Source organism: Euprymna scolopes, chromosome 1 (genome assembly GCF_053919585.1).
Source record: "Euprymna scolopes isolate OS-2025 chromosome 1, ASM5391958v1, whole genome shotgun sequence".
Lineage (NCBI taxonomy): Eukaryota > Metazoa > Mollusca > Cephalopoda > Sepiida > Sepiolidae > Euprymna > Euprymna scolopes.
Window position 1 is genome coordinate 150,137,112 of NC_136482.1, and position 72,089 is coordinate 150,209,200.

The following is a 72,089-nucleotide window of genomic DNA, read 5'->3' on the forward strand; positions in this document are numbered from 1 at the left end:
AGATTTCAAGCTACGGTATTACTGGAAATGTTTTCTCAATCATTAAATAATTTCTCTCTGATAGGTTCATAAGAGTAGTGGTTGATGGGCAGAAATCAGAGGCCCACAGTATTAATGCTGGAGTCCCTCAGGGGTCCATCCTGGGCCCAACTCTCTTCCTGATCTACATCAATGATCTCCCAAAACACATACTTAAATCATTCGTTGACATCTATGCTGATTACACGACCATCTATGGCAACACATCAAAGGCCGTAAATGACAAAGTTCTCCTAGATACTCTCTCCTCTCATCTCGAGCGCGAGGTACAATGGGGGAAGAGGTGGCTGGTTACTTTTAATGCATCTAAAACAAAGCTTCTATCTTTACATCACCAACGATCTGATCCCCATCTGGCATTAATTGAAATGGATGGCTCTCGTTTTGGGGAGGCTCCATGTTTTGACAAGCTTCTGGGTTTGACCTTTACGCCTGATCTGAAATGGAACACGTACATCAAATCTCTTGCCATGGACGCTGGGAAAATGGTGGGATCCTTCTACTGCTCCAGAAGATATCTCACTACTGATGCAATTCTCTGTCTGTATAAAAGACAAATACATCTAAGCATTGAGTACTGTTGCCACATCTGGGCAGGAGTTGCTAAAAACAGCTTAGCCTGCCTTGACAAAATAGACTTCGTGGTTTAGTGGGGGATACCCTTTTCTCTTCCCTGCAACATCTCTTCCACAGTAGAGAGGTTGCGAGCATGTCTTTGTTTTATTGTTTTTTCCATAGTAGGTGCCCGCCTGAGCTCCAATCCCTCGTCCCTCCTCGCCAATCTTTCACGAGAAACACCCGTCTGGCTGAAACTGTTGTCAATAATTTTCCCCACTCTTTATCTGTGCCTAAATCCAAACGTAGATTCCATGAGGAAAACTTCTTTCTTAGAACTGCACGCCAGTGGAACTGTCTGCCGCTTGCCTGTTTCTTACCTGACTACAACTTGGACGTCTTCAAGTCCAACACACTCCTGATGAACCGCGCCCTTAAGTAAGACCCTCTATAAAATCCCCAATACTAATGATTACTACAATGCTATCTCACTGATTACTGTACACGAAATAACCCTTATCCCTGAGTGGCCTTCGGGCCTTGATTAGTGATAAAAAATAAATATATATATATGTATCCATTACATATATAAAGGTGAACGTGCGTCTCTGTGTGTGTCTGTGTGTGTATGTGTGTGTATGTGTCTGTCTATATTTTCCTACGCAATAACGCTGTCGATTTTCAGTCTACAGGCTCGAAAGTTGATATATAGGGTACTGAGATTTGGGAAAATGTTTGTAATCCGTTTTTGGACAGAAATTTGGCTGTTAGAGTAATAACATCCCCCAGTAAAAGGGAGTCAGTACTAATTCACAATTCAAATCAGCTTTTCGTAATTTGGCTAGCAGACAACGAGGGAAAATTGGTCCACTCGCGATATAACTAAAGAAGCAAAGAGACTAAGAGAAAAAGAGTTAGATAAAGAGCTTGCTTGAACGCCAATGCCATAAAGTCTCAGTATTTATTTAATTTACTGTATTCAGAAATAAAATTTAATTTATGAATGTAGCTATTTGTTACTGAAAGAAAATTATATTCAAGGTTTTGCCAGCAATAACAGAAAACATAATTCATATGAAATATATCAAACCTATATATATATACATATATATATATATATATATATATATATATATATATGTGTATATATATGTATATATATATATAAGCTTTTATTTTCATTTATATATCTTTTTTCTCTCTTTGGGTATAAAATTGTGCGTGTCTATTTGTGTGCGGAACTGCACCCACCAAACTATTTTCTTGAGTTTTGATTTACACAATAGGAAGTTGGTAGAAAAGTTAGGTCGGTAAATAAATGTGATTCAGTTTTATCTAGCAAAATGGCTGCTAAATAATTATCATTGAATACTTCGAACTTGACAGGCGTAAGTCTATTAAAGCCCCGCTGCGCACATGCGCAAATATACATTGTCACGCAATATGTTGTTAATTATTAATGTTCTAATATCCATCTGCCCATAAGCATTATAATAGTGAATATTACAGCAGAACTAAATGTTTTAGTTTTGATACTTTCTGATGGCAGCCAAGTCATATGTTTAAAACGTTTTGAATAACTGTACTGTATTGGGTGCAATATGATAATAAAAAATAATTTACAATATAATAATAAGTTCAGAATCTGCATTAATATTTTACGACACCGGTCAGCCTAATAGTAAATTAAGAAACAAGCAATGAATATGCATTCAACATTAATAACTCAATGCAATCCAAACGCACAGATTTGTAAATGCAATTGACAATAAATACCATTTACAGAAACAATCCTATATTGCTCATAATACAAAATTCAGAATCATTTCTACGATATTTAAAGTGAGAATTATACTGTTCTATTATTAATACATTGGGTCAAAGTTGCATAAGCCTTAAGCGATCTAAAACTTTATATATATTATTGTTTACTGTTTTGACTACAAATAGTCGAGCTCTTCTCTAATGAAGATCTGATCACTACACGTAACAGTGAAGCGAACAAGATTCGGTAATGCACTTTTATTGTCGTTTGAAGAGAACTTTTGCTACCTTAGCAAAACTTATCTTTATAATTATAGTAGTAATAAAATCAATCCCACATGCTTCGGTTGTTTGGTTGGTCGGTTGTTTTTGTTTTACAGAATATCAACCTTTTTCAGATTTTTTTTAATGCACGATCCATTGATTTTGAAGAAAATGTTTAATAGCATATATTTGTTTTTTCTACTTTAACCCATAGTTGGGACCCTAACAGGTACTACCACTTCAAGTCAGAATGGACCTGGGAGCAACGGCAATTAAAGACTGGCTCCACACTTCCCAAACACGCAAACTGGGGTCTCACCATCGGGTATAGTTTAAGGTCATACAGAGAACCACATGCTTTGGACTTATGAAGATGTTAATAGTATTACAGATATAAAATAATTGATGTGGTTTATATCGGCAGTAAGTTGAGGAATTTTTCGATTCAGAGGTCTAGTTTACTGTGAAATGTAAGACATGCCGATAATCGTCACAAATTCGCACACCATTTTTGAAGAAATGTTGCTTATTTATTATTCACTTCCGGTTTGAAGACATCCCAGAAAGTTAGTTGTTAATGTGTTCGAATTAAATTGTTTTTTTTTTGTCATCTGATTATGCTTACGCATTATGTTTTAGATTTTTGTCGTTTTATTTGTTTGAATGGCGGTTTGTTTGCTGTATATGCGCAATAGAAGATGCAAAGGCGAAATGTACAGTTTGGAAGAGTGATCCTTATAGGATTCTCGCGTAGAGACATGTGTTTCTACAGTTGATTGACTAATTCACCGTTCTCGTTAGCCCATTGCTTACCAAGGAGAGAATAGATTATTCTTCATTCTTCGTCACTAAAGTTTAATCTGATCGACCCCCAATTAGACCATTTTATTATATTACTGTTTGAACAAATGCAAATCATCTTGTGGAATATTTCTAGATCTAATCCATTTCTTAATTAATAAATTTATTAAATAAGGCATTGTAATTTTCTTTCAACCATGTTTTTATTAGAAATTATCTTTTATAGTTGTTTAATTATTTGACGGTTTCTATAATATACTTACCCAAATATTATTACAAAGCTAAACAATTTAGGCATTATTAAATGTATTCTAGACAAGGTATGATATTATCAAGCTAATATATAACAAATCCAAGTTATTTAAACACTGTCAATGTATATAGTGTTTCATTCAAATCGATACAATGAAATATGAATTCAATTGTCAAAGATGTTCAGGAATGAATATTATTCCGAATTTAAAAAATGCACTCTAATATTTAAAAAAAAAACAATGAGTCATGGTTAAAATAATTGCAGCACGATTTGGTTCTAATTAGGAAGAGAAAAAAGCAAATTAACAGTTGTTTTTCTCACGACATTTTGATTGCTTTTTTCCTCTATTTTACATTAAAAGGTACGGAATCTTACCGTTTAATTGCATTAGCAAATATCACCAAGGAAATATCGTCGGAAAAGAAATTAATGTACACATTAATTAACTGCGGAAAAAAATGTTACAAAAAAAGTGTTACAAAAAAAAGGTTACAAAAAAAATGTTACAAAAAAAGTGTTACAAAAAAAATCTAAAACGTATTTTTTATAGTAAACAAATCGACCACGTGTGATAAACGAATTTGCCGGTTTCTAGTTATGTGAGCAAATTCCGGAGAAATAATTGTAAAGTATAAAAAAGACAAACAAGTAAAATCAAGTGTAATATAATGTCCTTCATATCAACTTGATTATTCACCTTTTTCTCAAGGAAAAAAAACTTACGGCGAGAAATAAATACTGCATAAAACACGAAAAACTTGCCAATCATTATGTTTACGCTAATTGAACGCCACGAACTTCAAACCTGTTATTTCGCAAATGTATGGTATGGAAATATAAACGAAACATTTGTTCTGGAATTGACCAGCTTGAAAACATTGAAAAATAATTAATTACGTTTCTAGAGATGCTAGTTAGGTTATACAAAATATATTAAATACATTTTAAATGTAGATTTTAATTAGTCCATTTTATATACCTTTAAAAATATCATACGTAAGATAAGGTCACCTTAATAATATAAACAATTGTGTTTCTTCCAACGCCGTACATGTAGTATTCAAACCCAGTGACGTTACCACTGTACTAACTTGACACGCAAAGGAACATTAAAAATTAAATTAAAAATGAATGTACAAAATGTATGACGATTTTTTTTAAATTTTGACCGATTTTGGACCTCTTAAAAACTATTTAACCAGTTAAAACCCATAGAAGAACAGTCTGTAAAAAAATCCAATCCCATCATTCGATGCCCCCAAGCGCCGCTTTGCGACTTTAAACTTAAAAGGAAACAGAATTTGAAAGTATTCAGACAGACAGATATATAGACTTTTATATATTCGATATATACCTAATATATATATATATATATATATATATATATATATATATATATATATATATATATATAAATATATTACGTAAAATATTTTTAATACATAGCCGCTTTCTACTTCAATCTGATTGGTTGGTTGGTTGGTTGTTTTTGTTTTACGGCATATCAACCATTTTCGGGTTATTTAATGCCGAATCCAAAAATTTTGAACACAAATTTTTTAATAGAATATATTTGTTGTTTTCAAGTCGGTTTCTATTTAACCCATAGTTGGGACCCTAACAGGTACTACCACTCCGGGTCAGAGTGGACCTGGGAGCAATAGTAATTAAAGGATGGCTCCACACTCCCCAAAGCCCACAAGCTGGGGCCTCATCACTGGATATAGTTTAAGGTCATATCCAGGATCCCCATTGAGGGACTTTTACCCTCTGCAGGGGGGCAGTCGGTGTATTCTAATGCCCCACCGACAGGGTCACTTCAATCTGAATGGGTACTCAATATGTGCGTCAAAAAACGCCAGTTTACTCACTCTAAGACAACAACCTTTTTCTAACAATACAATTTGATTAAGAATGTTTACGTCGCATATATCATTCATAAAGACATCTTCTCATTATAAATTGACGAAATGTCTGCAAAAAAGTATTCCCAAGATTATTGGTGAGCTTTGTGTATATTGCAACACTGATGATCATCCGTATTGAAGTAAAAATAACACATCGAATTATATAAAGATCAGCACGAGGGGATGTATTTATTTGCTTTTATAGTCAACATTTTTCAACAACATAATGAGGGTGTGTTTGCACATGAGATTAAATAAGTAAAATATGAAAAGGTGATTAGTTGTAGTATTGCACTGTTAAGCTATTTAAACGATTTTTTGTGTGTGAATTTTACTATTCGAATTGACATTTGTATTTAAAATATTAATTAGCTCACAGACGCATATATATATATATATATATATATATATATATATATATATATATATATATATAAGGTTGTTGCATAAGTTCCCGCCGATTCATAAAACTTTGTTCTAAAGCATGTTTTAATATTTGGCAAAGTGTCATATATCATTAGAAAGCACGTATTCTGTTCTAAATGATAATGGTCATCTGTTTTTGCTCATATAATTTTTTCTCGTTTTTCAGAACCGTCAAATGGATTGTCAAGTAGATGAAAACTCGCATTTTGGACATTTCCTGCTTTTTCGCATTTAATCGAGGTCAAAGAGGCCAAGTATATTATCGCCGTATATGGAGAAAACACTCTAGCTTAGAGAACTGTTCGAGACGTGGTTACCTGATTAAAACACGGTAATTTTGTCCTCAATGACGCTCCTCTGGCGGAAGACCAATCAACATAGACGAAGACCAACTCAGGCTTATCTTGAAGGGTGATTAGCATCACACCTGTAGAGAATTGGGAGAAAAGATGAAGATTTTGCAACAATTTCACATCACCTTCAGTCGATGGGATTCATTCAAAAGTTGGAGCTTGGGCCCCGCACGAACTTACTTTTACTGTTTAAATTCTTTGATTAAAAAAAAACGGCAGGAACTCAGACACCAACGTTCAAGATATATTTTACATTTGATTAAAGTAAAGAAAAATGTACAATATGTGATGCATTCTTAATATTGGTAGTTTACCTCGTAAAATAGCCAGTCTATCCATCACTATTTCAGAGGCGGGAAAAGAGCAGTTAACCCGAGAGACGATTGAAATCTATTTTGAAGTTGTCAATCAAATCGTCTTAAATATTGTAGATAATACGGCCTTTATAAATTTTCTTTTTCATAACTACGCTCGACACATCATATTTATGCGATTGTAAACAGACAGGATGCGGGGTAAATGTTCGGAATGAAGGAAGCAAGGAAGTTAGCAAGCATCAATTTTTGAATTTTCACAAAGTTTGCCAAAAGGTTGCCATAAGAATGGCTTTTCCATAGATACCCTCTTAAACTACCTATGTAAACAATATACATGAACTCAATGAAAACATATAAGTTTAATTTGAATTTATTCATTGCAACCCCAGCCAACAGTCATAGCAGTTTAAATTCGTTATATTTTGTTGGCAAGGATTACAGGTTGTAATGCGCGTTAGACGTAGATGAGTTAATTGCTGGTTTTTAAGAGAATTTTCATGGGCGTTCCTGGTGCGTATTTGACCCTTACGATCTTTTTAAACGAACCTGTTCGATTAGCCCTTTTTTATGGTCAGCAAATTAACGATCAAGAGATATTGGTAAACTCCACATTGCGTTAATTGGATATTGTGCTGTTTATTTGCTGTTTCTTTGTTACATTTCTGGCCAGACGCAGGCGGACACGCTACTTTGATTCTTTCTCTAATCTATTCATTTCACAGCTCCGTCCTAATTTTCCAGGTGATATATAACAGCCAATAGGATTGCAAGTTTTCTGAATATTTAAAAGTTGTGCTCTCGAGAAACATGCATTTATGATGACAGTAATATCAATACATGGATCGAATTCGCAAAGTAAAAACATATGTATTTTTCAATGAAGCCAGTACGCGTATTAGATCGACGCAATGTTTATTTTCAGTCATTAGAAAAGCATTTTTCCCCCCAATAAGCCATTTTTATTTTCCGATCAATATAACAATATTTTATTATAGTAAAAGAATACATGCGTCAAACTGCTTTTCTTTTATGAACATTTTCGTGCAAGATGAAATGCTGGCAGAACGAATCAACAATGCGGAAAATAAAGTTGCTTGGATTTGAAATCAAGGTTACAAACATTTTAAAGTATGGATGACGATAGATCTGTCCCTCTTTAGAGAAAAAATAAAAAGAATAAAAAAAGAAAAAAATGGAGTGTTTCTCTCATCCTCTCTACGTCTCTGTATATGTATATATATATATATATATATATATATATATATATATATATATATATATATATATATATATATATATTAGACATTGAGAGGAGATTATAGATAGATATATAAATACCCGTTCACATACACTTTTCACGGTAAAGTTAGAACCCACAATTAGATAGAATCGAGCAATTGCATCGTCAACGGACAGCGCCAGACCCAGAGTGGGTTTCGATGTACTGCATCTCATCAGGGACGTGCTCCGACATATGCGCGAACCCAGGTCTAATATGTGAAGAAAAAGCGGTTCATCCTTCGTAGGGACGTGATGCCCCTCAACAAATAGGTTGTTCCAGAATCGTGTCTGGGGAGTCGGCTAATTTCAGTTAATGTTTGTAGATGTGATATCTACCGCCAACATACCAGCCGTAACTATCTTAGTTGTATAGGACGCGTTGCTTGACACATCGTAGAATGTAGAACTGGATAAAAAATATAAGAATTTAAAAATCGAGGCATAGCCAATAGATTGCGCCGTAGCCCATATGGTTAGGTCGTCAGTATTGCACACTTCATGCGTGCGACGACCTGAGTTTGCAACTATGTCGAAGTACGTCACTGATGAGATGCAGTACATCGAAACCCACTTTGGGTCTTGCAGTGTCCGTTGTCGATGCAATTGCTCGATTCTGTCTGATTCTGGGTTCTAGCTTGATCGTGAAAATGTATGTGAACGGGTATTTATATATATATATATATATATATATCCTTTAAACGGATTATTTGTTGCTATTTCTTCTGATGAGTTTAGGGCATTATAGATTTACTGATTGATATAATAATTATGTGATTGATTTTGCGCTACGAAACAGATACTATCAAGAATTCTAAATGTCAACTGTATTAAGGGAATAACTTATAAGATGGTCACCATCATTAACTTCGGAATATAGTCTTTAGTTATTTATTCACTATATTGCCCTGTAATTACATTAAGCTTCTTAAATAATGATTCGTATATATTACAAGAAAATATATTTCCATAGAAATATATATATATATATGTATGTATGTATGTATGCGTGTATACATATGTATATATATATACATATATATGTGTGTGTGTGTGTGTGTGTGTGTGTGTGTGTGTGTGTGTGCATAAAAAATTATAAAGTGCACGTAATAATGTAGCAAATACACGTATCAATATGCTAAAAATCTTAAGAGGGGTGAGGTGAAGTTAATAAAAGTTTTAATTTTACTTCTTATAATTAATTATAAGAATGAACACTTTTATAAACTTCACAGGTCAGAAAGGGAGGCAAAGATTAATAGAAATACGTTAAATTGTTTATCAGAGTATTTACATTAAATAGCCTCGAATATTTGTATTTTTGTGTTGCTTTTTTTTTTAAAATAAATTTCGGAACTAGTGAGAATTATTTTTAAATAGAGTTTTGTTTTCAATATAAAAGTAAACATTTTACTAATTAAAACTACATAAAACCACACAGAAAACTGAACAGGCGAACTAATTCGATCATTTTCATACATTCAGAATTTATTTTAGTTATTTGATTTAAGATGTAATGTAAGTCTCGCATTTTGCCTCCTGAAAATCTCTTTAGTCGTTTGCTTCGCAGTTATTTCACATCATAGAACACAGTTCCAATTTAGAATACTCAGTCTAATCAAATATCTGCAAGCCATTTAGTCTCACCACTGTCCTCTTAAATCCCGTGCGATTTGTAATCACATAAAACAAGATATGCCTTGGGTGAGCAACTAGCCTTGAGAATAAAATCTGTAGACCCAGTCAAATTGAAGAATTGACAATTTTATTTAACAAGAATAAGTATATTCCGTAATATTCCATGAGGACGGAAACCATCACAATAATTTTAACTTGGTTTCTGTAAAACAATAATAGTTTTGCTTCGAATAAAAACTAGCATATATGTAATAATATTGCTATTTATCTTGTTCAACGGTCACGTTATATTTTAACATTGGGACCAACATGTGCGGTCTAAGACAGTTGCATTTAAACAAACAAAAGTACGAAGTTCGACTCAGCTTTGTCAGTTTAAATAACATGCATTTATTCCTGATACTTCCAAAATTACGCATTGCCTCTTATTTAAATTTTCTTTTTAGTATATATCGCCTATCATGTACTTTTCAATACTCTAACGTCTCAACATATTTTAAACGTCTCTCGCAGCCAGCAAGGGGCAACACATTGCACTGTCGTTGGCACGCGCTTTTCGTTGTTCTCAGTCACGCACGTGTATTCACTGCGCCTCCCGCCCAAGTGTGTCTATTTTCTGTCGTCCACATGTATTCCTTTGTCTTATCTTTTTTCTTTTGCTTTGCTGTGACGTCACTTCGCGCACTGCCTCGGTCATTTGCATCAGTGTAATGCGTCTGCTGCTGCGATCATCGATGGCGGTTCTGTTTCATATACAACAGAAAGTTTTTAATAGCAGTATATACTCTTTGAAAAGTGCTGGTCCTGTGGTAATTATATAAGACATTAGAGGATTGCGAAATCTTAAAGGATCGTCTTTTTTAAATGTCAGAAACAATCAAAACGGCCGGCATCAATGGTCGATACTACAGAGAAGGACTTATGTAACTGTTTGATTTTTCGTACTTAAAGCGTAGTAGCCTTAAACTTACTAGTTCCGTATATGTATGATGGTTGCAACATCTTGTCAAACGAGTGAAACTTCCTCAGTCACTGAAAGTCCATGTGTCCGAAGATGACTTTTCAGTCCTGGCATCGACTTGCACAGCATCAAGCAGACATGACACTGAAGATGCTCATTGTTTTGAAAGAAATTAACAACAACGGAATCTGTTTTTAAAAAAAATGTCTTCCCTTAAAGATTGTAACGCTGGGTATGGGCAGCCAAACCAGCTGCCAACATTGCCCAGTTTTTTTTTTATTGAAACCCACCGAGAGTTCATTTTAGTATCCTCGTTGTTCCCTTAAGTGGATTTCTTGGTTCACCAGGAATATTAGTTAGGTAAGATTTCAGGTTTTTCTTCATAAGCCCTGTGGTACCTAAAAAAACTGGTATGTTTGATATCTCTCTAAGATTCCAGTTTCTTTTATATCATACATGAGACTTTGATATTTGGTCTGTGCCTCACTTTCAGCTCGGTTCAGACCTCCATCATTAGGAACAATCGCTTAAACCAAGGTTACAAATCTCTCATACTTATTGCATCGTGCGTTGTCATGTTATTAGCAAGACCTGCTTTGGACAACAGAGCCCGGTCAAACATCTCACAAATGAAAAGATCGGCATGATTGTGCAGCAAAGTTTGACGTTTCCTACATGCTCACTTGAGTTGCTTCAAAGTTTCTGCACCCCTCCGTATCAGTGCCCTCCACTGCTTGGGAGAATATGTTAGTGCCTTACAACTGTCGACAGGAACATGAAATCTTACCAGACCCTCCAGGAGGCTATCACGAAAACGTATATTTACATGGATTAAAAGATACATATATACGTCGCCTGAGATTATCACAAGATTCATATGGTAGACCAATTTTACATCTAACAGGACGATACTCAGCATGATATAAACGTATCAGAAAACTCAACATGATATAAATATATTAAAATTCAACATCATGTAAATGTATCAAAACTCAACATGATGTAAGTGTATGAGAAAACTCAACATGATGTAAGTGTATGAGAAAACTCAACATGATGTAAATGTATCAGAAAACTCAACATGATGTAAGTGTATCAGAAAACTCAACATGATGTAAATGTATCAGAAAACTCAACATGATGTAAATGTATCAGAAAACTCAACATGATGTAAATGTATCAGAAAACTCAACATGATGTAAGTGTATCAGAAAACTCAACATGATGTAAATGTATCAGAAAACTCAACATGATGTAAGTGTATCAGAAAACTCAACATGATGTAAATGTATCAGAAAACTCAACATTATATAAATGTATCAGAAAACTCAACATGATGTAAATGTATCAGAAAACTCAACATGATGTAAGTGTATCAGAAAACTCAACATGATGTAAATGTATCAGAAAACTCAACATGATGTAAATGTATCAGAAAACTCAACATGATGTAAGTGTATCAGAAAACTCAACATGATGTAAATGTATCAGAAAACTCAACATTATATAAATGTATCAGAAAACTCAACATGATGTAAATGTATCAGAAAACTCAACATGATGTAAGTGTATCAGAAAACTCAACATGATGTAAATGTATCAGAAAACTCAACATGATGTAAGTGTATCAGAAAACTCAACATGATGTAAGTGTATCAGAAAACTCAACATGATGTAAATGTATCAGAAAACTCAACATTATATAAATGTATAAAAAAACTCAACATGATGTAAATGTATCAGAAAACTCAACATGATGTAAATGTATCAGAAAACTAAACATGATGCAAATGTATCAGAAAACTCAACATTATGTAAATGTATCAAGCACTCAACATGATGTGAATGAATCAGAAAACTCAAAATGATATAAATGTATCAGAAAACTGAACATTATGTAAATGTATCAGAAAACTGAACATTATGTAAATGTATCAGAAAACTGAACATTATGTAAATGAATCAGAAAACTCAAAATGATATAAATGTATCAGAAAACTGAACATTATGTAAATGTATCAGAAAACTGAACATGATGTAAATGTATCAGAAAACTCAACATTAATTAAATGTATCAGAAAAATATCAAAGTGCATAACACTATCACTGCTTTCGTCTATGTGTGAAAGATATGGACCAGGTTAATCTAAAAAAGGTAATGTCAACCATCGCAACAAATGTGTTAATGTATTTTAACATGTAATCGTTTATGGTTTTCATACGATAGACGTCAATTTATGTGTATCTCCATCTAGTATACACTATATTTAAATAAGACTAATGTAGTATATTATTTTAGATCGCTTTTTGACAATGCCATTTAATTAGAAACCCGATTCATATAAAATAATGTTTTATTTTATCTGCAATATATCACCTGTCTGTTTAAATGTAAATATGTATGTATGTATGTATGTTTGTATGCCTAACTAAAACTTTCGAGAGAGGCAACGGATTTTTACGATATCTGTATCATTTTAAAACCTGATTTACCGTGTTTTTATTTAGAGCGTAAAAAATGCAAACGTTGTCTAACAAAGTTTGTCCAAGTTTAGAAAGTTGGTTGGTTGGTTGTTTTTGTTTTACGGCATATAAACCCTTTTCGGGTTATTTAATGCCGAATCCAAAGATTTTTGAAGAAAAATTTTTTAATAGAATATATTTGTTGTTTTCAAGTCGGTTTCTATTTAACCCATAGTTGGAACCCTAACAGGTACTACCACTCAGGGTCAGAGTGGATCTGGGAGCAATGGTAATTAAAGGGTGGCTCCACACTCCCAAAAGCCCACAACCTGGGGTCTCACCACTGGATATAGTTTAAGGTCATATCCAGGACCGACCAAGTTTAGAAAGGCCAATTGTTAATAGCCATCTGGCGGCCTCCAATGTCGTACGGTTAGTCTAATATAAAATGATGAAAAAATAATAAAAATGCAAGTTTTTTCTGGTTTTATTTCAGCCTCTGGATTAATAAGCGGTTGACACGATAAGTAACATGGTTGAAGCCTAGATAATCGTTAGAAAGTATATAATTAAAATCGCCCACAATAATAGTAAATTGAAAAAGTAATATAAGAATCGAACCCCCCCAAACAAGGAAAAACAAAACAAAACAAAAATTAGCATCGTGTTTAGGTTGAGAAACCGCTCCCAAATCGAAAAATAAATAATCCTACGAGTAATTCTTTTTTTGTGGGGGGTATTTGTGTGTAGGCAATTTGAGCATAGATGAGATTCAGGTTTGAGCGCTTAATATGATAGTATTTGGTATTATATTTTCAGCATGATAGCATCATGTAGAAAGCGCTGCTATCTTCGAACATTTCTTGAGTGTTTCTTTATGTATGTAGAAGTGTGTTCTGGAATTATAGAATTGACGCATCTCAGCCAATCCGTTGGGGCGGATTTTGAGAAGGGGGAAGTTATTATTTTTGAATCGGTTAATGGTAAGTCTAGGTAATGTGTGTGTAGCTAATAACCAGTTATAATCGGTGCAATGAAAGTATTGTATTGAAAAAGTAGAATAGGTCCCAGTGTCAACTTGTAGCAGTGAGAGGGATAAATAATTATAAAGAAAAATAGAGACCCCTTCGTCTATAAATGCTGCGATTGTGATAAGGTTGCTCCTATGATGCAATGTAGCATCTTATAATAACTAAATGTGTCTTAAATTGTGTTCGAAAATGAAATGAGATAGTGGCTAATAGCATAGACTTTATGAATTAGTATGTGGCATTTATTACTTCAAACTTATGATATTTTGTCCAGAGGGGAATTTCAGCTGTCAAAATATTGTATAGGAAATGAGTTGCACATGCCTGGGTATGAAGATTATGTTTTATTGTCTATATAAAATAACCTTTATAAAAAAAAAAACAAATTTATTTATAAAATCATATTTATCCACTGTAACATTGGATCAAAATTTATCTGCAGTGTATGAACATGACATTTCATCTGGCCGTATGTACTAATTATATTTTTCTCTCGTTTTACGTAAAATGTAAGTCACATGCCAACATATATATATATATATATATATGAAAATACAAAAATGCCCATATATTTACTTTAATGAACCAATTGTAATTGTGTTATTTTTTAAATTTGATTGTAGATGTTGTTGGTTGGTTGTTTTTGTTTTACGGCATATCAACCTTTTCAGGTCATTTAATGCCGAATCAAGTTATTTTGAAGATTTTTTTTTTTAATAGAATACATTTTTTCAATCCATTTTCTATTTAACTCATAGTTGGAACTCTAATAGGTACTTCCACTCCGGGTCAGAGTGGATCTGGGAGCAATGACAATTAACGGGTGGGTTTACACTCCCAAAAGCCCGCAAGCTGGGGCCTCACCATCGAATATATTTATAGGTAATATCCAGGACCTGATTGTAGATGTATTTTTATGGTTATTATAATAGATTTACTAAGATATAACACTACATAGTGCCTATTTATATAACACATATAAGTACGCGTTTATGGACGCTTATATATAAACATGAGAATATACCAGTCGACATAAAACAGTTACATCTAATCCTCTATATCAATTTCATTATAAACAATGCAATGATTAGTTAACTGCAATTATAGCATTGTGTCTGAAAAGTTGAATTGTAATTTAAGCCGAATATTTAAAAGGTCTCATCGATCACGCTTCATCAATTCGGAACTGGACGTTCCATTGATGTCCATTAATTAAAACACACAAGAAGAAAAATAATCGGCGCCATTGTTAAAGTTTAATAATGAAAAAAACAAGCTTGCCTGATTAATTGAAAATACATGTTGACATTTGCCATTTTTTTCTAATTAAGAACATGAAAGTTATCGACAGGTATTAATCACAATATTATTTGTGCGAAGAATTCTTATTCTCTAATTGAAAATAAAAACAAATTTGTCTGAACAGAGAAGAAGTAAAGACACATTGGTCAAATGATAATATCACTTTCGATAGTGGTTTGCGTGTTGAGCCGTGACCTTCGTAATAGCATGCCGAACCATTATAAAATGACGTCTCCACTGAGGTCATAGTCAACAACAAGGTAAGACTGTAGATAATGAACGATAGATGTGTACAAAAATATTTAAAAAGTAAAATCTTGGAGCGACAGAGGGGGAAAAAAGAAACATAATTTATACTAAAACTTAAATTATTCAATATTAACTAGCAAGAACTCCGGAAATTCCACGGGGGACCGATTCATATGTAATATATTGATGCTGGCATTCTGTAGATATTCAGCGTAAATGGAGCCGCTCTAATATTATTGTAGCTATTTTGTTAAAACCGCAAAGATATTTAACCAAGATAAGCAGGGATGCCCGGTTTAGCAAGGTCGTACAATGTGCTTAAATATGGTATTGTAATTCTTGCAGATTTCGTATATATTATTATAGAGTTAAAGTTCGATCGATTTTTATATATTATAAAGTTGTGATTTCAAAACTAATGTATATATATATATATATATATATATATATATATATATATATATATATAGTGGAATGGGGACATAAATGGATGGTCACATTCAATGCTGCCAAGACTAAACTAGTTTCCTTCAATAGTTACAAGAAACCTTCTATGCCACTAATAGAAATGGGCAGTGACTCCCTGTCTGAGAGTACATCTTTCGAACTGCTTTGCCTAACATTCACAGGAAACATGAGTTGGAACAATTATATTGAAAACATTGCCAGGGCCGGTGCGAAAAAGGTAGGCTCTCTCTACCGTGCTAGAAAACTACTGACACCTGAAAGTATCCTGTACCTCTATAAGGCCACCATTCGCCCATGTATGGAGTATTGCTGTCACGTTTGGGCTGGTGCATCTGCTGCTAGTTTCTCCCTCCTAAACAAGGTTCAAAAGAGAGTCGCCAATCTGGTAGGCCCTGAACTGGAATCTTAGCTTCAACCTCTATCCCATCGACGAAACGTTGCATCCCTCTGCCTTTTCTACAAGTATTTTAATGGTGAATGTTCTGACGAACTGCAGACACTTGTGCCCCCACGACGTAGACACTCTTGACAAACCCGACAGGCAGCTAAATCCCACCCCCACACAGTAGAGATCCCTAGATGCAAAAGATCTGTCTACTCTAGTAGTTTCTTCCTCAGAACCGCTAGACTCTGGAATTCCATTCCAGGTCACTGCTTCCCTAACTGTACTTACATGCAGAAGTTCAAGAGTAATGTGAATCGACATTTTGCTGCCCAAATCCCAACATAATGGCACAGCAGTTGCTGCCCCTGATAGTAACCCCCTACACCAAAGTGTCAATGTGCCTTGTTTGGGGTGAAAATGTAATTATATATATATATATATATATATATATATATATATATATATATATATATATATATATATATATATATAACTTTAGCTTTCAGCTACTATCGAAACAAAAACCGAAACCAAAACTTATGAAGAATTCCTGAAAGAATTATTTATAAAAATAGATTACTAAGGTGCCATCAGCTAAAATCGAACCCGAAACCAAGACTTATGAAGGATTCTTGATAAAATCATTTAAAGACAAAATTATTATACCATTAGCTATGAGAGAAATTTAAACTAAAACTTATGAAACATTATTAGCAAAATTATTTATAAAAAAAATAAATGACTTGAGTGGCATTAGCTATAATCGAAACCGAAACAAAAAAATATCAAGGATATTTGGTAAAATTATTTATTACCAGAAATAAAAATATATAACTATTAAACGACCCGGATCTATGCGTTATACAGGAAATAACAAGCCCGCTATCTTATTAATATGTAGATTAAAAATAGGAAAAATTAGAACTAATTTTAAAAGAAAAAGACCGTGTGTTGTTTTTGCGAAACAACATAATTTATACCTTTTTTTTCATGGATTTCTATAGACTAAAAGGTGCTTATTAGTTGACAAATTACATTTAATAAAAATAATAGCACACGGTTTCATTTATACTGCATCAGAGAGTTAGTTAATATGAATTAAAAAGAAATGAAAAGAAAAGAAAATCAATATAAATGTATGTATGTTGAAAGCAAGTAACCAATAAATCCAGCAAAAAATATAAATTTAATGAATAAACAAGCAATATTAAAACTAATAAATTTATAGCGAACACTAAATATATTTAAATTAAAATTCATTTTAATTTAAAGAATAATATAAATACAAGTTACTAGTATATAGCTTTTTAAATAAAGCATAGAAAAATCTTTTGGGTCATTTTATTTAAACTTATTTTCTCAATAATGATATTATTTCAGTACGATTATTATTCCGCATAAATACTAAAAACGAATTAACGAGTTTTGTGTTCTTATTTAGGTTTCAATAAATAAAACAAGACAAAATGCAGACAAGCCAGGCAAACTTAAGACGTACAGACGAATGGTAGAATTAAATCACATAAATTGATCGAGATTTAACCTTTTAAATAGAAATTTCAGATTTTTTACCACTGACAGGAGAGGTCATAGTCTTTATTATATACTAGCGCCTGCTCCGCATCGGCACACATAACGCCGCATTAGACACAACATCGAGTACACTCAACATCTTACTATCAACGCTTACTGTTACATGATAAGGGCTGTCCCCTTTTCCTGTAAGTGTAAAAATAGAGAGATTTAATTAAAATGGAAATGAAATAGAATAGACGAAATTCGAACCGCGTAATTTAGGTTTAGTAATAGATTACGAGAGAGAATTAGCAAATGGAATGTAAAAAACAACCCATTGTTTAGCTTAGAGATAAAATAGTTTTAAGAAAAGAATGTGCATTGTCAATTCTGTTATGAAAATTCAATTGAAGAATGCAACTATAAGATAATTTAATAAACATGCATTTAACATATTGGAAATATAGGTTACTGGAAATATAAGTTAAAATTCCTTTTGTAAACAAAGGAAGACGTTTTGGACACGCATTTCCAGAACACGTGAAAGAAGACACATGTTTTGACATGTGCATGACGTCATGGAAAATGGGAAGTTCTTGATATAGTTAGAAACTTTAGAGTTAAGCAGGGGCGTCTGAGAGAGAGTCCGAGGACGAGAGACGACAGTCTGGGGTACAGACATGGGAGTTGAACGTCTGGAAGCGAGACGGTCACCTTTGGAACATAGTATGTAAAACTTTGAATTCTTGACTAAGAAAACCACGGCCGGTCGGAAAAGAAATAAACCCATCATGTGTTTTTATAAACGTCGTCTTTGTGTTGTAATTCTACCAAAAGGTAAAGTGAAAATTGTCATTATATGTCTTGTATATAATGTGTTTTAAAATGTCTTTACATACACAATGTGAACTCTACATCTCATATCTACACTTCTAAGTACGAACATTTTATATATATATATGAATCTGTTTATAACACGAACACACAACGCAACAACATCTCTCTTAATAAGACTCTCTCTTACTAAGACTCTAAGACTGACTTTAATAAGTCCTAACAACGAACGATAACACCAACAACAAGAACAATAACAACAAAACGAACAATAACAACAAGAATAATAATAATGAAAATATATAACATTACCTTGTGAACTTGGAGTATGGGAAATTCCAATACGCACAAAACAAAATCACAAAAAAAAACAAAAATACCCTAAGGGTAAAGATAATGAATAAACGTTGATAAAATGGAATCTTCTGATCAATAGTAAGACATGTTATCAGTTTCGGTTCAATTGCTGTCCGTATGCCGAAAGATGTTACTGCAAATCTATACAGACAGTGATAAATTCCGTTGACAGGAACAGGTAACCTTTTTGACATTTGCAGGAACGGCTTAAACCCCCTTATTTCGATCTTTTTTTGTGATCCGCGTTGCTCGTTACGAACCATATATAGATAAGGACAATCTAGATACTCACACCTTTCAGGGAGAAAAAGAATGTTTCAATTCGGTGGATTCGTTCAAACGTTTTATTGGTATATATATACAAACACATATAAATAAATAAATAAATAAATAAAAACTTGGAATTTTATTAATAGTATAGATAAAAATTCAAAGGCGGACAACCCAGTTGTACAACCAATAGTTTGGTTGTATTTATAATGATTAAAGCTTGTCTGTTCTGTTAAAAATCGTTTTGAGTTTCTTAGATAGAAATACTTAATCAATTTACGGGAGATTTGTAATATGACATCTTCGTTTCGTGAAAAGTACATACATATCAAATGATTTTCCATATTGTTTTTTTAATTAAGTAGATTTATAAATAATAAATTAATTTTTGTAAGATATATAAATCTGATTTAATTAATTTTTTTATATGGGGTTCACCACTTATCAAGGCCCGAAGGCCACTCAGGGATAAGGGTTATTGCGTGTACAGTAATCAATGAGATAGTATTGTAGTAATCATTCGTATTGGGTGTTTAGTTAGAGTGTCTTACTTAAGCGGGCGGTTTATCAGGAGTTTGTTTATGTTGGACTTGAAAACGTCCAAGTTGTAGTCAGGTGGGAAACAGGCAAGCGGCAGGGAGTTAAATCCTTTCAATAAATATACAAATAGTCTTATTTTACATGTTTTTATGTGAATACGTTTGACTTATACTTTTTAACAAAATAAATATAGATTTTTCTATAATTTTATTCAAAAAATAGTCTAGCACTGTTTGTCCTCTTATGAAGAAAAAAGAGATTGTAAAAAAAAAACTTAACTAAAAATTTTTTCAAACGGTTTAATTTGAAACTTAACATTACATTTTCTTTTAAATCAAATACACCGAACAATTACCAAACTCAACAGAAATTACCCGATAAAAATGTAGAGTATTTTTTTTATTTTTAAAAAAGTAAAATTATTTTAGTGGGGAGACCTGCTATTATAGAGATAGGGTTTAGCTCCAATTTAACTGGTCCGCTGCAGTTATCTAATAATGTGTATTCCCGATATTTATATATATATATATATATATATATATATATATATATATATATATATATATATACATATATATATATATATATATATATATATATATACATATATATATATATATACATATATATACATATATATACATATATATATATACATATATATATACATATATATATACATATATACATATATATATATACATATATATATATATATATATACTCCTTCAGTTATGGTATAATATGAATTATGAATTATATATATATATATAAGTATATATATATATATATATATATATATATATATATATATATATATATATATATATATATATATATATATAGGCCAAGGTAGGGTGCTATTTGTCATGGATATAGTGGGTGGGAGAGGCGGCTTGTAATTGTTAAAGGAGAGCAGCTTAGTTTTACTATCATTAAATGTTACCATTCATTTGCGGCCCCATTCCACTATAGTATGGACGTCATTTCAAACGTGCTTCTGGGATATCAAAAACACATATTGTTCCTTTTATATATCTGATGTTTCTGCTTATGCGGTGATACTGAGTTGAACTAAAGTTGTCCAGTCGGAAAATAATCTTAGATCACATATTTTGTTGAATGCAGGTTTTGAATTTATTATTATATTATGTTGGACCCAATATATAGTTATGATATAAAAAAGTAAAAAACATGATTTGTGAACCGCCATAGAGAATCGGAATCAAAAAGTTTAGCTTACGGTTTACTTTTTTCTTTGGGTGTTAATCCTTAGGCTATGAAGACATGCTTGCTTCAAGGCTTAAATTTAAAACATGAACCAATAGCTTTTTACGTCACGCATGCATATTCATAATTATGTTCTTCAACCTTAACCTGGCAAATTCTATTTTTTATTTAAAAATTTTCGACCGATTTTCCCCGGCTAAAAATAAAATATGATGTCTCGCATTGGTTTGAATACTCTATATATTAAGTGTCGTGTCTGTAAACAAAACAATTGACGGAGAAGTTTGGTAGGCTAAATGCTTTAAACAAATATATATACCAATACATAATTGTATATATATATATATATATATATATAATGTGTAATCAGATTTTTTTCTTCACCATATTCCTTCTGCTTCACTTTTTTTTTGTTTTCAAATAAGATCTTTGACTTACTTGTTGTTTCATCAAGTACTTTTGCATGAAAAATCCGATGCCGCATTTTGCTAATTCCTACCCTCTGATGAGAAGGAAAGTATTTCTTCTAAACTCCGCGGATTAAGGACTATCCATTTATCTAGTGTTTTCCTTTTCAGATTAAATATGTTTTTAACTCATTTCAAAGTGGTTTCAACATGTTTTATTAACTTTTTGCTCGTATATATATATATATATATATATATATATATATATATATATATATATATATATACTTATATATATACTTATATATAATGTGTTTACTATACACTTTTTACGCAAATATTAAGCAAGTAAAAATCATGTAGAATAACTGCAGGAATATGATTATACGAAATAGTTAACTAAAGCTGACCATCTTACACGAAAACAGAAAAAAACTTATAGGAAATTTTAAAGAATATTAAAATATGCTAAGTATTTTTCAGATTAATGAAATGCCATGTATATTAATTAAACAGAAATTGTTTTAATATTAATATAAAATACGAGGATATATATATGTATATTTTTTTACATAACATCACCACATTATCAAGGCCCAGAGGCCACTCAAGGATAAGGGTTAAAGAGTGTATAGTAGACATTGGACAATATAGTAATCATTAGTAATGAAAATTTGGTAAATTTGATAACTTATATGGAACGGCTAATCAAGAACTTATCTACTTTAGACTTGAACACAAACATATTGTTGTCAGCCGGAAAGCAGGAAAACGGAAGACAATTCCACAGGCGTGCAGTTCTGAGAAAGAAGCTTTGTTCATGGAATCTACGTTTAGGTTTAGCCACAGATAAAGAGTGGGGTGAATTATTGATAGTGTTTACAGCTAGACGAGTGTTTCTTGTGAAAGTTTGGCGAGGGGGGACCATAGATTGAAGCTCAGTCGAACACTTTCCATGAAAATAACGATGCATCAGAGACAAACTCGCAACATCTCTTCTGTGAGATAGAGGTTGCAAGGAGGAGAAAATGACACCTCCTACGAGGCTACGAAGTCTATTTTGAACTCTATCAAGCAGGACAAGTCCTTTCTAGCAGCTCCTGCCCAGATGTGGCAACAGTATTCCATCCTTGGACGTACCTGGCTCTTATATAGATACAGAATAGCATCAGCAGTGAGATATCTACAGGATCGATAGAAAGATCCCACCATTTTTCCAGCGGCCTTGGCAACAGATGTGATGTACGTGTTCCATTTAAGATCAGGAGTAATCGCCAAGCCCAGAAGCTTGTCAAAACTTGAGGCCTCATGAAGACGAGAGCCATTCATTTCAATTGATGCCAAATGTGGATTAGAATGTTGATGATGTAAAGAGAGAAGCTTGGTTTTAGATGCATTAAAAGTAACAAGCATCTCCTTTCCCCATTGTACTACGTGCTCAAGATCAGAGGAGAGAGAATTGGAGAGAACTTGGTCGTTTACTGTCTTAGATGTGCTACCATAAATGGCAGTGTCGTCAGCATAAATGTCTACAAATGATGTAAGGATGTGATTTGGAAGATCATTAATGTAGATCAGGAAAAGAGTTGGGCCCAGGATGGACCCCTGAAGGACACCGGCATTAATACTGTGAGCTTCTGATTTTTGCCCCTCAACTACTACTCTTATGAACCTATCAGAAAGAAATTATTTAATAATTGAGAAGACTTTTCCAGCTATACAATAGCTAGCGATCTTATGAAGTAAACCTTTATGCCATCCCCTATCAAAGGCTTTAGATATGTCAAGAGCAATTGCCCTAGAAAGATTGCCACCGTCGAGAGATTTGCGAATCCTATGCGATATAACTGTAAGGACCTCTGCTGTAGATCTAGCAAAACGGAAACCATATTGAGTGTCACTAAGAAGGTTATTTTTGTTGAGATGGTTGATTACTTCTGTATTTAACACAGATTCTAGCAACTTACTCATGACGCACAGGAGACTTATTGGCCTGTACTGAGAGGGGGATGAGCGATCACCTTAATTCTTAAATACAGGGCATACTGATGAGATTTTCCAGGGAGATGGGAAACTATTCTCCTTAAGACAACGTTTAAACAGTTTTGTAAGTATGGGCGCTAGTTCAGGTTGAAGTTTTTTGAGTACTATAATTGGAATACCGTCAGGGCCAGTTGCTTTACTGGAATCATATATATATATATATATATATATATATATATATATATATATATAATCACTTCATTTTCTCACATAAAATTAATATGCGAAAGTATAGATTTATGCGCAAACTTTAAGTATTTACTTCAAAAGTGCTCAATACATAGGTAGAGCTCGTTCGTAATTTATAAAATATATATGGAAATTACGCTACACAGAATATCCCGCGTTTCATCCACTCTAGGAATCTTCAGGCTTATGCGCATAAGTGGATTGTGATAGAGTGGATGAAACGCGGACTATTCAGTATAGCTTAATCGCGCCATATATATTTTATAAATTATATATATATATATTTTATAAATTATATATATATATATATATATATAGATAGATAGATAGATATAGATATATATAATTACATTGTTAGTTCTATCTTATTAACACATAATTTTAGTTGTTTTCTATAATATATATATATATATATATATATATATATATATAGTGAACAGCTTTTTCCTTCAAATTATAAAAAAGATCATTTCGAAACATTGAAAACTAGTTTTGGATTTTTTTCTCATACAATAGATATTTACTTTCGATTCATCATACTGTATTATATTTTAGAGTACATTTATTTTCTGTTCTATTTTTTTCCAAAAAAAATTTTTAACATTTTCTTTCCTATTCTTACTCTCATGTAATTTTTTTATACTTGATTTGTTCTATTTTATTTATATTTCATAACATATAGTTTTTTCTTAGATTTTCTGTAGAAAATGTATTTTATTATTTTTAATTGTTTAAATTATCTAATCTTAAACGTTCTAAACTAATTATAAAATATATAAATTATAAGATATATTTATTTAAAATATTTTGTAAAATAAAATTTTAAATATTACGTTGCAGTACTACAATTTTCTAACCAGCAAATGATAAATTCCAACAACATTTTCTTTGTATACATTTTCGTACAATATTCTTCTACCTAAATCCGTCCTTCATTATGGCCATTTACTATTGTTACAACAATTTGCGACAAGGTATTTGACATAAGAATGTGGTATTCAAAGATATACATAAAAAACATCGGCCCTGCGACGAAGTATTCCACCGGGCACGATAGAGTGTACAAAACACTGACAACGATACATTCATAGAGTCGGTATTGTAAACCCGGGCCACTAAATGGTTTAAGGACAAGTAAACGACTTTTACAGCTGCACTTAACGCTAATATATTCGCACGGGATTTTTCTGCTAACAACTTTTTTTAAAAAATTGTTTACCGAGTAATAGTTATAAATGAACAATCGGAAAGTTGTTTTTTGTTTTTCGTTTTGCTTTAACTAAAATATAACGTCACAGATGTAGTTTTCCATTCTTTTGTGTTTCTCTAAAATAAAAATAAAAATGACTTGAGAACTCTGAGAAATGGAAAGGGTGGGGCGAGTCCTACTATCACGATTGAAAAGGTGTGGTTCGGAAAACATATCGGACACTTTCGAAACAACAACGGACTTATATTAAGAAGTGTAAAATACAATTCGTGCGTGATTATTTTTAGAAATCTGTCGTCAAGACATGGAAACTAGTAAGCGACAATACAGGTTGGATTTTTTCGAAATACCATCAAGTTATAAAGACTTTTTAGAAATGCCGTCGTCTAGTTATAGAAAAAGAGTAAAATGAAATTCGATTAGACTTCCTAGAAAAAAGTAGAGGCTTTTAAATATAGAACTTAAAATACGATTAGATTGTATTTTCTAGACAGATGTCATCGGTTTTAAATAAAGAATTTAAAATGCAATAGGGTTATATTTTCTACAAAAAAGTCGTTGCTTTTAAATGTGAATTAAAATGCGATTCGCTTAAATTTTCTAGAATAAAATCATCGCTTTAAAGGAAGAAGTTAAAATGCGATTCTGCTGTATTTTTGAAAAAATACTCGTCGATTTAAAAGACAAATATACAATGCGATTCTACTTTATTTTTAGTCGCATGCAAGCGAGTCTATCAGTTACTCCGTCGCCGGTCCGTCGGTCTGTCGGTCGGTCTGTCCGTAACACTTGTGTGCTTGGCCTTTTTCGTTAAGATAAAAGGTCTATTGTTAATAGATGCCGTTCTTAGCTTTTTAAGCTTTTCTTGGTTTTTTGGCTAAGATCAAAGTGTGGTATCTGTATAATAATATATAATAATTGGTGAATTAAGGAGCAACCCTCCATACCAATTGTCACTATCAAGCTCCCCTACTCCCCGGGGAGCTGGTCCCCATTTCCCTTTCATCCTCACATTAAAAATCGGCCTTGTGCCTAATTTGCTCGGTAGGGGAGCAAATAAATACCATTTTCTTGGCTTTTGTGGACAAAGTCAAAGTTTAGTATCTGTTCCGACAGATACAGCAAGCAAAGACCATATGTGGGAGAAACACCACATATAAGACCTTGGTCAATATAGGGACAACCCTTCATACAAATTGTCACTATCAAGCTCCACTGCTCCCCGTGGAGCTGGCCCCCATTTTCCCTTCACTCCTCACATAAAAATCGGCCTTGTGCCTTATTTGCTCGGTGGGGGAGCAAATAAATGCCCTTTTCTTGGCCTTTTGGCCAAGATCAATGTGTAGTATCTGTTCTTACTACATGCTGTACTTATGTTTGTAAATTTGTGATATAAAGTGGGGTATCCCTTTTCTGTATGTAAAATGATCACGCACTTTACAGGCAGTCAGTCTCAAAGCCATTCAAGTCATTCTCCAGATCATTCAAGTTGTTTTTGAAGGATTCCAGTTATGTTTTTAGCATTCAAGTCATTTTTAAGGTCATTAAATTCATTCTTAAGTTCATTGAAGTCATTCTAAGTCATTTACTTTTTATTTATTTAAGTCATTTCAGCCCATTTTTTCGTAATTTTAGTTTATCTTTAAGAATTTCATGCCAATCTTACATTCACGCATTCATTCATTACACAAGAGCACGCGACTAATTGCTATCAGCCATTTTTCTAAAATAGTCCTCGATTTTCAAAGAAGAATATAAAACGCGATTCTACTGAATATCTTAACAATAATCGTAATTTTATAATGAGGAATATAAAATGCGATTCTACTGAATATCTGAAAAGTATTCGTCGAGTTTAAAATGCGATTCGATCGACTTTTCTGAAAAGTTGCCGCATTCAAATGCATAACTTAAAATGCGGTTCATTCGATTTGCTCAAAAGAAGTTGTCGCTTTATAATGAGGAACTTAATATATATTTTTAGACAAAAGTCGTTGGTTTTGAATGAAAAAATTAAGTTCAGTTTGATTTTCTAGAAAAAAAAACTCCATGTAAATGAGGAAATTAAAATATAATTATAGCCGTTTTTTTTTAATTGATGACGTCATTTAGTGAGTGCTAGCTGTTTCTAACCATGTAGTAAGTTCTAATTAGATGTGTCGAGCCACTTAGTGACTGCTAGTTGTACGCTTATCTGTGTAGTGTGGGGCTAGCGTTGTGCTTAGCCGTGTAGTCTGAGCTAGATGTGTCTAGTAACCGTGGGCATAAGTTTATGTGATATAGACTATAATAATCATAGGTGTAGGTGGATATGTACATAGTTGTTTCATATTTACATTTATTGCGGTTGAGAGTTCTTGGTTCCGAGGTGGCAGTTTTCTTCTTTCAATTAGATGTTAATTTTAGTGTTTCCATGACTAGCATTCGTCAGTATCTACCTCATGACTGTCAGTCACACACTGTTCAATCTAACTCACTAATTTCTAGGTGTAATATAAAATTCATTACATCATCACTACACATCAGCCTAGAGATACTTGCTGGGTTTTCGGCATGCATCTTAGTTTATGTTCTAACATTATCAGTGAATAACATAACTACCAGATCTACATATAATTCATCAAGTTACATCTCTGAAAAGTATTTAATGTAAACACTTCAACTCTAAATATATATTTCAACTCAATAACATTATTTATGACATTCTGCTTTTACCAATCATAATACTCAAGCCTTATAGTACTTTCCGATGTTTTCCGATTTACTAACAGCATAGCACATACACACACAAACACGCATACACACACATATGCAGATATATATATATATATATATGTATATATATACAAATGATATATATATATATATATATATATATATATATATATATATATATATATATAAGACTAATCAACCAGCAGTGATTCTACAAGCTTTAGTTGTCAAATAAAATATCAATTAATTTCCAATCCACTAATTGCTAATTTAATTTTTCAATAATTGCTAGTATATTGTTAAGTTGTTTTTATTGATATGGAAACGGTACCACGTATTTCCTCATCAATACTACTACTACTACTACTAATTACTAAAAATGCCCGCCGTTATGGAACAATGTTTCTAATCTTAGTCGAACTTTATACTTTATTTATATTTCTTCTCCAGTTTAGAATAATAGAAATTATATTTGCTTACTAGATTTGGATCCTTCGTTTAGAATACATCATTCCAAGCTATTTACCTCTACATTAAAATTTGACCTTCTATCCAAGGATCTTTATTGTTATAAAAAAGTTTTACCTCAGTTACATTTAAGGCATGATAGCAGACACTTATTCATGTGAAGACATCCCTGTATAACATCAGACAAAATTTCTTCTTTAGAATTCACTATGTAGAGGGTTTCCAATAAACATAGATTGTATCTTTTTGATTTTCACAGAGCTATACTTCCTCCCCCTATTCACTACTGACCATTTCAATTCAAAATCTTTATTGTTTCTATTAAGTCCCCTTATGCAACCCCCTAATGCAGTTGTATTAACATATGTAAGTGTATAAGACAGAAAATCATGGGGATATTGTACATCTACCCCTATTGTAGAATATGTATTAATGTCGAGTGCGAGCGGTAGGAGTACATTTTATTTAGAGAGAAAATAGCAGCCGCTTCCACTGTAGGTGTTTGCGAAAATCGTGATGCTTCTCCTACCATGTAATCTAGTATTTTAATACAGCGAATAAATGTAAGTCAAATGGTGTTCAAAGGTTACTTGATATAGTATAAACATTTGTATGCTGCATCTGTTGGAGCAAACCGAGTGCACTCGGTCCAGAGGGGATTTTCTTCAATCAAATTGCACACACACAGATATATATATATATATATATATATATATATATATATATATATATATATATATATATATGGGTATATCTGTACTTGTAGGTGAATTGAATATTGGAATGCGTATATCTTTTGCTCTATGGGACGCAAATTTGCAGGGATTTTAAGATTATAAAACTATTTCATGTGAAAAATTTTATGTAAAAACTTTTATGACAATGGTTAAAAACATTTTGCCACCAATAATATATATATATGTATATATATATATATATATATGTATATATATGTATATATATATACTAGACTTTTAGTTAAAAGTCATATCCCTTAACTAATTCTTTATGCTCGACATCTAAATGTGGTATAGTCTGTTTGCTTTAATTCTAATCCCTATCAACGTCTGCCATCAAACGAACGCTATTAATACTCAATTCGCTGGTTCATATAATACCGATCTAGTTGTTTTTAAGAAAAGGTAAAATAGATTAACATGTAAAAAAAAGAAAGCTTATATATTTATACATATACACATTTATACATACCTATATCTTTGTATGTATGTATGTATTATGTGTGTATGTGTGTATGCATGTATGTGCGCATCGGGCATCAAGTTCTTTTATATGCTGAATGTGGCTATTGTTATAAATTTACGTGTAATAAACTGAATCCCCTTATCATGCTTAAGTGTTGCTGTCAAACGGGGTTAATGTAGCTTATCGCATTGGTGTATCCAGACTGAAGGACGCATGTGCATGCATGGACATTTATAGGGTTCTCGAGAGCGTATACTTTGATAGCAAATCGAGTCGTAGCTAGTGCTTCAATATAAACCTCTCATAGATCAATAAACCCCTTGAAGGAAAAAAAATTTTTCAGAAGAATTTACCGACGCACGTGAAATAAAAACGTTAATCTTTTCACAAGGCTTTCAGGAATACTAAATTGTCCCACTAGTATAGGATGCATAAGAGGAATTACTGGAGGTTGATTGAAACTTGTAAGACAATGCAGGAAGTAATGTGCCGGAAATCTGAAAAAAACTACACGCTATTCATATAATTTAATTAATTGAGATTTAATTTGTAGATTAGTATTATTTATTAATTTATTTATTAAGGACTATTATCCCAATCTTTTTTAGTTATTGTTTCACAAAAGGTTGTGAAACAACAACTAACCATGAGGATAATAGTCCACAATAAATAAATTAATAAATAATATTCATCTCAATAGTGAACTCCAATTAATTAAATAAAATATATACCATTCGGTACGGACGTGACAATGGAAGAGCAGATAATAAATAAACGTTGACCACAACATCCAACCTTGATCGTCGTTCGGCGCCCATAACGAATCTCTGCGGTTTTAGGTGAACATTGTCTGAAGATTGCGGTTTAATCCTACTCAAAGCCGGCCAGAAGCTAACTTTGCCAAAACGAGGTGACAGGATAACAGCGATGGAAGGCAGTAATTGCTGGTGATGCAGGTAGGTGATTTGGAGTTCCTGTTCGCTGTTACCACCTTACCAAGGCCAGATCGAATAGTTTGCTAAAACGTCGTGAAACAATAACTAAAAAAGATGAGGATAATAGTCTGCAATAAATAAATGACTGTAAACATACTTGCAAATTTTCCTAACCTGAATCACGACATTTGCTTCTAATAAGTTTTGTAATCAATGTATCTCTTTATGAGTATTATGAGTGTCTAGAGCGATATATCTCTATATAAATAAAATTAACCAATTTTTTTCTCGTGTGAGTTTGACTTTAATAGGATTAAAATCACGACATTACATTCAAATATAATGTCCCCACACTTCAGCACAGGATCTGAGGTGTGCTATGGTCTTCCACCCTTACAGTTCCTTACATTTTTATATTTTCTCCGGTGAGAGTTCACTGTCACAATCGGTTAGAATCAATGGAAGGTGTAAAATCCTTGCTCGCTATTCGATTAATACTCCGCCCGCGACCACTTAACATTGCTGCGGATACGTCCACAGGGAAATATACGAGGAACACCGGTTTGAGTTCTTAGTTACTTAAAAAATATGGATTGGCATTTTTTCGTCGGGTGAAACGGGATTTTACATTCTATTCTGTGGGTTACTTGTGCCATTTTATAAATTTCTTCTTCCCCCCCCTTTTTTTCCTCCCTTTATATTTTTTTCTCTTTTTGTAGGGGTGGGGGTTGCGATTCGAAGGATTACTTCAACGAGCTAACATTGGATTCCAGTTTGTACAAGAAACTTTAACAGTCAGCCGCCAGCGTTCTTCAAATTTTGCACCGATTAGTCGCTTTAATATATTATTTACTGTCGTTATACTTCTATTATGTTTGCATTGACTTCATACGTGATACTAGGGGGGTGCTGACTTCCTGTTTTCGAATTAGTTACTTGTTCATTATTTATTTCTATACATTGCATTTTGGAGAGTTTCATTAGCACAATTACTAATACGCTATCGATACTGGAATCAGACGACATTAAAATTGGTAAACAACGACAACAAAGAAAACATACAAAAAAAAAAAGAAACCAAAACAAAACAAAACAATCCAACATTAAAAAAATAGTTTTCTGGTTTTATTTTTTATTTTTTTTCATTGAAACAAAGAATAATAAATAAATAAAATCTAATAAACATATTTTCATTTTACACGGTAAGTTTTATTTTTTTGAATTTTGTTTTTCCATTTAAAAAAACAAAAAAATTAGATTTAAATAAACATGTTTGCATTTTACGCAGTAACTTTTTTCTTTCTTTTTTTCCTTTTTTTCCTTTGGCATTCTTTCACGTTCGTTTTGTTTTTATTTCTTTCAATTTTACGCGTCATATATTAGCTAAACCATGGCGGGGGACATCTATAAATGTAAAAGCTTAAATATGCGTGTGTGGGGGAGTGTTCCTTCGCCGTAAATCGGCCTCCTCCTGCCACTAGGACAATGATGTCATGTTGGTTCATTTTATCCGTTTCCAATCGTGTGTCCCTTTGGCGTAGAGGTAACTTGTCAGTCATTTTTTCCGTCTTGGCCCTGATATTTCGGGTTCGAGCCTGTCTTTCTACCTAAACCATTTTTCCTCTTTTACACCTTTTTTTCTTTTTTGTTTTTACATTAGTTCGCGGTTTTGCTTTGTTTGGGTTTTTCCATTTTTTTTATAACATCGTGTTTTTTTATAATATTAAAACAGGGTCCCCCTCCTACATACACACCTCCGAACACCCGGGCGACGCCGGGTACCCCCCGCTAGTATAATATTAATGCAATAATTTTAATTCATTGTAGTGTTTTTTTTCATGCGGCAATGGATAACGTTACTAATATGTACTTACTAGCCACGCTAGATGATCTGAAAATCACCCCTGCTTAGTTGCATGTTATAAAAACCTTGACACTTCAAAAGCATGTGGACCCGATCTAATCCCGGCTGTGCTATTAAAAAAGTGCTCCGTTGAAGTAGTACCAGATCTCTCCAAATTCTACAACAAATGCCTTAATGAATCTTGCTTTCCGGACTGCTGGAAAACTGCTTCTGTGTACCAGTTTTCAAGAATTCTGGCGAAAGAACGGACCCCAAATATTATCGCCTCATTAGCCTCCTCCAATTTTCGTCAAAATATTTGAATCCATAATTAACCAATCTCTAATCTATCACCTTACAGACGCTAAACTTCTTACTGACCAACAATATGGATTTAGACAAGCATGTTTTACAGCAGACATCTTAACTGTAATCACAGAACGTATATATACCATTCACTTGAAAAAGAGGGGGAGAGTAGAGCGGTAGCTCTAGATATATTTTGACAGGATATGGCATGAGGGTCTCTCCGTCTTAGATTAGAAAAAAATTCAGATTGTCCTCGACGGTCGTACATCTGAACAATATGATATAAATGCAGGAGTGCCTTGGATCTCTATTATTCCTAATATTCATAAATGACGTCCCCGACAAAATGGCCTCTGAGATGGGTATATATGCTGATGACACTATACTCTATAACAGGTACGACAGAGAAACAAATGAACACATATCTAAAGAAATGGCAGAATCACTAGAGGATGACCTCCAATCTGTAGTGGAATGGGGACAAAAATGTATGGTCACATTCAATGCTGCCAAGACTTAACTTGTTTCCTTCAATAATTACAAGAAACCTTCTCTGCCACCAATAGCAATGGCTAATGACACTTTATCTGAAAGTACATGTTTCAAGCGCCTGGGCCTAACGTTCTCAGGAAACATGAGTTGGAACAATTACATGAGAGCATTGCCAGGACCGCTGCAAAGAAGGTGGGCTCTCTCTACCGTGCTAGAAAACTACTAATACCCTAAAGTATCCTGTACCTCTATAAGGCCACCATTCGCCCCTGTATGGAGTATAGTTGTCATATTTGGGCTGGTGAATCTGCTACTAATCTATTGCTCCTAGATGGTTCAAAAGCGAGTCGCAAATCTTATAGGTCCTGAACTGGCATCTAAAATTCAGCCTCTATCCCATCAACGAAATGTTTCGCCCCTCTGCCTGTTCTAGAAGTATTTTAATGGTGAATGCTCTGACGAACTGCAAGCACTTGTGCCTCCACGCCGTAGACACACACCATCGACAAACCCGACAGGCAGCTAAATCCCACCCACACACAGTAGAGATCCCCAGATATAAAGGATCTTTCTAGTCCAGTAGTTTCTTTCCCAGAACCGTTGGACTTTGGAATCCCATTCCAGGTCCCTGCTTTCCGAGCTGTACTGATATGCAGAAGTTCAAGTGTAACGTGAACCGACATTTTGCTGCCCAACTCCCTACATAGTGTCCCAGTAACTGTTACCCCTGATAGTACCCTCCTAAACCAAAGTGGCAATGTGCCTTGTTTGGGGTGAAAATGTAATTTAACAAAAAATGATTATATGTATAAAGAAACATATAAGAAATGATTAAGTCAAATAACAACTGTCTACCTGTATTATTGTATTATTGGAATCCTTTGAGATTAGTAATTCGTATATTTATTTATTTATTTACGGACTGTTATACCCCTTTTTATAATTGCTGTTTCACGACGTTTCGGCAAAGTATTCCTCTGGATGGAGACGTTGAATCCTTATGATTCTAAGTGAGCATTGTCTGAAGATAGCGGTTTCAGATACAATTAAAGAGAATCAGCATTTATATCCCGTCAGGGTTAAGCGTGAAACAGGAACTAAATTAATATTATGTCTGCCTTTTTATTTTTATGTTTGACACCTTATACGTGACCGTGTACTTCGAGACGATATAAGGATATAACATGAAATAGTATGCAGTTCAGTAGTTCATGTGAAGAAGCATGTTTATTTTTAATTTTTTTTTACAAGGAAGTAACCACTTATCATGGCCCGGAGCCTACTCAGGGATAATGGTTATTGCGTGTAAAGTAATCAATGGAATAATATCTGGCGATCTGATAAAGTGTCTTACTTAAGAGGGCGGTTCATCAGGAACTTGTTTTTGTTGAACTTGAAGGCATCCAATTTGTAGTCAGGTGGGAAACAAGCAAACCGAAGAAAGTTCCACAGGTGTGCACTTCTAAGAAATAAGCTTTGTTCATGGAATCTACGTTTTGATTTAGGCACAGACAAATAGTGGTTTCAGTAAAAGACCGGCGAGGGGGGATCAGATTGGAACTCAGACGAGCACCTGCCATGGAAATAACGATAAAACAACGACAGGTTCGTAACGTCTCTTCTCTGGGAGAGAGGTTGCAGGGAAGATAAAAGGGCATCCCCTACTAGGCTACGAAGTCTATTTTGTACTCTGTCAAGGCAGGGTATGCTATTTTTGGCAGCTCCTGCCCAGATATGGCAGTAGTACCCAACCCTTGGATGTATCTGGCTTTTATATACAGTGAGAATTATATCAGTAGTGAGATCTATTGGAGCGGAAGAAGGATTCTACCATTTTTCCGGCGACTTTGGCAACACATTTAATGTACGTGTTCTATTTCAGATCAGAAGTAAATGTCAAGCCCAGAAGCTTGTCAAAATATGGAGATCCCCAAGACGATAGCCATCCATTTCAATTGATTCCAGATGAGTATCAGAGCATTGATAATGTAAAGATAGACACGTGGTTTTAAAGTAACCAACCACCTCGTGCCCCACTATACCACGCGCTCGGGATCAGAGGAGAGGGAATCAGAGATAACTTTGTCATTTACGGTCTTGATGTGTTGCCTGGATACAGAAAACTGTTTTTTAAGCAAATATTTTTGAAGAAATATTTTAAGAATATATTAATTCTTATTGAATTTTATTTCTAGATTACATTGCACCGTTAAAGGCTTAGATAAGTTACAAATTTTGCAATAACTTTAGTTATATTTATGTTCATGTTTTCCGCTATCCACGTTGTAGCATATGATATACGATCTCATATATTTTTTGCCACGGTTGTTACTGCAAGGCTTGATATTGATAATATAGCCGAATTTTTTTTTTAATAGATTAAAACCTGCTACATATTTTTCTTGAAATTTGATCTAAGATTCTGATTTTCATCGACGGAAGTAACCACTATTTTTAGCCTCATCAGAAAGTTTCATAAAATATGGAAAAGTAAGAGCCAGCTAAGATTTTATTTCACATTCATTTGTCGTATAGGGGTATGTGGTTTATAAGTGACATGAATCTTAACACGGCTGTGTTATTAATTTATCAAAAATACCTTTACCATTTTATACCGGGTGATCTTAATCTTTTAAAGAATTTTAAGAAGCAAGCTTTATGGACTAAACAATCGACACCTTATAAATATAACGAATGACAGCCCACATAGATCACATTTTCAATACGTTAACTAACACGCTATTTAACGTGGCTTTTTACTTATTGAAACTTGAATTCTTTGCTTACCGACTACTTCCTAAAACCAACACAAACTAACCTTCGTATGAATGAATTTATCTTACGTGGGCAAACTACATAATAAATAATTTCAAATATTTCTCTCTATAAAACTTTATCCTTTGTTTTACTTTATGAAGAAATGCAGATATTTATACATTAATTACTATTATTTATTTTTGTGGAAACCTCAATTCTTAACTTACCGAACTAATCATAAACCAAATCAAGAAAGAATTAGCTCAGTCTACAATGATGCATTAAATAATAAAAAATCTAATTTGTTTTTGGGTATGTGGGGCCTTTTAACGAATCTGTTTTAACTTTGTGCCGTCTTCCTACCAGGAAACGACTGTATACTGGTCCTGGTAGCAAATCCATTTCTTTGTCTTTATTTCGCTCTCTCTCTCTTTCTCTCTCTCTCTCTCTCTCGCTCTAGCAAAAGTACCCGTCGGTGACTGGGTTCAAAAACAGCCTACAGAAAAGGGACTCTGATTTATGAAAGTATGATAGGTTATGAAAAGGAAGGGCTGTAAAGAGATAGCTTCGAAACTGGGGGTATCAAAACCAAAGCAAAATATGATGAAAGTCAAAATAAAATAGATAAACCCCATAATTTATTATACCATACCTGCTCACACTGAAACACTTATCACTATATTCTGTGGATCTATATTAAAAAAACCTTGTTACACTTTGTGACATATTTCCATTCGATGGAGGTCAGGCGCGAAGGAACACCCCATAATATTATTATAATACCATAGTTCTTCAAACTGAAACATAATTATCAAAGTGTACTTACGCAGATAGATATGAAAAGTCTTTATTAAAGTTTGTGCCTATTTCTAATCTTTTGTACATCTATATAAAAAAAGCACTTGTAATCGTTTTTTTTATTTTAAATTTTTTTTCGATATTTTGTAGACCAAGCGCGTACGCAGACCCCCACAATTTTAATGAATCATTATACCAGATCAAACATACCCATTCCTGTGTCTCGATACATATTCAATCATAATATGTGATCATTTCTCTATAATAGTCACCCATATAGGAGCCTATTCGTGACCACACACATACGTTCAGCTTTATATATATATATATATATATATATATATATATATATATATATATATATATATATATATTTATGTGTGTGTATACATATATATATATATATATACATATATATACATATATATACATATATATATATAGTTATACATGGAAAACTTTTGATTAAATAATTCAATAAACGAGGGTGAAACAGTTTTTAAATTACTTTGTAAGTGTGCCATTAATGAGGTTCTCGAAATCGCACCCTTCTAAAACAGTTTTATATTTGTTAAATACCAAGCATTTTATAATAATAAATATGATAACAACAACAACAACAACAATAATAATAATAATAATAATAATAATAATAATAATAATAATAATAATTATTATTATTATTATTATTATTATCATCATCATCATCAAATTTTAGCCTTAGAAAATAATACAATGTTAAAGAGTTTGGTGCCATGGATAATTACTTTTTTTAACAGACAGTAGAATTATTAACGCAAGGACGATTTTTTTTAAATTTTTTTACAAAGGAGTCACCGAGGATAAGGGTCAATGAGTCCACAAATATCTGTCATCGATATCAGCGGAAATTTGATAAATTGGATTTCTTAAGTGGATGGCACATCAAGAATTTGTTCGCGTTGGAATTAAAGACAACCATATCGTTGTCAGTTTGAAAGCAGGAAAACGGAATAGAGTTTCGCAGGCGTGCAGTTCAAGAAAAAAGCTTTGATCATGGAATCTACGTTAAGGTTTAGGCACAGATGAAGAGTGAGGGAAATTATGGATACTGTTGTCCGCTATATGAGTGTTTTTCGTGAAAGCCAGGCCAGAGGTACCATATATCAGAGCTCAGATGAGCACTTGCCATGAAAATAACAATACAGCGACGTTTCTTCTATGGGAAAGAGGTTGTAGGGGAGTGAAAAGATCATCCCCCGCTAAGCTATGAAGTCTATTTTGAACTATTTCAAGGAAGGATAAGCTGCTTGTAGAAACTCCTGCCCACATGTTGAAACAGTACTCCATCTTTGAACGCACTTAGCTCTTATACATGTAGAGAATTGCATCAGCAGTGACATGTTTACTGGAACGGTAGACTGATCCCACCATTTTCCCAATTGCCCTGGTAACGGATTTGATGTGAATGTTTCATCTCAGAGCAGCCAAAAAAGAAATAGCATCTATTCTTAAAAGAGCCCTCGGATATAAATTTAAATCATAACAGAATCAAGTGTAAGCTCTAGGAGGGAGCACCTCGATCTCTTAAAACTTACTAAAGTAAATAAATAAAACAAAGAGTACAGGTCAAGTATAGGAGTTTGTCAAAACGTGGTTCCTCCTCAAGATGAGAGCCATTCATTTGAATTGCTTCCAAACATGGATCAGATGTAAATTTTATTGTTTAAAGGGTTGCATCGAAACTGTACTATACCTCCAGAGAAAGACAAAATATTAATAATTATGAATAAATGTATATGTATTGATTATGGACGTTATAGGGTGTTTTTTTCTAGTCTATTTAATAATTTGTAGGTTAGCTAAGTTTAATACGACCTAATAATAAAACATAATAATATGCAATTCAAAAACATCACACTTGTGGAATATATAGTGGGATTTAATTTAAGAATCACAGCAGAGATGTGTCTATTAATTCCGGCTAATAAAGGTTAATTCCTATATGTTATAAAGCGCATTTTTAAACGTTACTAACTCTTAAAAAGGCATTTTTCTTAACCTTGAGTAAACGTCATCATCTCTTAACGTGCTTTGAAATAAAACTTGATTAAAATTAGATCAAAACTTGATATAGTTTTATATATATATATATATATATATATATATATATATATATATATATATATATATATATATATATATATATATATACTAGAAGGGCGTCCGGCATTTCCAGATAGTAAAATACGCGTAAATATAATATTTCGTATGTATTATTATATTATATTGGACCCAATATATATTAATGATTTTAAATGATACGCACGAATCGAAACCAAGATGTTTAGGTTATAATTTACATATTTTTTTACATAAATACGTAAGCTATGTAGACATGTTTGCTTTAAGACTAAAAATTAAAACATCAACAAATAGTTATTACGTTACGCATGCATATTCGATAAATTCCATTTGTTGTAATTTTCACACTTTTCAACCGATTTTCCCCGAATACTCTATATATTAAGTGTTATGTCTGTAGACCAAAAACTGACAAGGCAGTTTAATATTCAAATTGTTTAAACATATATATATATATATATATATATATATATATATATATGTATATATATATATATATATATATATATATAGAAAGAGGTGTACGTTTACTACAACCTTTTTACGAAAATATTACCTGATACGATTTTCAGTTTTTTTTTTTAATTGTTGAAGATGTCCATCTACATGCGATAACAATGTCAGACTAGCAATATGAACATTAAAATATGTGATCATTTTTGACTGAAAAATATTTACATGTTATGTTTTATGTAATATCAAAATCGATAAAATTACATATAATTATACATTATATAATTTATAATTATACATTATAGAAAACTAACGGATATAATTGGTATTAAACTTGGTCGCTAGCGTACATGCACGTAGAGGTTAGCGAAGTAAAAACAAATCGATTTTATATATGCATAATGAAAATAACTGCAGTTGATCGGCATACAAACTACTAGATGTGGAAATGTGTAATTATCGGGTCAGTGTTTAGATACAATTAAAATGCATTGTTAAAATAATAGTATATATATATATATATATATGTATATATATATATATATATATATATGCATATATATATATGTATATATACAGATATATATATATGCATATATATATGTATATATACAGATATATATATATGCATATATATATGTATATATACAGATATATATATGCATATATATATATGTATATATACAGATATATATATATATATGTATATATATATGTATGTATACAGATATATATATATATACATATATATATATATATATATATATATATAATATTTATATTCTTTCTTAGAACTGCACGCCTGTGGAACTCTGTTCCGTCTGCCTGCTTCCCACCTGACTACAACTTGGATGTCTTCAAGTCCAACGTTAACAAATTCCTAATGAACAGCCCCCTTAAGTAAACACTTCATCAAATCTCTACACTAACGTAATGTACTTGCAATAACCCTTATCCCTGAGTTGCTTCCGGGCATTGATAAGTGGTGATCACTGTGTAAAAAAAAATAGTGATTTTGTCTGTGTTCGAGCGAAAATTCTCTACGCCTCTCTAAATATTTGATCTACAGACATGCAATTTTATATATTGAGCATTTAGATCTCGGGAACACTGTCGAGTTTTGGTTCTACCTTATAGGAATAGCTGATAAGAGATCTTAATTTAAAAATGAAAGTTTGCCTCAGAATGAGAATATCAACTACCTTTTTAACCTGCGTACATATACATTGTTAGCTTCAAGTTGATTAATTATTTACCTTTTTTATCCATCTAGGGGCTTGATTGTATGTTGGTCTTAATCAGAAGAAAATATCGATAGTGGTGTTGCGACGCTTAATCGGAATCAAGAATCGGAAACATCGACAAATTTTAGGGTATCGGAATCGGTATCGGAAAATTCGTGCCTATTTTCCGATGCCAAAACGATTCTTTTGATTGCCTTTATTTATTTAATTTTGATTAAATCTTCCATTGCTGGTAATTATAATAAAATAATAAATATTTATTGATTTTGAAATACCGGTAAAGCTAAAATGTATAGATTATCTTCCACGGGTGTTAATTTATGTTTAAGAAAATATCTGCATATATAATATGTGTTGTTGTTTTTTTTCTGAAATCGGGAGAAAATATCAACACTATATTTAGAGATTTATAAAGAATCGTCATCGGAATAGGTAATTGTATCGGAATCGGGAATTTTGTACGGAATCGGTAATTGTATCGGAATCAGGAAAAATATTGGAATTGTTGCATCACTAATCGATAGACAACACTGTCCATCGAAAGTAAATTAAGATGTATATATATATATATATATATATATATATATATATATATATATATATATATATATATATGATGAGAATAATGGAAATAGTATTTCGACAAAATAGAGAAAAGAAAAAAATAAAAAATAAAAAGGAACAAACCGTATTATGTGTTCATCAATGATGAACACATAATACGGTGTGTTCCTTTTAATTTTCTCTCTCTCTCTCTCTCTCTCTCTCTCTATATATATATATATATATATATATATATATATATATATATATATAAAATATTTTTTACTATAATAATTAAATACGTACAGACACTAGTCTTTCGTCATTTCGGGAATCTTCAGTGCAGGGTGTCACGATTAACATTAGTCGAACGATTTTCACTCGGCAACACGGGACATCTCTGGCTCGATTACCAAAGAACGTATCCATTCGGTTACCATTACCGCGTGAAATAACGTTGAATGTAAACTTTTTAATTTTAAACGTTCTTTACGTCAGTCAGACAGTGATCTAATCGTTATACAATGATCTATGCTTAAGAGCTAAATTGGCCGACTTTAATTCAACCGAAAGTGCTCAACAATAAGAAATTAATTTCTTAAAGGTGCTGTCATAATTAATTTTTTACTGTAATAATTAAATGCCTACAGACACTAGTGTTTCATCCTTTCGGAGATCTTCAGTGCAGGGTGCCACGATTAACACCAGTCGAACGATTCGAACACGGCAACACGAGACATCTCTGGCTCGATTAGCAGAGACCGTATCGATTCGGCTACCATTAACCGCTTAAATAACGTTGAATTTAAACATTTTAAATTTAAATGTTCTTTACGTAAGTCAGACAGTGATCTAATCGTTATATGATGATCTAGAGATAGAGAGGGAGAGATAGATTATCAGTCTGTCATATTGTGCTGTTTTATTAAAGCACCTCCTAATAAAACTGGCAATATTGAAAGTAGATTGTTGAATCAAAATTAAACGGGTAATAATGGGATAATACGAATTCATTACACTCATGGCAATAAGGGATGCATTTCAGAATTACGTGTTAGAAAAATACTAGCCAGACATGAAATTCAAGTCAGGCATTGATACGAGAATAAAATAGATAAAAAGTGGGTAAATATTGCCTCCTTAGTGTACAGATCTCTGTTTGGAATATTTTATTAAAGAGTATGCTGGAAAATGCAGTAGGCATGGTTTAATGTCTATTGCCTATGGCAGAGAAGACGGAACTGAAATGAAAAATACGCGAAACAAAATATCAGCGAGACTTTATGAATTCATATGTTCTATTGCCAAAGGCCACCTAATCATACACGTACGAACATCTATCTGTCCATCTATATATCTCTGTCTATACGTTTATCTCTCTATCGATCCATATATATATATATATATATATATATATATATATATATATATATATTAGACATTAAGAGGAGATTATAGGTTTATATAATACTCGTTCACGTACACCTTTTTACGATAAAGCTAGAACTCAGAATTAGACAGAATCGAGCAATTGCATCGACAACGGACAACGCCAGACCCAAAGCGGCTTTCGATGTACTGCATCCCATCAGTAACGTGCTCCGACATAGGCGCGAACCCAGGTCGTCGCACTCATGAAATGTGCAATACTGACGACCTAACTCTATGGGCCACGGTGCAATCTATTGGCCATGCCTCGATTTTTAAATTCTTATATTTTTATCCAGTTCTACATTCTTATTTGTTGAGGGACATCACGCCTGGGTTCGCGCCTATGTCGGAGCACGTCACTGATGAGATGCAGTACATCGAAACCCACTTTGGGTCTGGCGTTGTCCGTTGTCGATGCAATTGCTCGATTGTGTCTAATTCTGGGTTCTAGCTTTATCGTAAAAAGGTGTATGTGAACGGGTATTTATATATCTATCTATAATCTCCTCTTAATGTCTAATATGTGTAGAAAAACGTGGGGCATCCTTCGTAGGGACGTGATTTCCCTCAACAAATAAGAGTGTTCCGAAATCGTGTCTGAGGAGTCGGCTAATTTCAGTTAATGTGTAGATGGATATCTGCCGCCTGCATACCAGCCGTAACTATCTTGGTTGTATATGATGCTTTGCTTGTCACATCGTAGAATGTAGAACTGGATAAAAATATAAGAATTTAAAAATCAAGGCATAGGCAATAGATTGCACCGTGGCCCATAGAGTTAGGTCGTCAGTATTGCACATTTCATGAGTGCGACGACCTGGGTTCGCGCCTATGTCGGAGCACGTCACTGATGGGATGCAGTACATCGAAACCCACTTTGGGTCTGGCGTTGTCTGTTGTCGATGCACTTGCTTGATTCTGTCTAATTCTGGGTTCTAGCTTTATCGTAAAAAGGTGTATGTGAACGGGTATTTATATAAATATATAATTGGTTTATGTAATTTTCATTCCAAACAAGGCACAGTGCCACTTTGATGTAAGGAGCCACTATCGGGGCCATAAATTGCAGGGATGATATAAAGGGAGTTTGGCAGCAAAATGTCTCTTCACATTACACTTGAACTTTTGCATGTCAGTAGAGTTAGAAAAGCAGGAACCTGGAAGGGAGTTCAAAAATCTAGCAATTCTTGAGGTGAAACTATTGAAGTAGAATGGTTTTCTTACATCTAGGTGTATCTAATGTATGGGGATGCGATTGTACTGCTTATCGGGTTTTTCGAAGTTATTTACGCCGACCGGCTTCAAAGGCTTTTTTTTACAGGGTGGTCACCACTTATCAAGGCACGGAAGCCACTCAGGGATAAGGGTTATTGCAAGTACATTACGTTAGTGTGGAGATATGATGAAGTGTTTACTTAAGGGGGCGGTTGATTAGGAATTTGTTAACGTTGGACTTGAAGACATCCAAGTTGTAGTCAAGTGGGAAGCAGGCACACAGAACAGAATTCCACAGGCGTGCAGTTCTAAGAAAGAAGCTTTGTTCATGGAATTTACGTTTTGATTAAGGCACATATAAAGAGTGGGGGAAATTTTTCACAGTGGATTCATCTAGACGGGTGTTTTTCGTGAAAGATTGCCGAGGGGGGACCAGGGATTGGAGTTCATACGAGCACCTGCCATGGAAATAAAGATAAAACAAGGATAGGCTCGCAACGTCTCTTCTGTGGGAGAGAGGTTGCAGGGTAGAGAAAAGGGCATCCCCCACTAAACCACGAAGTCTATTTTGTACTCTGTCAAGGCAGGATAGGCTGTTTTTAGCAGCTCCTGCCCAGATATGCCAGCAGTATTCGATCCTTAGGCGTACTTGGCTTTTATATAGATAGAGAATTGCATCAGTAGTGAGATATCTTCTGGAGCGGTAGAAGGATCCCACCATCTTTCCAGCGACCTTGGCAACAGACTTGATGTACGTCTTCCATTTCAGATCAGGAGTAAAGGTCAAACCCAGAAGATTGTCAAAACACGGGGCCTCTCCCAGGCGAAAGCTATCCATCCCAATTGATTCCAGATGGGGATCAGGCTTGTACTTCGTCGGAGCATCCACCATTAAAATAGTTGTAGAACCGGCAGAGAGATGCAACATTTCGTCGATGGGACAGAGGCTTAAGCTTGGATTACAGTTCATAATCTATCAGGTTGGCGACTCTCTTTAACCCTGTCCAGGAGCGATGGACTAGTAGAGGATGCACTGACTACTATGTGACAACAATACATACGCGTATGGTGTCCTTGTAAAGGTAAAGGTAACTTTCTGGCGTAACTTTCTAGCACGGAAGAGAGAGCCCACCTTCCACGCAGCGGCCCGGGCAATGCTCTCAATGCATCTGTTTTAACTCATATTCTCCTTGAATGCCAAGCTGAATATATATATATATATATATATATATATATATATATATGTATATATATGTGTGTGTGTGTGTGTGTGTGCGTGCATGTGTGTGTAAATATGTATATATATATACATATATATATATATATATATATATATATATATATATATATATATATATATGTATGAAAGTTTATAGCAACGTAGAATTCGAAATGATGCAAAAGAGACTGTCGGAGTCACAATATGAGGTTTATTTGTATGCGAATTAATTTTCTTTTTTACAGCATGATGAAATGTATTTTCTACATTATTATTATGATGTATTCAGTAGGAGTTTTATACGGGCCATCATAAACGATTTCTCATGAAGAACAATCAGTTGTGTTTCCTGAAGTTTGACTGCCAACAAATCTCTCCATATTTACAGTACGATCGATCTCTTTGGATAACATTTGCAAATGAATGTGAATTATCGCAACTGCTATTTAGCAGTGATTTCTATCTGGCAATGACCATCGGTCTTCACTGGAGTTTGATTGGCACAAAGTATCCCTGAGGTCCCAGTCTTTTTCGCATTAATCCAGTGGATGTCTATTTAGTGCTTCCCTCCTCAGTGTTTTCGTCCTTGATCATTCAGGACTAATTAGTGTAGTGCCAGTTGATATATTCACCGTATTGAGGGTGGGTCGTTTACCTTTCAATTACTGGATTAACGTGTTCTTTATTCTATGTGGTGTTTTTTTTTTTACACAGTGATCACCACTTATCAAGGCACGGAAGCCACTCAGGGATAAGGGTTATTGCAAGTACATTACGTTAGTGTGGAGATTTGATGAAGTGTTTACTTAAGGGGGCGGTTGATTAGGAATTTGTTAACATTAGACTTGAAGACATCCAATTTGTAGTCAGGTGGGAAGCAGGCAGACGGAACAGAGTTCCACGGGCGTGCAGTTCTAAGAAAGTAGCTTTGTTCATGGAATCCAGGTTTTGATTTAGGCACAGATATAGTGGGGGACATTTTTCACAGTGGATTCAGCTAGACGGGTGTTTTTCGTGAAAGATTGCCGAGGGGGGACCAGAGATTGGAGTTCAGACGAGCACCTGCCATGGAAATAAAGATAAAACAAGGATAGGCTCGCAACGTCTCTTCTGTGGGAGAGAGGTTGCAGGGTAGAGAAAAGGACATCCCCCACTAAACCACGAAGTCTATTTTGTACTCTGTCAAGGCAGGATAGGCTGTTTTTAGCAGCTCCTGCCCAGATATGGCAGCAGTATTCCATCCTTGTTTTACTGTTGTACCCCTGTTGCAGGTGTTCAATATACGGTTAATGTTTGTAGCTCACGTGTAGATGTACCTGTATTCAGGGGTTACTCGTACATAGTTATGTCGTTTTATATTATTGTTATCCGTTGAATCTTTTTCACGCATCCCTCTGATTCCAATCTCTCTTATTCTTTTTTTGGAGTTATTTTTAAGGATGGTTCTAAGTGTTCCGACCATCATTGACCTTCCTTGAACTTGTGTCATCTTCTATATCGATTTCGGCTTTCTTGTAAGGTCCATCTTATCTGGTGCTCGATCTCCTTTATATTCACAATATGGTTTTCGAAACGATGAAATTCATGATCTGCCAGGATTTTCCTTCTTTGTTACTATTTTAACATCTCATTTTCTTGCTTGAATATGTTCATTTGTTTGTCAGTCTATATGCCATATAAGTCTATGTTTTCCGTTTTCATGTTCCTTGTTTGGACTTGTATCGGTTGTCTGGATGTTACAAATGCAGTTGCTTGCGTTTACTCAATGTGTACTGTCTTTAACAGTTGATCCTTTCTTTTATGGTATTCTTTTTAGGCTAGTTTGCTGTTTTCGCTTATTATATAATTAATCGTTTTATTTCTTTGCACACAGTCTCATTTATATCTACCGTTTTTTATCGATCCTTGGTTTGATGTAGTTTGTTCCAATCGCGGTTTCTTGCGCGGCTTTTATTTGATATTTCTTTTCTCTGTTTAGCTCTTCTTTGCGCAGCCATATACAAATGCTTTCGTTAATCTCATATTTTGACATTCTTATGACTATGTCTGTTCCCATTATTATTTTCACACCTAATTTTTGCCTCTGTTATTTATCTTGTTAACTTTATTTTTGTTTCGGTGCCTCGTGCTGCGGTAATACACTTTTCTGTTTTCTGCATTATGGATATTTCTATCTTTTTGTGTGTGTGTCATTCATACAGTCTTTTATAAATCTAACCCTCTTCCACCCGTCTCTGCGTTTCATGTGGGGTTTATCGGCATTGTTCTTTGGGTCTATTGCATTGTGCATAGTCATTAATTTCCAAGTCATTCCCCGACATGTATCAGTTCCACTTTGGTTAAGCTTATAAACGGCCCGTAGTATATTTCTTGTAATAGTGTCATGTGTTTATACGTTTTATGAAGTTACAGCTTAGTTTAAATCAGTTTCTTTTGTTAAATATTCTTTAATTTTTTTATGTTGCTTTGATCATTTTTGCTTCGAAAACTTATCAATATTTGTATATGTCATGTTAACCTAGTGTCCTCATCCTCGCTAGATTGGATAATTCCATATCTTCCTTTGCTCCCGGTGTGTCAGTCTTTATAATAGCAATATGCTCGTTTCCACATCGGATTAAATTTGGATATCCTAGATGAAGATTACGTTTATGTTTATTAGAATCTCTAATTAATTTTTAGTTCTTTGCACAAAGTTCGAGGTCGTCAATACACATAACATCGTTAATTATTTCATCTGTATTAATAAACTTGAATTTAACTTGACACTTTCTTAGTATATTTTTACGAGGCATTGCTTTCATCCATCCGTTGTTTTCTATTTGAACTCATTTATTTCGTTGTCAGTACATTTGTTTTATATATCTAGGCCATCACGTTTACAGTGTTTAAGTTTTAAATGGCTATACATCTGTAGTGTCTTTGGTTAAGTCTCAGTAAAAGGCGTTTCTTGGTAGGTTCCCTAATTAATTTGTCGTTATATTTCTATTAGTTCTAGATTTGAACGCACACCTTTTTTGATACTACGTTTCCCTTTGTCGGTATTTTTTGTTTGCTAGCATGGTAGTAACTATGTTGGAAACTATGACTTCCGGTTACGCAGAATGACACGATGGAGCGAGGGAGCATTGCAGATAGGCAGCAGTATGTTACAATCAAATGTTATGGAATATAAAATATTCAAATAGAGACGAATGTCACACAATAAAATATAATATTTAAAATTTAGATCAGAAAAATAAACCAAGGGAGTGGAATGTAAGATACAAAAAAAAACAAAAAAAAACAAGGGTTGTATGACGTCAGATTCCGAAAAAATAGTTATATATTTACAAACAGACCAGTCTAGGAAGTGAGTAAGAGAAGGTTAGCAGTTAGAGTTGTCATTATGTCGGATCCGAAGAGATCTTAGTAAACGATATTATCCGTCTCTTCGTAAAAAATCTTCGCTACTGTGCGTTATTTTTCCTGGTTCTAACTATTGGTAATATGTGTTATACATAGATTTACCTGGGGCGTTAAATGTATTGACTTTCAATTCACACACACACACACACATACACACACACACACACACACACCCATATATATATGTATATATACGTATGTATATATGTATATGTGTATGTATATATTGTATGTATATATATATATGTATATATGTATATATGTATATATATATATATGTATATATGTATATTTATATATATATGTATATATATGTATATATATGTATATATGTATATATATGTATATATATGCATATATGTATATATATATGTATGTATATACATATATGTATGTGTATATATATTTATGTATATATGTATATATATGTATATATGTATATATATGTATGCATATATATATGTATATATATATATATATATATATATATATATATATATATATATTGGAAAACACCAGGTTTATCATATAAAAATTAACTTTTTGTTAGTAACATCGAATTGAAACAACATCTGAGTAATTGATGAGGATAGGAGACTTTTATGAAATCATAAAATCATAAAATTGCCATACCATCAACGAAACGGCTACAATGAATAATTCCAAGATTAAATAAACAAAAATTACAAAAAATAACAAATGTAAGTCTTTGAATTCCAAAAAAGCTTCGTACTATATACACGCACACAGACGTTCAGCTTTATATATATATATATATATATATATATATATATATATATATATATATATATATATATAAAGCTGAACGCCTGTGTGTGTGTCTGGTCACGAATATGCTCCTATATGGTGAACTATTTAAAAAAATCTGATTACATATAATGATAGAAGATATATCGAGGATCAAGAATGGGTATGTTTGATCTGGCAGAGCGGTTGTACATAAGAATTGTGGGGTCTGTGTTCGCGCCTGGCCCCCAAAGTATGGAAATATAAAATGAAAAAAACGTTGTAAACGTTTTTTATATAGATGTAAATAAGAATACTTTGATAAGTATGTTTCAACTTAAATAGGGATGGTATAATAAAATTGTGGGATCTGCGTTCGCGCCTGTACTCCATGGAAATATGGCACAAACTTTAACAAAGACTGTACATATCTATTTGCGAAAGTATACTTTGATAATTATGTTTCAGTTTGAAGATATATGGTATAATAAAATTATTGGGTTTTCCTTCAATCCTGACCTCCATAGAATGGAAATATGTCACAAAGTTTAACAAAGTTTTTCAAAAGGAGTGAGTGTCCACAATAACACCTTTATTTTAATCAATTCACGTTAGCTGTTTATTTATTTTTTTAGTTGAATCATATTATGTTGAATAAATTCATCTCATAAATTCACGTTTATATTATAGATAAGCCAAAACAGAAAGTCGGATCTTTAGACAATTCTCGACACAAATTTTGTTTTTTTCCTTCTCCACTTGCACGTGGCACTCTTTCGAAAATAGATAAATAATAAAAAATAAGAACGTTCCTTGTTATCGTTATATTAATATCGATTATTTTCTTTAAAAAACTAAAGTAATTACGGGTTTACTTTTTTAATATCCCATTTTGCTGTTTCGGATTATTTTACTAAAGTAAGTAAAGCTTCATTATTTTTCAAAACTGTTTTTGTTTCTTTGTTTTTCGATATTTCGTCAATATTATTTAGTAAGAGTGTTTAGCAGAAAAGCCAACAAACGAATACCAGAAAAAATAAATATACAAGAAATAAATGTTATCATAGTCAATAAAAGGTCAGTTCATGTTTTTTTTTGTTTTGAAATAGTTTTTAATTCTCTTTACTTGAAATAATTTCAGCGAACCGAAATTAAAACGAAATTTGAGGAGATAACTACTAAAATGAATTTTTATATAAACTACACATGCCATAATCGAATATTCCTCAAGCACAAACTAACGGAAAACATTAAAATATGCTATAAATATTCCTTCGGTTGACGGAACTCTCTTAAATTGTTAACACAGAATGCTCAGGTGCCGCTCCTTCAAATTGAAAACGGGGTTCTCCATTTCAAAGTCGATGCCATTTGGATGTTTTTTTTTTTAAACCGGTTCGTGAATTAAAAAAAAAATGTTTTTACAAACTACTTAAAAATACAAACCAATGAGCTTTTCTACCATAAAAGGAACTTATTTACCATGGTAACATATATTTCTTGTATATTTATATTATATATATATATATATATATATATATATATATATATATATATATATATATATATATATATATAACATCTTCTCTTTGTAAGGAAACATCATTCTGTTGGTCACTTTTTGCTACGAATGGAAACAAGTTGATATAAAAAAAATATATTTTCGGGAAAATTATCTTTACTGTCATCATATTTTTCTTAGGGTAAAATTTTGGAGTATCAAAACCTATCTCTTTACAACCCCCTTCTTTTCATAACCTATCACACTTTGATCAAGCACAGTCCATTTTCTGTAGGCTGTTTTTGAACCCAGTCAACGACGGGTACTTCTGCTAGTATATATATATTTTGTGCACATATATATATATATATATATATATATATATATATATATATATATATATATATATATATTGGGTCCTGTTTTGTAAAGAAAAAGTTCTCTAAAATATATTTTGATATTTATCGAAGTGTTATATGTAATTAGAAAGCACGTATTCTGTTCTACAAGCTAATGGTTATCCTTTTTTTTTTTTTTTTTTTTTTTTTTTTTTTTGCTTATATAACTTCTCTCGTTTTTCATAACCGGCAAATGGGGTGTCAAGTAAATAAAAAAAAATCATATTTTCGACACATTCACGTTTTCGCCTTTAATCGAGGTCAAAATGCAAATGAAGTTACCATGGATATGTGTGCCTTATATGAAAAAAAAAAACGCTATAGCTGAGAGAAATGTTCGAGAATTGTTTACCAAATTGAAACACGGTATATTTTTCTCAATGATTCTCCTTAGTCCAGACGACCAATCAAGATAGAGAAAGACAAATTCAGGTTTCTTTTAAAGGAAGCTTACCATCAGACACGAACAGAATTGGATGAACGGAAGAAGTGTGATTTTGCGACAATTACACACCATCTTCAGTCGATAGGATTCATAAAAACTTGGAGCTAGAGTGGCACACGAACTTACTTTTTGATTTTAATATTATGTGATTTAAAAAAAAACAGCGAGAACATATGCTACAACATTATATATATATATATATATATATATATATATATATTATTTTTAAAATGTAATTATCCACTGACATGTGTTTCGTCGTCTACGACTCATCAGAGTGGCTATATCTAGCGAGATTTGAAATGAGCCTAACCCCTTACCCCTGGACCATCTCACTAGCTGTCTGGATATATCGCGATTTACTTAGAAGTTGTTTATTTTTGTTTTGGTTTTGGCGATGTGTTTTGAATGAATTCAATTATTTACGAAAGTGCATTTTTACCTAAATGCGAGTTGGGAATAATTTCCATTTGAACTAATTTGGTACCTCCATATGGAGAGCGGTATATAATTTTAAAAATGTAATTATCCACTGACACGTGTTTCGTCGTCTACTTCTCATCAGAGGTGCTGTATCTAGCGAGATTCGAAATCGAGAACATATATATGTATGTATGTGTATACCCGCATATAGATTACAAAAAACGAGGATAAAACTTGACTACAAATACATACGTCACAAATAAAAGTTATTCACGTTATGTATACACACATTATATAGACGACTCTATGGCACTATAACACGTCCAAAACTCTTATTCAATTCATTATTGTTTGTTTGCGGTCAGTCACCATTTAAAAACTGTTGTCATTTATGTACATAGATTGTTCGGTTGTCTATGTAAAATCCTATCATTCTAAGTTTAGAATATTTGAGGAAGAAGATGTTGAAATATAAGCGTTAAAGAAAATGATTTATTGTCATACGAAGATGTTGAATTTATTGACTAATCTGTCGGTGGGTCATAAAACAAGATATGTCCCATTTTACATTCAATATATATATATATATATATATATATATATATATATATATATATATATATATATTTATATACGGCGGAAGAATACTAGTGTGGATGACACGCGGAATATTCAGTGTAGCTTAATCGCCATATATATTTTATACATTACTATATATATATATATATATATATATATTCAGTGTAGCTTAATCGCCATATATATTTTATAAATTACTATATATATATATATATATATTCAGTGTAGCTTAATCGCCATATATATTTTATAAATTACTATATATATATATATATATATATATATATAGTAATTTATAAAATATATATGGCTACACTGAATATTCCGCGTGTCATCCACACTAGTATTCTTCCGCCGTATATAAATATATTTTGAATATGTAGATCTATATATATACACACACCCTCTCTCCTCCTCCTCCTCCTCCTCCTCTATCTCTCTCTATATATATACATATATATATGTATATATATGTGTATATATACCTATATATGTATATATACCTATATATATATACCTATATATATTTATATATATACCAGTATATATATACCTATATATAAACCTATATATATATATACTTATATATATATATATACCTATATATATACTTATATATATATATATATATACCTATATGTATATATATACCTATATATATATACCTATATATATACCTATATATATACCTATATATATCTATATATATATATATATCTATATATCTATCTATTTATATATCTATATATCTATATACATATATATTTATATCTATATATCTATATATCTATATACATATATATATGTATATATATATATGTATATATATCTATATATGTATATATATAACTATATATACCTATATATATATATATATATATATATATATATATATATATATATATATAACTTAACTTAATAACTTAACTGCATAAATATTTTGTCTTTGCTGATAATTTTATAAATGAATATTGTTCTGCCGCTAGCAGCATCTGTATGTGATCGTATGAGCGCTGTCACAATTGCCCCATCATAAATTTTTCGTTAACTAACACTTGTAGATGTATTTGTCTTGGAACCGATAACAATTTCAACAAAAATACTGATACGCTTTGAAAATATTATAAATCACAATTATAATGACGCATTGACTGCAAGGTGTCAGAAAAAGTGAAAAACTTATTATGAAATGGAAAACACATTCTTGCATTATTATTAAAATCATTTGGCAGAAAAGAATACACAAAACAACCCTGTCTGCTGTGTTGATGTTTATAGACGAAGAATTGTTTTTAACGAAGATATCAAATTGTGTAATTACATAAGAAAAATGTGAACATAGAAAAGTAATATGGTTAAGCTTAAACATGACAAAGTAAAAAAACTAGTTGTTAAAACTGAAAAAGAAAAGGACAAAATATTGTAGTAAAAATACAATAAATTTATAACTTTAAATATTGCAGCATTAAAAATTGATTATATATGAAAAATTAAATTTATGAAAAATCCTACTCCTGCAAAATCTTAAGTTATAAATTTATTATATTTTACTAGAATAGCTGATTCTTTTCTTTTCCAGTTTTAACAACTAGTCCTTGACTTTTCCATGCTTAATCTTACCCATATTACTTTTCATGCTCGCATTTTTTTTATTGTAATACATGATTTGTCCAGTCTTCCAATAAATTAATTTATTCTTTGTTTAATTTCAGTCTGATTTTTGCCCCCATAAACACATATGCAATAACAATATAGGGCACTCGTCTGCTTTCAATAAAATCCGCCCAATTATCTCCCTGTCATGTTTTATTCTCTCTGCTTCACTTGTTACTTCTCTGTCCGCGGCAGTAGTAAATTAGTAGCAACAGTAGTTGCTGATGCAATTGTGTTGCTATGAAAACAAGTCATGAAATGCGTCTCTTAACACTTTACATTTTTTAATGAATTTGAGCATCAGAAAATACATCATAACTTTTGTTTTATTGAACGAAAATTGATAGTTTTATCACAATATAACTGAGAAAATGATCTATAAACTAATAATTATTGTAAATTTGGTCGGAAAATGAGTGAACGGTGAAGATTTAAAGCAACTCTAAATTACTAAAACTGCCACATGAGCATATATTCATACATTACCGTCTTTGAATGATATTATTTTACGAAACAAATACTTACTAATAAATTTTAACTAAATAGACATTAACTAAATATTTATTAAACGGGCGATGAATTAAAACACAGAAACACCATTGTAACGTGTGCCTTACGAATATTTTATATAACAGAGTGAGCTTTAGAACTTTAAAAAAGACATCGATAATACAATGAATAATACGTTAGGAGATTCTCATAGGCTGAAACCATAAAGGTATGTCGATAACAAGCATAAATGTTGGAAGGAGTATGCCTCACTCTCAGTCTCCTCCTCTGTACTTTTCTTTATATACATATGTAAATATATATATATATATATATATATATATATATATATATAGATATTTAGATTTTGAAAATCCAAAACATTGTTGCATATACCGGAGTGTCAACTCGATTATACCGTATATATATATATATGTATATATATATATGTATATATATATATATATATGTATATATATGTATATCTATATGTGTATATATATATATATATATATATATATATATATATATATATATATATATATATATATATATATATATATATATATATATATATATATATATATATATATATATATATATATATATATATATATATATATATATATATATATATATATATATATATATATAGTATAATCGCGTGGACACTCCGGTTCTCGTCAAATCACCGAAGTTAAGCAACGTTGAGCCTGGTTAGTACCAGTTGAGTAACCATTTGGAAATTTTAGGCACTGTAGGTGGTCTCCGCTTATATCGGCATTTGTTTCCAGTCGTCCTGTACTTCACTTGCGACTGGTATTTAACAATGTCATCTCAGGAGAGGTGTGGTTAAAGATTGCGCACCTCCTGCCACAAAATTTCTCGCGCAAGCAACCCTTCGTGTCCAAGACTGAAGGAGCCTGCTATATATATATATATATATATATATATATATATATGTGTATAAGGAATGAAAAAATACCAGCGGTGGTTGACGTTATGTTTTGAGAAAAATAGAAAAAGCGAATGAAATTATTAAAATAATCAACGTTTCGTCCTTATTTCAGAGGACATCTTCAGGATAATTGAAATAAAAATGTAAGAAAAGAAAAAGTCATAGATCGTGCGAAAAATACAGTTTTTGAATCCTACCCATGTCGGGAAGGATAAACATATGTGTGCGTATGGGAAGGTTGGGTTGTTCGATGTCTATATATATACACTTTTAAAAATGCGTTAAAATAAATATGTACATTTTTTTTCTTCTTCTGTAAACTTATTCATTTTGTTGAAATATTTAAGGAAAAACGGTTAGCCAGAGTCTGTTTTGATATTTTGTTCTTTGATTATTATTTTCCCTATGCTAGGGGTTAAATGGTAGAAGCCTTTTCTTTGCGTAATAGTATTAGTATTCAATATTAGTGCTGATTCTAAAAGTCTTCTTTTAGCTCTATCTATCACGTATTTAATAATATTCGCTTGATCTAAATTAAATGAGTGATCGTGTTCTGCACAATGGCAAAAGAGTGCATTTAGGGCGTTACCATTCCTTATATCTCTTCTGTGCTCGTTAAGTCTTAATTTCAATTTTCGCTGTGTTTCACCTATGTACGCTTGTTGACAGTTGTTACATGGGATGGAATATATACCGGCATCGGATGTGAGGGTTTTGGGAGAGTGCTTGGTAGTTTTTAATGTCTGTTTTATGGTTGAGGAAGTTGTGTGTATCAAGTGAAAACCAAGTCTATTAAGAGTGTCGTAGATTTTTGTATTTTTGGTGTGGGTGGGAATGAAAAGATGTCTGTTTAATAGTGAGGCATTTGTTTTATTTTTCTGTGTGTTTATGTTATAGTGTATTTTCGTAGCTTTTTTCTTTGCGTAAGAAATGAAATAGGATGGATACTGTAGTTTTCTTAAAACATTCGTAATACATTGAAATTCATCATTAAGATATTGGGGACTGCATATTCTAAAGGCACGCAAGAAAAAACCAATACTCATGCCCGTCTTTATTTTATCATTGTGGTGCGAGTAAAAAAATGATTAGTTATAACAATAAAACATTAATAAGCTACAAAATACAAATATACAAAATATAGCAGGCTGTAACTGTAGAAGAAAAAATAAATGTCCCCTACAAGGCTCATGTAAAATAAAAAAAATGTAGTCTATTGCTGCACAGTATCAAAAACCCCGAATCTAAATGAATTTAATAGCAACCATAACTCAACCACTCGATTAAATAATGACACCAACTTTAACCAATCTATCAATCAAATACAGACCAACCCACCATATAATAATCCAACACCTAATCTAATAGAAAATAATTACACTGAACAAGAGGCAATATATTTTGGTTCTATATCTGGCTTAATAAAACATAGAATTTCAACGCACAAATATTATTATAAAAATCACTCCCTGTTAAACCAAACTACCCTATCCAAGCATATTTGGCGACTCAAAGATAACAATATTTCTTTCAATTTGAAATGACAAATAATAGGATCTTACAAAGCATACAAGCCAGGAGATAAATTCTGTGCACTTTGTACAAAAGAGATCCTACAAATTTTATCATATGAAGATATAAAAAATAGACCCTTTCTCTTAAATTCAAGAAAAGAACTTATTTTCGCATGCAGTCATAAACGTTGGTGTTTAAATTTAATAACTATAAACCACCTTAAATCATTAAAAATGTTACTTATTAATATTCAATATTAAAATTAAACTATAACTTGACATGCTTATTAATAATAATTTTTGATCAACTATATCATTGTTATTATTAATTGATCTGATATATCGACCATTATTATATATTATTAAAATATATTATTAACCTTAACCTATGATATGTTTTTTTAATTTCAGTAAATAAATAAATTATCAAATATTAAATTCAATAATTTCAAAATAGATATATTGTTTGCTTGATTTATTATTCCTTATTAATAAATTAAGTTAAATACTAATTATCTCCCTTACATTGTTTTAATTTAAGAAATAAGATTATCTCCCCCTTTCTTTATTTAATTTTAAATTTAGCGTTTTCGGTCAAACGTATTCTAACAGATATAAAATATTCCATTAGCGTTCTTTTCAAAACTTAACATTTCATAAGTGGAAAAGTTAGAATTAACATCCATATGAATGCTTTGTTGTTTATTATTGATTTCAAAAGGCGAAGAATCAAAAGGTAAATAATTATATATATATATATATATATGTGTGTGTATGCATGTGTGTGTATACGTGTATGTGTGTGTATGTATATATGTGTGTATATATATGTATATATATGTATATATACATATGTGTGTGTCTTGATATTTAATTTTTAAGTTTTATTAGAAATATATTATCATAATGTTATATTTAACATTTATAATATTTATAATTTTATTCTATTTTATTTCTATCTTTAACCCATATTAATTTACTTATCAATTAAATACATATCTTTTAATTTTTTTCCAGACTCATCTTCCTTACTTTAAATGCTACGTTTATTTATAGTATATTTTACATATACTAGAACCCTTCCCAATACTTTTGATGAGGAGGAAAGTTTGTATTTTATAAAATACTATATGTAAAAATTATTGAAAATTAAACTATAACTTGATATGCTTATTAATAAAAATTTTGATCATCAATATTATTATTAATATTAATTGATCTGGTATATCGTTCATTATTATATATTATTAAAATATATTCTTAGCCTTAACCTATGATATTTTTGATTTCAATAAATAAATAAATTATCAAATATTAAATTCTGTAATTTAAACATAGATTATAATATTTTGTTTGCTTGATTTATTATTCCTTAATAATGAATTAAATACTAATTATCTCCCTTGCATTGTTTAATTAAAGAAATAAGATTATCTTCCCCTTTCTTTCTTCAGTTTTAAATATAAATATTGAATGTATGCTAACCGATATAAAATATTCCATTGACGTTCTTTTTAAAAAATTATAATTCCATAAGTTGAAAAGCTACAATAAACATCCATATGAATACTTTGACCTTAATTGCTTATTTCTAAAGGCGAAGAATTAAAAGGTAAATAATTATATATATTTATATATATGTATGTAGCTGTGTATATGCGTGTCTATGTATGTGCATGTATATATATATATGTATATATATATATGTATATATATATGTATATGCGTGTGTCTATGACTTTTATTAGAAATATTTTATTATAATATTATATTTAAACCAAATTCAGATTTATAATTTTATTCTATTTTATTTATATCTTTAAATAAATACATACCTTTTATTTTAATTTTTTTCCAGATACATCTGCCTTACTTTTAATGCTAGGTTTATTTATGGTATCTTTTACATATATTAAAAAACCCTTCCCAATATTTTTGCTGATGAGGAAACTTTGTTTTTTTTAAAATACTATATGTAAAAATTATTGTCCGTGGCTTAATGTCTACCGCAATAAAAACATTGTTTTCCGAAACGATCGTACAAATTATTGACGTTGTTGTTGTTCCTTCTTGTGAAACGGATTTTTAATTTAATTCTAATTTGAATTTTAAATTATCAATCACATTACTGAATATATATATATATATATATATATATATATATATAATTATTATTTGATGTATCTACATATAAAATTCAATAAGCTGGTATTATATTTATGTATTAATTTCAGTAGTTATTTCAACAGTGTTCATTACATGGCTAGTGTTGTATAGGTAAAACATTAAAATATATGTATTACAATCAAGCTACGCAGAGGCTTTGTGTGTAATTGTATTGGTATATGATCTATGATTAGTCCATAAACGCCAATTCAAACAGAATAAACAATACTCAGTTTAAAAGAAAATGTGGACACAATTTAGTTTAGATCGGTTCACATATGTGTCATGATAATACGACAATAGTCTATGCTGTGTAGAAAAACAAGTGATGATAAAGTGATTTATTTTTTAATTATTCTCTTAAATACATCAGCAATATGTAAATAGTGTTGTGAATCGCAAAGAGAAAACTCATCCCCCCGTTTCTGGTAACTTCTGTAATGTCATTAAATTAACAGGCTATTCTCTTTTGTAATCCATTTCTTTCTCAGAGTGTTTGGCACCTACTAGTTGTCTTTTCTACGCTGTATTTTTTTCTGTATTATGTTGGTACCTGAAATTAGATGACTTTATTATTATTATTATTATTATTATTATTATTATTATTATTATTATTATTATTATTATTATTATTATTATTATTATTGGTTCACGGGGAGCTTTCACACAAGTCATAAAATGTCTCTTTTTGGAAAAAGCCTGTGGTGTTCTCAGGAAGCTTAGTGACAACAAGTCTCCCCACGGTTACCGGTACTCTCCACCTCTTCTGATAACATTTGAAAATAAATATGCATTATTGCAACACCCTCTTGCCATTGATCTCTCTATAGAAGCGGCCATTAGTCTCGACTGAAATTTGAGTGGCAATAAGCCTCCTCAAGTTTCCAGTTCTCTTCACACTTTTCCAGGGGAAGTCTCGTCAGTGCTCTTTCCTCGGTCTTTCCATCCTCCTTGGCACTTCTCAGTTATTTGGCAACAATCTTTTCTTTGAGGGGAGGCGGTTATTGGCTGATGGGGCGATATGGGGAAGGGAGTAGAGAGGTTATAGACACACGTCTTCAATGTTCCTGGTTCCATGTAACACTTCTTCATGTTTTGTCTCTGCAGCAGCATGTCTGGCCCGTGCATGTGGCTTATGTGTATTAATCTCCGCACTCAAGGGGTATTCTTTAATATTAAGCTGTTTGCATTATTGTTATTGGTTGTCTCTTTTCAGCCATGCCTGCAATTCCAATTTTTACATCATCATCATCATCATCATCATCTTTTTATTGTTGTTGTTGTTGTTCTTCTTTTTATTATTATTATCATTATTATGATTATGATTATGATTATGATTTTTATTATGATTATTGTTATGATTATGATTATTATTACGATTATGATTATTATTATGATTTTTATTATGATTATTGTTATGATTTTGATTATTATTATAATTACGATTATGATTATTATAATTATTATGATTATGATTATTATTATGATTATGATTTTTATTATGATTATCGTTATGATTGTGATTATTATTATGATTATGATTATGATTCTTATCAGCATGAAAACGTTTGTCTGTCTATCTGACTTCTCACGTACGTCGTTATTTGTGATGCTTACTGACCGTAACTGCTGCTGTTCCCTGAAATTGAGTACCGACAAGTCACTCGCACATTTCCAATTATCTCTGCCTCCATCCATAATAATAACAAACCATTTTGCGCATTGCAACACTCACTTTCTTTGGAGTTTACGCTGGCTAAGATCATTGATCATTTATGATTCGAGTAAGAGTAAAAACTACTACAGCCATAGTATTCTCCACGCACCTCTAATACAGTTATAGCTAGACACCTTCCTTCTATCTATCATCTTCTCTGATCCTTCAGAATCATTTTTATGGTACCAATTTAGTGTGTCTTCTTTTATAAAAAAAATATTTTTGAAATTCCTTGCAGTTTCAGTCCCGTTTGATCTGCAATACGTCCTTTCTATTCTTTTCAATATTGTATTCCACTTTCTTTATAGCTAGTGAGTGTTCGCTGCTTGTGTGCGGTATTATTATTATTATTATTATTATTATTATTATTATTATTATTATTATTATTATTATTATTATTATTATTATTTTTATTTTTATTTTTATTTTCCTATTAGGAGTAGTTACACAGGGCATTATTAAAGATTGATCTTTAAAAATAACTTGTGGTACTCTCTGTATTCTGAGTGACAACAAGTCTCCCTATATATCCAGTACTCTGCACCTCTTTCGATAACCTTTGCAAAAAAAAAAAGAATCGCTATCGCAACAGCCGCTTACCATTGTTTTTTCGTTGGCGGCGACCATTGGTCTTTACTCGAAGTTGGGTGGCAATAAGTTCTCCAAGGTCATAGTCCTTTTCGCACTCAGCCAGCGGAGGTTTGGCTAGTGCTTTCTCTCCTGGGTCTTTCCATCCTCCTTGACCCTCATTATTTGATGTAGTGCATCTTCATGGTACACTGAAAAAAAGAGGGGTGGTATCTTACAGTTATACAATTTCAGTTCTCATGATTCCATGCGATGTTCCATTGGGTTATGCATCTGTAGCCGTTTCTATGTCCAATTTGTGTGTAGTTAATGTCTGCTGTTAGTCTTCACATTCAAGGGGGTTCCTTAATATTACTGCAATTTTCATTATGTAAATTCGTTGTATAGTTTCGGCTATCCTTCTGATTTCAATATCTCATATTCTCTTTTCAAAGTTCTTCGGTAACTTTCCTAGTGCCCCTACTACTTTCTTAATTTTACAACTCCTTTAAGCTCTCTGGCAAGTTCTGTATATTTGCTCCGTTTCTCAGTGTCTTTGATCTTCACTCTGCGTGCTGATGGAACGACAAAATCTACAATCTGGCAGGACTTTTCTTTTTTGTTAACCATTATGACATCTGGTGTACTTGCTTTGATGAGTTTATTCGTTTGTACATCCATGTCGCATGGGATCTTGTGACTTTCATTTTCCGGTACTGACTGCTGCCGGTTTGTGTTTGTACCGTCTGTTTGTGTATTCAAGATGCAGTCGTTTGCATAATTGCCAATGTACTGCCTTTGCCACTTGGCCGTGTCTATTTTTATATATCTTTTTGATCTAGATTGCTGCATTCACTTATATGATTTATTGTTTCCTCCCCTTGTAAAAAAAATGTGGATTTGCTGTTTTCTTCTTTCTTGTCGATCCTTGCTTTGATGTGGATATTATTATTATTATTATTATTATTATTATTATTATTATTATTATTATTGTTGTTGTTGTTGTTGTTGTTATTATTATTTACCTACTTGGAGTATTTACTTAGGCAATCATCAAAGAGTATTATTATTGTTGTTATGATACTGTTATTATTATTATTGTTAGTATTATTTAATATTTTTTTAATATTATTGTTATTATTGTCATTATTATTATCATCATCACCATCTTCATCATAATCATTATAATTATTTACACACAAGGAGTAGTCACAGAGGCCATCATTAAATATTATTATTATTATAATTATTATTATTATTATTATTATTATTATTATTATTATTATTAATATTATCATTATTATTATTAATATTATTATTTACTCACAAGGAATAGTGACACAGGCCATAAACGGTTATTATTATTTTTATTATTATTGTTATTACTATTGTTATTAGTTGTATTATTATTGTTATCATTATCATTGTTGTTTTTATTATTATTATTATTATTATTATTATTGATATTCTTATTTGTATTATTATTCTTGTTAGTAATACTATTATCATATCTTTTGTATTGTTGCTGTAGTTTTTGTTATCATTATTGTTATTATTATTATTGTTTATAATATTGTAACTAATATTGCTATTTTTATAAATATTATTATTAATATTGATGTTGTTGTTGTTGTTGTTATTTTACTAAATTCGTGTAAATGTATTAAATAACATAAATCAAAGTTCAAACAGAAATGTTTGTTGTTCGGGTTTGGATTATGTACTCAACATACCAAATACGATTCAATATTTATTTAATATCTTAATAAATTAAACAAGCAGTACTTAAATTATATTATCCGCGAAAACATCAGTATGTATTTATAACATAATGTCAAAAATACATTCCAATGTTAAGGAAATATGTGTGAGTCTATATTTGCGTGTGTTATCGACGGAAAGGTGGTTTTAATTTGTCTTTACTTTCCTTAAATATTATATAATTATATAACAATAACATTATATAAATTAAAACAATGACATTATTTAATTATATAACAATAACATTATATAATTATATAACAATAACATTATATAACTTATAACAATAATATTATATAATCTATAACAATAACATTATATAATTATATAACAATAGCATTATATAACGTATAACAATAACATTATATAATTATATAACAATAAAATTATATAACTTTTAACAATAACATTATATAATTATATACCAATAACATTATATAACTTATAACAATATCATTATATAATTATATAACAATATCAGTATATAATTATATAACAATAAATATATAGCAATAACATTATATAATTATATAACAATAGCATTATATGATTATATAAAAATAACATTATATAACTTATAGCAATAACATTATATAATTTATAACAATTACATTATATAATTATATACCAATAACATTATGTAATTATATAACACTAACATTATATAATTATATAACAATAACAATATATAAGTATATAACAATAACAGTACACAATTATATAACAATAACATTATATAATTATATAACAATAACATTATATAATTATATAACAATAACATTATATAATTATATAACAATAACATTATTTAACTGATAACAATCACATTATATAATTATATAACAATAACAGTATATAGTTATATAACAATACCATTATATAAGTATATAACAATAGCATTATATAATTATATAACAATGACATTACATACGTATATAAGAATAACATTATATAAGTATATAACAATAACATTATATAATTATATAACAATAACATTATATAATCATACAACAATAACATAATGTAATTATATAACAATAATATAATTATATAACAATAATATAATTATATAACAATAATATAATTATATAAAAATAATTTACGACATAGCTATTATTTCGTTACCCCCTTTTAGTTGTTTTTTTTATTTTTCGTTTAATCGTTTACTTATTTCAATTTAATGCGAACGGTGTGTTTTATTTTCGCGTATTCCCTTTGGTGTGTTATATGTCGAATAAATGCAATACACATCAATGTTTAGAAAAATCTAAATAATTTACATCAGATGCGTTGCTATTTAAAAAAAAAAAAAACTAAAGAATAATTCGAAATGTTTATTTTCCCAGATGCCATTAAATCACCAGTTAGCATGACCATAACAGTTAGGCCTTAATTCAGACTTCAGTATTTGTGTTCGATTTTGTTACTGATTAACACGAACTGATTAATCCAAACACATTCTGATAAAATAAGTGGACATATAAAAAAGAAACCAAAAAAGACAAGAAATCGAGACATATTTAATTATCAACTTTCGCTATTTTATATTATCGTTTGTTTTGACGGATGCTGATTGATTTATGAGGCAAAAGATCAGCGTAAAAAAAAAATAGCGCCTTAGAATAACCGAGGGAAAGCTAGCCGGACATGAGATGAATAAGCCGATACACGTATTTAGATCGTTTCTATACGTTCTCTTGGATAATATTAACAACGAATTAGATGATGATGATGACGACGACGACGACGACGATGAGAATGATGATGATGATGATGATGCTGCTGCTGCTGCTGCTGCTGATGATGATGATGATGATGATGATCAGGGGCAGGAGCACGCAAAAACATTCTGCTGTGCTGCCGTTAAAGTTTACAAGGCTTCCTCTTAGCCGGCGTGTTTTGTATATTTACTACTCATGATAGGCTCAATTATCGCTTAGTTATTTGCACGGCAACTGAGTAGGCTAACATGCTTGCCAGTCTGTTTCCTTCAAACTCTCCATCGGACCAAGCAAACCACCCCCTCCCTGATTTTCTTTGCGGAGTTACACCACACTAGGTGATCTCAAAATCACCGCTTTTTCAGGTTCATGATTTCATTAAAAAAAAAAAAAAAAGAACTAGACACCTCAAAAGAATGTTGACATGATCTCATCCCGGCTGTACTATAAAAAGAAAATGCTCCAATGATGTTGCCCAGTCTTCTCCTAACCTTACAACAAATGCATTAACAAATTTAGCTTTCCTGACTGATTGAAAACTGCTTCTGTATTACCAGTTTACAAGAATTCTGTCGAAAGACCTGACCGATTAAATTATCGCCCCATTAGCCTACCCCCTCTTTTTGCTAAAATATTTGAATCCATAATTAATCGAACTCTTGTCCATTTCCTTACAGCCTCTAATATTCTGAACTACCAACAATATGGATTATGGCAAACCATACAGCGGATATCCTAACTGTAATCTCCGAACGTTTACCATACACTTAATATCCATATGTCCAAGTATAATGTGAACAGATATCTTGATGCTTAACTCCCGACATAGTATCCCTGCAACACATGTTTCTGATAGTAGCCGCCTACATCAAAGAGTTGTTGTGCCTTGTTTGGGGTGTTAATGTAATAAAAAAAAATAAACCCGGTTATAATAATAGCGCTAGGCCAAACTAATTCAATTTACTTAAACAATGGCTGCAAAATACTAGTTATATAGCTCTTTTTTTCATATGTAAATAAGAGGATAGTGTTAACTTCAAGAATGCAAATTAATTTGTAAAAGTTATAGAAAAATCAAATCCTATCGTAAATACAGGGAAACTCCTTGTTAAGTAGCGTCAAGGTAACGTTGCTTTTTTTTTTTTTTTTTGCTACTGAGCGATCACAGAAAATCCACGTAAAATATTTTACTTAGTATAAAATCCGAGACAGTACTAGAAAAATGAAATAAAATGAATCCTTACAGACACATCGGTAAAAAACAATACACCGATGTAAACAAGTTATCCAGACGTCATTTATACATTAATACCGCAATACATTTAACGTACGTACATACGGACGTGTGTCACGGTTTTCAAATTATAAATTATTTGCTCGAGAGACCATGTTTATTACCAAGGAGGATAAAAGGTGATAACATATTATGAACAGTAAATTAGTATATAGATACGCTAATATAATGCTCATAGTACGTTATCATCGTCCATTCTCTTTTTTATAAATAGGATTTCCCGATCACCGAAGAAACAATTAAAAAAAAATAAAAAATAAAATAAATACCGATGTCAATGTGAAACAAAAACACAGCTTCTTGCTCTTCTAGCTAGGATCTTTCTAAAGGTAGTATAATTATATCGCGGGGGTTCCGTTTACTTAGATAAATATATTTAAATTTTCAACAAAATGGCTACAATAATACCACATAGTCTACATGTACCCTAAACGTTCACAGAATGCTTGACAGCAATATATTACATATGGAAAATGTCGCCGTGGAATTTCCACAGCTCCTGCTAGTAATTATTTATATAAAAAAGGAAAGAAACTGCCATATTATAAATATCGCTTTGTCAGGAGTTCACATGGTTAAGATCAGTAAAACCGAAAAACGAATCAGATATGAGTTACTTGCTAGACTACAGAAAGGAATAGAGACACATAAAGAAAAATCAATATAATACTAATAATTGTGGTAACATGAAAAACAGTCTCAACACACATGGAATAGAGACTAGGAGTAATCTTAATTAAAAAGACGACTGACACTATACAACGGGTGATAATGCTGGAAACAGTCGTACTCTTAAGGAAATCCCTCAAATGCGAAAAGTAACTCACAGGCGCTACAAACACTAACGGCCTATAAATAAACGACAACCGGCGTAACACAAGAAGGAAGTAACACAGAAAAGCAAAAAAAAAAAAAAAAAAAAAAAAAAAAAGGAAGAAAGAAAGAAAGAAAGAAAAACACTGGAATAGTAAAAGTATATAATTAGGTACAGTTTATTATGCTCCTCAACGAATAATGTCAGAGTAAGCACTGACTGAATTAGCAGTATATTTCGTGGGTGAACAAGGTAGACAAAAAGACCGACACAGGAAAGCATTAATGAAGAGTCCACTGGATAGGTGGCCAGAGGATTAGGTCCTTGGAGAAACTTAATGCCATCCAAATGAAGATTAATAACAATATTAGCTGCCAGTGATGAGTCAACTGCGCGCAGCTGTGCCGATAACATCAATTTATTAACAAAGGTTATCGAACGATGTAAGAACTGGCAAACTGGGAATATTTGTTGTCACACAGATCCCAGGAAAACCAGCGGTTCTTGGCAGTGTGTAATATATGATGAAGGCCTGTGTAAAAACACCCAGTTAGTACTACTATACTACTACTACTACTACTACTACTACTAATAATAATAATAATAAAGACTAATGGTAAAGAATAAGACGAAAAAGAAGAAAAATAAAGAAAAATGAATAACAAGTGTCTTCTTCACGTCATGTAATGGTCAGGTTGAAAAAAATAAGATAGCACAGTGCATAGCTGGTTTAAAAAAACGTTGCAAAAAATATTTCTTTAGCGACCCTCTTTCCATGTTTCTCAACTACGAATAACAAAGAAGATAGTGACTTTTCACTAGTGAGGAAGGTGTTTTCTTATAGCCATTACAACTTCTGTTAGTATAAATAAGCACCAACATATCGTTCCATTTGGAGGTGTTGAGAGCGTCGTTAGCCCCAGCAACTATACTTTAGTAAGTAAGTCCATTATTTGCGACACTTTTCGATAATAGGTTCTAATAAAAAGAAAATGATTAAAACAATCAAGGGAATGGGCTCCTAATTTTTGGTTTAGAATCCCCCTACTAATTTGCAAATGAGAGCAAGATTAATTTTATTATCTATATCTATGTATTTATACGCTGATTCTCCTCGACCGTTATCATCCTGTCACCCTTTAAAAGAAAGTTGAATACTGTAAATGACTAATAAAACAAAAAAAAAATGGCGTCGCTGGCTAGAAACGCCCTAATAAATATTATTGTTTTTCAACTATTTTATTTAATGTAAAAACAAATAACATTACAAAAGTGCCTGGGAAAGTCACTTTTGATTAATTATAAAATTGCACTGTAAAATTCACTTCTGATTAATTGCGAGAAAAATGTTTTGTTTTTAAACTTTTTATTTAATGCAATACAGTTTTGATATTATAAAAATGCCCTGGAAACAGTTATAAGGTGTTTCTGCATTATAGCACTCGTATAAACACCTCTAAGCCGTAATGCATGAAAAGTTAGCACGACAGAAAAGTACAATAATAATCCAAGCGTTTTATTTTTAAATAAGAAATAAGGTACTTGCAGTAATCGGCTCAAGAAAAAAGATACATGTACATATAATAATCAAAGAACATCTTATCTGTGACGTGCATAAAAGTGATTAAAACTGAAAATCACGTAGAATCATCGAGTAATATGACTTTTACATCAGAGAAGACAGTACAGTACTTATATGAAAAAAAAAACCTTTAACCCTGGCGTACCGAAAACTTAACACAAGCGAAAATTATGTAAATTAATTTTTTTTAAAAATTAGAAATAAGGTATGTGTATAATAATCATCTAAATAAATAGCATACTTGTACAGTATAGTACCTATATAAAAACAGAGAAAATCTTATATGTGCCGTCGATAAAAGTTTTTTTTAAACCGAACACCACATAAAATCATCGAGGAGTATTACTTTTCCTTGTTTTCTCATATAGGTAGAATACTGTACAAGTACCTTATTTCTTAGGTATAATACTGTATAAGTACCTTATTTCCCATTCATAATATTATGGAAGCGGTGAAAGGGACGGAAGGAGTATAAAGAATGAGTCACGGAAATGGCTGAAGCAGTTTACGATCTGAAAATCACTTTATTTCATATATATTTTAAAGAGAGAGGACTATAAGGCGTCAGTTCCGGAAATGGTTTAACAAATTTACGCTCTAAAACCACTTTATTTCATCTAACAAATTCAGACATTCAATTTCATAATGAATTAAATTTATCTAATGAAATATATAATATAATTGCAAGTGTTGCCATATCATTAGCCAATATCCAACGCTTTTTTTCTTTAACCAAATCTCACCTATTGCATTCCTTAGTTATTCATTTCATTTACTTGTCACAAAGAAAAAATTGGAAAAGTTGGCATATAACATGTTTCTATCAAATCTTATTACTTACGTGTCAAATTATCAGATTATCAAGAAAAGATTGTGCCATAGTAATTACTAACTGATTTACAAGTCACTTTGATTAAATTATAATCTCTAGAAAAGAGTGGGTCTTTACTATAGTTCGATTTCTTGCAATAACATATCTCAAACTGTTCTCAATATTTGGCTAGAGAAATGTTTATCTTTTAATTAATGGTTTGATCGGAACTAATATTACAATGATTATTCGATTAAAAAGCATTCTGTTATTTGCTAATGTTATCGTTAGGGCTATAACAGCATCATATTATTTTCCTTGTTTTGATACTCAGGTACATATCCGTTGATATATTATATGTTTTTATGTAGAGTGATGTGATTCCTGGTTGATTAACTGTGTCTGACTGTGTAGCATATATACGCGAGAGTCAAAACCATGAAAAGGATATGCTGTTGTCCTAGTCCGTGTGATGATGTTTCCTACGGGTTTTACGAGTAATTATTATTATTATAAGTAGTAGTAGGTTGACTAGTTTAATTATTATTATTATTATTATTATTATTAGTAGTAGTAGTAGTAGTAGTAGTAGTAGTAGTAGTAGTAGTAGTAGTAGTAGTAGGAATTCTGAGTGCTGGAAACTTTGGAGTTATCGGAATAGGAAAATCATGCTTGATATTCTAAAACAGATACTTTTGACATTTTTTTTAGCTGAATTTGTTTATTGCTGATATAAATTATTAAATGGTAAAAAAACTATTAATCTTACACAAATAAAATGTAATATTTTTTACGTGTGTATAAAATGAAAATCTGCATAAATTCGCTATATAACTTTGACAATGATGTAGATCAATTACAATGTTCCAAACATTTTTTTTAAATTACGTATAAGTTTCGTAAGAAAGCAATGCTAAAATTAAAAGTTTCTTTAGAAAAAAATGCTGATAATTATATATTAAAATTACTTTATTTATTTTATGTTGTCGAACTTTTATTTGTTTTTGTTTTTTAATTATATGATTTTTATTTTTGTCTGGCGGGTTTTTGGTCTGGCAAATCTCATAAACAAAGGGCAAAACAATGTGGAAAAAAACTTAGAACATTGTAAAGGATTGGTCTAATGGAATTAATTTATTTAAATATTTACACAGATCTGTGTGAAAACCGATCTGTTGACAGCTGTTTTTCACTTTTAGTTTCAATGTAAAAACCAATATTAAACCTATAAAATGAGCAGAATGGGGAGATATAATAAGATAAAATCAATAAAATATTACGAAAATGTAATTACGTTGTTATTAAAATTGTTTTGCTGCTAAATATAGAACTTTTCTTCCATCGAAAAGCACCTTGTACACTAGATAGCTTGGGTATTTTATCTGGACTTACTTTTTTTTAACTTTTAAATGGATATTTCAATGCCTGGCATGAATTGAACATTAATTACATTTTTTTTAATTTATTTTATTAATACATTTTCATTATATATTCGAAGAATGTTATCCGACATTTTTGCTGTATATAGCTATGGATTTTTTCATATCCATGGCAACTTAATTAGTCACTGAATAAATGATCCTTACTTTTCAAATCACGTAATATTATTTTCAACTTTCATTTTTATAAATTCAAAAGATTTACATAGCATATTTTCATTGTGATTGTGGATTGTAATGTGTTCAATGTGTATCAATATTCTTGTTGTAATTGTTATCCGTTCCAAGACAAATACAGCTACAGGTGTTAGTTTACGAAAAACTATGAGTCAACTGTGACAGTGTTCATAAACTTATGATGTTTTATAATTCCTACTCACCGCAATCGTCATCTATTTGTTTGTTTTTGTTTTAATTTAGTACAATGTATACTGAGCGAAATGTTAACAAAAGTAATATTAAAACCATGACCCCCTCCAAAGTAAAACTTGTTTCGTTTTGTTTAAGATGTGTAATTTACTGGAATCATTCGTATAGTTTTGTCCCATCTACTTATAATAATAATAATAATAATAATAATAATAATAATAATAATAATAATAATAATAATAATAATAATTAGCGGGACCTGTGGAAATTTCGCAGGATACTCATTCATATGTAATATATTGATGTTGGGATTCTGTAGATGTTCACATCTACAGTACGCCAGCATCATGTAAATGGAATCGCTCTGATGTTATTGTAGCTTTTTTGTTAAACCTGCAAAAGTATTTATCTAAGCGAGAAGGGGCTCCTGGCAAAGCCCGGTCTTAAAGTACGCTTAAATATGTTAGTCTTGCAGATTTCGCATATATTACTATAGAGTTAATGTTCTATCGATTTTTATATATTATTAAGTTGCGATTTCAAAAATACAAAACTATTTATATGACTTGGGTCCATCAGCTTGAAATGAAACCGAATACCAAAATTATATATATATATATATATATATATATATATATATATATATATATATATATATATATATTTGCACATTTTGGCAGAAATTAATTATTCAAACACGTCTGATTGAACAGGACGGATTTATTCTTTTTTCTGATCTTTCTGGATACTTTTTCCATTTGCCGAGCAGTCTTTTTAATTTCAGCAGGCATGTAATATAAAAGGGCGCCCAAAAGTTTTGTTCGGCGGTTGAAACACAATTACAGGAGACTAAACCGGACATATTCTGTCTAAGTGAAACTGGTATAGGGCCAACCACTTCGTAATTAAAGGATACTCCAACTTAACATCTA

The 72,089-nt window shown here is 31.7% G+C and overlaps 1 pseudogene; it reads left to right on the forward strand.

Moving 5' to 3' along the window:
- Window positions 1-26,361: 26,361 nt before the first annotated feature.
- Window positions 26,362-26,463, forward strand: LOC145284284 (U2 spliceosomal RNA; annotated as a pseudogene).
- Window positions 26,464-72,089: the final 45,626 nt, after the last annotated feature.